The 72,089-nt window shown below is 27.9% G+C and overlaps 4 protein-coding genes and 1 long non-coding RNA gene across 5 annotated transcripts; 3 read left to right on the top strand and 2 right to left on the bottom strand.

Moving 5' to 3' along the window:
- Nucleotides 1-19,629: 19,629 nt before the first annotated feature.
- On the bottom strand, nt 19,630-20,409 carry LOC140174758 (uncharacterized). The gene has a single exon (XM_072200270.1). It carries the CDS (start codon nt 20,407-20,409, stop codon nt 19,630-19,632), a length of 780 nt encoding a protein of 259 aa, XP_072056371.1.
- Nucleotides 20,410-20,653: 244 nt separating this feature from the next.
- On the bottom strand, nt 20,654-31,583 carry LOC112705470 (uncharacterized). Its single transcript, XR_003811509.2, has 3 exons — nt 31,442-31,583; nt 31,257-31,305; nt 20,654-20,751 (listed from the first exon to the last, which is right to left on the bottom strand). It is a non-coding gene; the product is annotated as an uncharacterized lncRNA (long non-coding RNA).
- An 11,324-nt stretch (nt 31,584-42,907) lies between these two features.
- On the top strand, nt 42,908-43,264 carry LOC114924369 (uncharacterized). Its single transcript, XM_029288777.1, has one exon. It carries the CDS (start codon nt 42,908-42,910, stop codon nt 43,262-43,264), a length of 357 nt encoding a protein of 118 aa, XP_029144610.1.
- Nucleotides 43,265-52,558: 9,294 nt separating this feature from the next.
- On the top strand, nt 52,559-53,613 carry LOC112708031 (defensin-like protein 1). The gene is made up of 2 exons (XM_025760126.2): nt 52,559-52,713; nt 53,251-53,613. Exons 1-2 carry the CDS (start codon nt 52,650-52,652, stop codon nt 53,415-53,417), a joined length of 231 nt encoding a protein of 76 aa, XP_025615911.1. The 5' UTR covers nt 52,559-52,649; the 3' UTR covers nt 53,418-53,613.
- Nucleotides 53,614-68,367: 14,754 nt separating this feature from the next.
- Nucleotides 68,368-70,176, top strand: LOC112708030 (myb-related protein 308). The gene is made up of 3 exons (XM_025760125.3): nt 68,368-68,826; nt 68,909-69,038; nt 69,354-70,176. The coding sequence occupies exons 1-3, from the start codon at nt 68,694-68,696 to the stop codon at nt 70,021-70,023; spliced, it is 933 nt and encodes a 310-aa protein (XP_025615910.1). The 5' UTR covers nt 68,368-68,693; the 3' UTR covers nt 70,024-70,176.
- The last annotated feature ends 1,913 nt before the right edge of the window (nt 70,177-72,089 follow it).

Below are 72,089 nucleotides of genomic sequence, written 5' to 3'. Positions count from 1 at the left end.
TTATTTTTAAATTTTTGACAAACTTCAAAAAAAAAAAATACTTTTTAAGTTTTTTTGTGACAAAATTATCAACTACTAAAAGAATAAAAAAATTCACATTAAAAAGCCTCTTTAAAATAGAATAATCAAATATTTTAAAATATCATAATCAAATTTTTTAAGAACACTAAAAATAGCGATCATAACATATGTAAACTTTTATTTGTTATGATTATAAATTTTAATATAGATTAATTATGTTATTTGTGAAATTTATTATATGTGTAAATCAAGTTTGATAGTATTATTTATTAAATTTGATTATAAACGTAAATGTAGTCAATACATATATATTTCAGAATTTATTCCTATAAACAGGTATTGATTAGCTTTTGTATTCATGTAGTCTTTTTATGGTCAGTCCAATTCGTTTAACGTTTTTTTTTTAATGGGAAAAAAAAATTTAAGTGAATAGTTTAAAATAATATATTTTTAGCTAAAAAAATACTTTTTAAGTTAATTATGTTACTTTTGTTAGAGGGTTGCTTAAATTTCGGGTTGGGTCCATAAAAAAAAGTGTCCAAGTTTATTTTGAAAAAAAAAAAAAAGCATCCGTTTAGTTCCAAAATCAATCCGCATAACTCGTTTTTTTTTTTTTTAATCGAGCTAAGTCATTTAAGTTCGTATCTTTACGAGTTTAATTTTAAAAACAAAAAATTCATATATTTAAGTCAAATAAATGAGTTGATTTTTTTTCAAATATATTTTTTAAGTTCAAATCACATAAAATTATATATAAGATAGACAAACAAATCTCTTATGAATTTAGGGATACTCTTTAAATTTTAATTAAAAATAAAGGAAATTTTCCATTCGAGGGGAGTAGACTACTCAAAAATTTTATATTCAATTTAGCGGAATCTTTCATTTACATTTTTTTCCATCAAGAGAGTTTTATAAAACTCTTGAACTCACGAATTTGATTCAATAAATTTAGTCCATTTTAACGGTCCTAATAATTAATTTAAGAGCTAATTAATTTAATTTAATTATTGAATAAATTCTTAAATAATTCTAATTAATAATAAAATTTATACGATGGTATGTAAATAAATTTTCATGGCAATTTAATTATCTTATTTATTATATATGTTTTAATAAATTTTGTGATTGAGAATTATCTACATTATGTCCCCATTTTTTAAAGATATTGAATTCTTAGACTTATGTTTAAATTATACTAGTTTTAAACTCCAATTCAAATGATTAACAACAGCCTTGCCACTATTTTTCTTTAACTTGCGAGTATTATAGCAATTAATAATATTTATTATATTTTTATTTCGAACACTTAATATTTTAGAGTACTAATTGAACGAATATTGAATATAATTTAAATATTTGTACAATTAATAATTAGTCAATAAAAATTTTATAAACTTTCAATAAAAAATTTAAATTCTATAATTATAATAATTAAAATAAATAAAATTTTAATTAAGAAGATTGAATAAATAAAATAATACACTTTTTTAGGTGATTCACAGGTTTTTTTTTTTTAATTGTGAATGAGGCTTAAATTTTGAAAAAGCAAAAACAACTACATCATTGTTTAGGTGAACTTTTAAGAAAAGTTCTTTTTTTTAGTTATCTTTTTTTAAAAGATCTTATCAAAAAATAAAAGTAATTTTATGTTTGGGTATCTCATCCAACAAGATCTTTTTATCTATCAATTATGTTTGGGTATAACAATATAAAAATATTTTTTTGTTTATTTATTATAGAAAAAATAATTTTTTTAAGGAAAAAAGATTTTTTAAAAAAAGATGTAAATTACAACTTCTCAAAAAATATTTTTTTTTTAATTTTTTTAATACTTTTACTTTTACTACTAAAAATTTGCCAAACATACTAAAAAATAAAAATAAAATTAATTTTTTTATCAAAATAATAACGTACAAACAAACATTAAGACTCTTGAAAAAACAAGACCCTGAACATCAGCTCGCAGAGCATGACTGGATGGCAAGATTGGGAATTTTCAGCTCAACTACTATTTCGCACCCACATATAATCCCCATATCTCTGCCATTTTGATTAGGGGTGTTCATAAAAAAAAACCAAAATATGGTTAATTGGTTAAAAAATTATAATCACATTTTGGTTAACCGGTTTAATAAAATAATTTTTAAAATCATATTCATATTTTTTAGAATTGGTTAACCAAAACTAAATTAAAAAAAAAAACGATTTTTAACTGGTTAACCAAAACTAAAACCAAATTACATACTCTTTTTCTCTCTCTCCCTCTTTTCTTTCTCTCTCTCTCCCTCCCTCTCCCCTTCCTCTCTCTTTCTCTCTCCCTCCCTTCTTTCTCTTCTCTCTCTCTCCACCTTCTCTCCCTTCTCTCTCTCTTTCTATCTCTCTTTTTCCCTTATCTCCCTCCTCTTCTTTGTCCTCTCAGTTTCTCTCTCCCCTTCTTCTCTCTCTCTCTCTCTTTCTCTCCCTCTCGTCTCTCTCACTCTCTCTCTCTCTCCCTCTCCTCTCTATATTCTTTCTCTTCTTTTCTCTTATTTCTCTCTCTCTCTCCCTCTCTCTCCTTCCCTTTCATCATCTCTTCCTTCTATCTTCTCTCTCTCTTTCCCATCTCCCTTCTCTCTCTCTCATTCCCATCTTTCTCCACCTCGTCTTTCTTTCTCTGTTCCTTGTCTCTCTATCCTTCTCTCCCTCTCTCTCCCTTTTCCTCTCTCCTTCTCTCCATCTCTCTCTTTCTCTCCTTCTCTTCTTGTCTCTTTCTCCTTCTCTCCGCTCTCTCACTTCCTCTCTCTCTCCTTGCCCTCTTTCTCCCTCCTATCTCTCTCTCCTCTCCTCTCCTTCTCTCTCTTCTTTTTTCTCTCTCTCCCCTCTCATTCCTCTCTCTCTCCTTTTTCTCTCCTCTCTTTCTCTCTCTTTTTTTCTTTTCTCTCTTTCTCTCTCTCTCTTGCTCCTCTCTCTTTTACTTTCTTTTTTCTCTCTCTCTCTTCCTTTTTTCTTCTTCTCCTCTTTCTTTTCTTATTCTCTCTTTTCTCTTTCTCTCTCAACCTTCTCTCAATATCTATCCATCTTCTATCTTTTTTCTCCTCTTCTCTCTAAAGCGAGAGAGAAGAAAGAGAAAGAGAAAGAAAAAAAGGAGAGAGATAAGAAGAGAGAAGAAGGATATGAGGGAGAAAAGAAGAGATAGAAAGTGGACAAAGAGAGAGAAAGAGAGGAGAGAGAGAGGATGGGTAGAGAGAAGGAGAGAGAGACAGAAAGAGAAAAGGGGAGAGAGAAAGAGGGAAGGAGAGAGAGAGCATGGGGTGAGAGAGGGAGAGAAGGATAGAGAGAAAGAAAGAGGAAGGGGAGAGAGATAGATAGAGAGGAGGGGAGAGAGAGAGAGAAGAAAGAGAGGAGAAGAGAGAAAAATGGGAGAAAGAGATAGAGAGAGAGAAAAGGAAGAAAAGAGGAGAGAGAATAGGGGGGAGAGAGAGAGAAATGGGAGAGAGGGGAGAGAGAGGAAGAGAAAGAGAGGAGAGGGGGAGAAAGAGGGGAAGCAAAGAAAGAGAGAGAGAAGGAAGAGAGAAGATGAGGGGGAGAGAAAAGGAGAGAGATAGAAAGAAGGAGATAAGAAAAAGTTACTCGTATCATTTAGAAAGAAAATTATTTATATTAGAAAAAACTATTTATAGAAAATGCTGAAAAGAGATAAGAAAGAAAAAGGAACGAAAGCAATGGAAGAAATTTCATTATTTACAAATGTTACTCATATCATTTAGAAAGAAAAAAATTTAGATTAAAAAAAGGTTTAAAAATTTGGGTTTTTGTATGTAAAAATATTAATTTTTGTAAAAATTTATTTTTACATATAAAAACCAATTTTATGGTATAAAAATCAATTTTTTAGTATAAAAACCGATTTTTGATGTAAAAACCGGTTTTTATTGTAAAAACCAATTTTTTACTATAAAAATCAATTTTTGCTTTAATAATCGATTTTAAATTTTACTAACTGGTTTCATTATGTAAAACTAATTTGGTTAATTAACTAATACTATATTTTTGGTTAACCAAAAAATTAGTTTAGTTTTTTGATTAACCAAACCATAAACACCCCTAGTTTCACTTTTATAATTCAATCAATCAACAAATACATAACAAAACATTCTTTATCTTTACGTATTCTTTATGTATTTTTTCAATTTTGTTAAAATCTTTTGCTAATATATGTTTTGTTTTTTAAAAATAATTTTAGAGTTGGCAATTCTTAATGGCAATGCTAAAAAAGGTTGATAGCATTTATTAGTTGTTTCTTTCCTCTCTTTCCGATTGAATTTGTATTAAACCATAAAAAAAATCATTACCGTCAACTATGAAATTATCTTTACCTTTTTCATTATAGAAATTTCGATGTTATTTCACCATTTTCATATAAAACAGTTCTTATGTCCAATATGGTCCTGTTTAGATTTGCAAGATAAGAAAGTGAAAATATTCTCACTTGCTTAAATTTATGTATTTTTTAAAAACTTTATCTCAATAAATAAACACCATACATGTACTTCTGTCTGTGTACTACTATATACTTCTATATTTATATTTTGATGGATATGTATACTAAAAATAAACGATGTTTAATTACATGTGACACTTTCTAAACCAAGTCTTGTTTCGACCAATTTAGGACAAGTCTATATATACAATTTCGATCATCACTTTGCGTTGCATTTAGTAAAGTTGTTAAGAAGCTCAGACGTATTAGTGAAGCAGTTGGCAGACAGGTAAAACATTAAGGCTGTATTTGGCTATTGTCTCAATATAAATAAGACATAAACATAAATATACAAGAGTACGTAAATATAAAAAATTTGTGTTTGATAAATTAGATGGAGCAAAAAATTATAAAAAAATTAATGTTTCGAGTTAAAAATTTGTATATCAATATTTTAGAGAAATACAAAATACATTTTTTTAATGGGTGTTTATATGTGACAGTATCTTTTATAATTCTGTCTCAATAAATAAGTACTATATATGTACTTTTATGTACTTCTATGTACTCACGTATATATACCAAAAATTTAATTACATGTGACACTTTTAAACCCCACCAATTTACGTACAAGTCTATATAAACAGTTTCGATATTCACTTTGCATTGCATTTAATTTTATCTCAGTTAATTTAGATATGTGAGGATAAAATTAGTAAAACATCTAACTAGGACAGCAAATATAAAAGATAGATATGTGGTGAAAAATAAAAAAATTCAAAAATATTATATATAAAATAGTAAAAAAATCTATTTTTAAAAATTAATATTGTAAATATATTATATGATAAAGTTTAATAGATTTATTTTATTCATATAATTACTTTTGTTTATAGTATAAAAACTTTGTTGATGTTATTTATAACTATTCAAAACTAAATCTATTTAATAAATCAAAACTTCTTTTATAGATTTAATAATAATAAAAAAAGTAATATATACTTTTTGTTTTTAATATTTATGATATTTTTTAAAAATATTTATAACGTTTAATTTTATTTAATTTTATTCTTAATATTTTCAATTCACAATTTAACATTTTCAATTTATGTCGCACAAAAATTGGAATATTGATTTAGTGAAGTTGTTCAGAAGTTAATACGTACGAGTGAAACAGGACAGATAGGTGAAACATTAAGGTTGTATTTGATTGTTATCTCAATATAAGACATAAATATTGATATACAAAGGTATATAAACATAAGAAATTTGTGTATGATAATTTAGATAGGGAAAAAAATTATAAAAGAATTATTGTCTCAGGTTAAAAATTTATGTCTCAATATTTTAGAAAAATACAAAATATATTTTTTAATGGATGTTTAAGTATGACAGTAACTTTTATAATTTTGTCTCATTAAATAAACACCGTATATATACTCCCGTATATTTAGATGTATTCTAATATCTATGTTTTGATGAACATATATACTAAAAATCTAATTGCATGTGACACTTTTAAAACCAAGCCTTGGTTCCGACTAGTCTATATAAATAATTTTGATCATTATTTTGCATTGCATTTAATTTTATCTCAATTAATTTAGATATGTGGGGTGAAAATCAGTAAAACATCTAAGTAAGACGGTAAATCAGATAAAAGATAAATATGTGGTGAAAAATAAAAAATCTATCTTTAAAAATTAATACTGTAAATATAATATATAATAAAGTTTAATAAATTTGTTTTATCCATATAGTTACTTTTGTTTGTGGGATAAAAACTTCTCTTATAGATTTAAAATTAAATCTACTTAATAAATCAAAACTTCTCTTATAGATTTAATAATAATAAAAAAAGCAATATATACTTTTTATTTTTAATATTTACGATATTTTTTAAAAATATTTATAACATCTAATTTTATTCTTAATATTTTTAATTCATTTAATTGTCTTTTTAACATTTTTAATTTATGTCAAAAGAAATTGGAATGGTGATTTATTGAAGTTGTTAAGAAGCTAATACAGTATGAGTGAAGCAGTGGACAAGCAGGTGAAATCTTTAAGGTTAGACTTGGTTGTTGTCTCAACATAAATAAGATATAGACATAAATACATAAGAATACATAGACATAAGAAATTTATGTTTGGTAAGTTAGACAGGATAAAAAATTGTAAAAAAATTAATGTTTCGAGTTAAAAATTGATGTCTCAGCATTTTAGAGAGATAAAAAGAGTGAAAGTTAAGATCAGAAGGAGAAAAATTGGATCATCTCATTTTAAAAATTTCAAAACGAATGAAAATAAAAAACTGAAAAATATATTTTGTAGTTAATCTTATGCACTCTTTATGTACTCCTACTATAATTAATTACTATCAACATTAAACTAATAAAAAAATAACGCAAGCTAAAATTATATAAATCTAACAATTCTAAAACATTAGTAAGAAAAGGAACTGGTAGCAGAATTTTGGTAAAAAAATCAACAAGTTCGTTTTTAGAACAAATCAGCATAAAATGAATGAGATCAGACAAATATTTTTTACGAACTATGCGTAGCAGTCCAATTCAATGTGTTTAGTTCTTTTTTATGAAAGATGGGATTATTAGTCCTATCAATACTGACTAGTTGCCACAGAATAAAGTGATAAACTTTTAAAACGACAAACAAATAAAATCCATGACAAAAGATAACTAACCAACTTCATAAGTAACAACATCAAAAAACCTATATTTAACAATAATAGTTTGTTTCTTACTCTTCTAACTGACGAAAAAGTTTTCAAGTATGAAACAAAAACGGAATTACCCTAAATTTGACTGTTAATGAATTAAATCGTGAACTAAATTTAAGTTAGGCTTAACTCGGCTCACTAATTTCCACTCCTAATTGTTATTAGAATAGTTGCTGTCAATAATAAACAACAACACGTCGTAGACAAATTAGAGTAAATAATGTTCATGTGGTGTTAACGTAGCTGGTGTAATAATGTAGGACCATGAGTGAGGAATTGATAAGAAAACAGTTCAACTAGGTATCCTTTAAAAGTTGTACAATATTCAGCCTTTTATTACAATAATTTAAAAAAATAAAACAAACATATCTAAAAATTTTAAATAGATTTAGTGTCTTTTTAAAATTAAATACACATTCAAAATACAAACTAAATAAAACTGAAATTTAAAATTTAAATTTAAATTTTAAATTTCTATTTCAAATTTAATATATTTAATTATTAATATATTATAATTACAATTTAAATACACATCCAAAAATCAAATTAGTTATAATTCAAAATTTTGAATTTAAAATTTTAAAATAAATCTTAAACCGTCTTAAAATTTTGGATGTGTTTCAAACATGTTTTGTATATAAGTCAATAATTTTAGATGTGTAATAAATGAAAAATAACCAATATTTACAAACATACATTTTAATAATTTTAAAAGCATTAATGTTCAAATAAGTAACGATAAAATTCAACAAATAATAAAAAAAATGAGAAATATTAGATGAATTTTATCGAATAAGATATAAAAAAATTAATTTTATATTTAATGTTTAAATTTAAATTTTTGATTTATGATTTTGGATGTGTTTTAGAAATATTTTTTGTATCACTTAATAATTTTAGATGTGTTACAATTGAAAACAAAATCGAATTTTTACAAACAAGCATTTTAATACTTTTAAAAGCATTAATATTAAAATAAGTAACGAAAAAATCTAACTATTAAAAAAAGAGAAATATTAAATGAGTTTTTCTCGAATAAGATATAAAAAATTAATTTTATTTTTAATGCTTAAATTTAAATTTTAGATTTATAATTTTGGATGTGTTTTAAAAATATTTTATGTATAATTTAATACTTTTAGATGTGTTACAATTGAAAAAAAATTAATTTTTACGAACATATATTTTAATAATTTTAAAAGCATTAATATTCAAATAAGCAATGAAAAAATTCAAAAAAATAAAAGAAAGAAAAAAAGAAAGAAAAAAATAAAGAAGAAGAAAAGAATATTGATATATACACTGATTATTTATTATTTAATTCAAATGTTGATATAATCTTATTAAAATAATGATGAATGAGTTTTGAGTTAGTATGTAAGTCACTCGAAATAGAAACAAAATAGCACGACTCATCTAATAATAATAATAATAATAATAATAAAATGTTAAATATGAAATAATAAATTTACCTGTAGAAAAATAATACTCTTCTATGAAAATTTTTGTAAAGAACAGTGAGAGAGAAGAAAAAAAAAGAACGTACACGAGAGAGGGGAGGGGGACGTGCAAATAAATAAAAAACTAATAAAATAACTATTTTATGAAGTAGGTAGGAAGTTAGAGAAATTCTAGTATTTGAAATTTAAATTAATTTTAATTACCAACATGTTTAGTTACAAATTAGGAATGTCTTTTAACTAAAATTTATTTAAATAATATTATTTAAATTTAAAAGCTGAATAAAGGCTGAATTTTAAAGGACACATAGCATTTTCCGTGAGAAAAATATGATATATCAAGAAAGCATGCGGGATTATGATTAAAAATTTTTTGCTAATTAGATATTTCATGGTATGGTTGTATGTTTTGTTTATATATTTTGTTGCTTTTGTAAAAACAACTTTGGAATTGTCAATTTTTAATGGCAGTGTTAAAAAGATTGGTAGCATTTATTAGTTGTTTCTTTTCTCTCTTTCGGTTTGAATTTATATTTAACCATAAAAAAATCATTACTATCAACGGTGAAATTATACTTACAACTATTAAATTTTCTATTTGTAAATGTAACGGAGTTTGAAATTTAAATTGCAAATATCAGAAAAATAAAATAAATATCTTATAAAAACATCATGAAAGATGCACATAATTGATTATGTAACTTCCTATGCCAATCAAAACATGCACTGACAAGTGAGAACTGACCAAGCCGATCGATTAATACCGGTCATTGATTGAGCAATGAGCAAGTCTAATTGGCTTTTTCCTTTTTTTTATTATTACTTTTATTGGAGGGAATCTTTTTGTTTTGTTGAACTCTTGTTATTCACATTGATAGAGAGACATACATTAATTATATGTCTATATTTTAATTTAATTTTTTTTGTAAATTTTGGTGAGGACGTGGGGTCTATTTATTTATATGCTATTCTATATCTTAGCTATTTATGGTGGCTGTTATAAAAGTATTGGACATTGCATGATCTTTGTTAGGTTTTCTTGCAATGAAAAAAAAAAGTTGATATAAATATGTAATGGCTTTAACATATTTGGCCTTAGAATTTTTCTGCATTTATTCATTGAACAACTTTGAAAGACAATTAGTTACACTATATGGCCAATTTCTACTTGAAATAAAATAAAAGTACGTAAATAAGTAAACTATTAAAATAATATCCAACTAACACTCTCTATTGTATGTGGATACTAGTCACTTTGGCCAACGCATTGTTAGATCTGATATGGATCAGTTGAATTGCATGCTTAATTGTATATATAGTAGTAGTTCAGAATTTGTTATAATTAGCATATAAAGAGAGTGAGTTGCAGTTCTGCTTCTTGTTCTTTAATTTATTACCTTTTTTTTGCGGGCATTTTATTTGTGTGATGAGTTGATAGGTGATCTGCATTTTAATTAGCATATAAAGAGAGTGAGTTGCAGTTCTGCTTCTTAGCTTGTTCTTTAGTTTATTACCGTTCTTTTCGCAGGCATTTTCTTTGTGTGATGAGTTGATAGGTGACCTGCAAATGGTTCCAAATTGGGGTCTAATAACCACCAACCTTATTAATAAACTGTGTCCGAGATTCTGCAGAAACTGTGAATATGATTATGTTAGCATACTTGAGAGACAACCCCATAAAAGAATTGTGCGCCTTGCTCTTGCTCCATACCCTGCTACATCTCTTAGTTCTTGCAATCATAAAAAAACTATATCTCTATCTTTTTTTTCTACTCTTTCCAAAGTTGGTCCATGTAATTTTCCTTTCTTCTAAACAGATTACCTTGTAGATGATGGTACAGAATACAATGCTACATCTGATTTAATATTGGAACGTTATCGTGAGCTTAGCATAGTTGATCTTTTGGTTCCATCTCTGGTGCTACTGATAGAACTCCTACAGAAATTACAGGTGTGACTTTTAGATGTTCCATCTCTTTAAGGTGGAATATTCATATTTGAAGTCTCCAACATGCATAACACACCGAACATGATTGATGAAAATTCTTCAACCGCCGCAACAACCACCGTTAGCCACCGTCAAGATGACTCACCTTATGACGAAGACGGCCGCCCAAAACGAACGGGTAATAATAATACAAATCAAAATAAACCAATCCATGCATGTTATTGGTACAATTTCTTCCTTTTTTTTCTTTCTCTTTTTAGTTTTATAATCAGAGGTGAAAAAAAAAATGAATTCCGAGTCTTTAAAGATTTTTTTATAAAATAAGTTCTATTTTATTGTGTTGACTTGTTGATACCAAACAGAAATTAGGATAAGAAGAAAGTGAAAAAGAGTGACTTATTTTATGAAAAAAATCATAAAAGAATAATTGAAGTCGTCACTGATTATATACGAAGAGATTTAATTTCAATAGAATTTTATTATAAGAAACTGTAAATAATGTTCTTAACTTACACATTAATTATTCAAATGGATATAATTTTTTATGATATTTGAAGTACAGTAACTTTATGGATGACAAGCTCTTATATAATAAGAGCAGTGATTAGATCTAGAACTTATCATTAATATGGTTGATAGCACGAATAGGTTGGATTGGTAGTCCTATTGTTATGATCTTGGATCTCTCTCACTTTATATACTTCACATTTTCTTTCTAAGTGTTATGGTGCTAGGACCCATCATTGGCAAGAGGAGCTACACTTACATGGAAGTAGTTGACAACATTTTAGGTAAGTACAAATAAAACTAAGTTATATAAAGATAAGACAAAATGACATTTTAAGTAGGTCAATTTTTATAATAATTACATGTTTAAAGTAATTTTAATTATTACTATTTAAACATTATTAATTTTTCAAACTATGTCGATATTAATTCTTTTTATAATAGACCTTATTATTCAAAATCTTATAAAACAGAAAAATGGGTAAACCAAAATAAATAAATAAATAATCAAAACAAAATAAGAATGAGAAGTGATCAAGGAAAAGATTAATATTTCAATAGAATTACAATGCCATAATAATAACAACTAGTGAGTGAATGAACAATTAAAAAATACAACTAGCAAATAATTAACATAAAATGTTGGATGAAGGGACTTAGCTACAAACTTGCACTGAATGGTTTATACGTATTAAGGTCAAATAAGACACCAACCATGGACCCATAATAGACAAAAGCATACTTAAACTTTGCAAAACAATCCAACTCCCACTCCATTTTGGGATCTTCTTCTGTTTGATATACATTTCTATTGAAAAATAAATTAATAAAGGTCAATCACTCCCAATATATCATTAAAAAATGGAACCAACGTTACTATAAAAGTGCTTACCACAATATACAATGATCTCCAAACTAATCTAAATATGTTTAGATTGTATGAGAGTAAAAATGGAATTTAATTTTGTGTTCTTTTCTAATTATTTTCCATTTTTCAGTTGCCTGTTTTTTCAACAAATGAAAAGAGGGGTTGGGAATAAACTTGGTATGCCTCACAAGTTAAATGACTAATGCTAAATTTGCAATGTCAATGAACCAAAATGGTTTATCAAATGCTGTGAGTAAGTTTACTGGTGCTGAATTTTCAAATGCATTATAACCTATGCATCCACAAAGAATATAGAATGCTGTGATTGTTGCAATACTCAAATTTGTAGTAATCTGATCTTCATTGTTCTTGCTTCAAATAGAGATTTCATGGTATCTTTTTTAGATGATATATTATTATTATAATAATGATAATAATACATTGACTAAATAAGATATTATGAAATTTTCATTTGAAAAACAATAAAGATTGCTACAAATTTAAGTATTGCAACAACCACAGCATTTTATGTCTTTTGTTGGTGCATAGATTATAATGCATTTGAAAATTCAGCACCAGAAACTTACTCACAGCATTTTATAAACCATTTTGATTCATTGACATTGCAAATTTAGCACTAATCATTCAATTTGTGGGAGTATATCAAATTTATTTCCAACCCCTCTTTGCATTTGTTGGAGAACAGACAACTGAAAAATGAAAAATAATTGAAAAAGAACACAAAGTTCAAATTCCATTTTTACCCTCGTACAACCTAAACATATTTTATACTAGTTTGGAGATCATTGTATGCTGTGGTAAGCACTTTTATAGCAATGTTGATTCTATTCTTTAATAACATATTGGAAGTGATTGGTCCTTAATAGTTTATTTTCCAATGGAAATGTATATCAAACAGAAGAGGCTTTCAAAATGGACTGGGAGTTGGATTGTTTTGTAAAATTTAAGTATGTTATGTTTGTTATTGAGTTCATGATTGGTCTCTTACTTGACCTTGATACATATAAATCATTCAGTGCATGCTTGTAGCTAAGTCCCCTCACCCAACATTCTATGTTAATTACTTACTAGTTGTATTTTTCAATTGTTCATTCACTAATTGTTATTGTTATCGCACTATAATTCTATTGAAATATAATTTTTTTTTAACACTTCTCATTCTTATTCTGTTTTAATTATTTATTTATTTTGATTTAACCATTTTTCTTTTTGATAAGATACTGAATAATAAGGTCTATTGTAAGAAGAATTAATATTGATATAGTTTGACAAATTAATAATATTTAAATAATAATAATCAAAATTACTTTTAAATATGTAATTACTAAAATTGGCCTACTTAAAATGTTATTTTGTCCTATTTTTGTATAATTTAGTTTTATTTGTACTTACCTAAAATGTTGTCAACTACTTCCATGTAAGTGTAACTCCTCTTGTCAGTCATGGGGTCTCCAACAAGATAACAATTAGAAAAAAGATGTGAAGTATATAAAGTGAGGAGACCGTAGATCATAACAATAAGACCACCAATCCAACCTATTTGTGCTATCGACCATGCTAATCATAAATTCCAGATCCAATCATTATTCTTATTATATAAGAGCTTGTCATCCATACAGTTGCTATACCTCAAATATCATAAAAAAATTATATCATTTGAATAATTAATTTGCAAGTTAAGAAAGTTATTTATAGTTTTTTATGATAAAATTCTATTGAAATAAAATCTCTTCATATATAATTAATAACGACTTTAATTATTCTTTTATGATTTTTTTATAAAATAAGTCATTTTTTTCATTTTTTTTTATCCTAATTTCTGTTCGATATCAAAACTCAACACAATAAATAAAACTTATTTTATAAAAAATCATACAAAGCTGGAATTATTTTTTTCACCTCCATTTATAAAACTAAAAAATAAAGAAAAAGAAGAGATTTTAATAATAACATGCATGGATTGGTTTAATTTAATTTGTATTATTATTACCGGTTCGTTTTGGGCGGCCGTCATCTTGATGGTGGCGCGGAAGAGTTTTCATCAATCATGTTTGGTGTGTTATGCGTTGGAGACTTTAAATATGACTACCAATCCAATCCGAAAGATAAGTCCTCTTCTTCGGTAATTCTGATAATAATTGAAAATGTTGAGTATCTTCCGTTTCAAGCTCTAGCACCACCAGTTCGGTAGTCAACTTGGGGTCCCACCCCAGCGCCGCCGTTGCTCCCCCATTGCTCCGCCATCTCCAAGAGCCCCCGCCGGAACACAAGGGAGCACTCGGGCAGCTCCCCGAGGTCCGCAGAGAGCGGGTCGTCGTCCCCCATGGGCAGCACCACCGAGGTCGCCACATCCGCATCATCGTAGCCAGAGAATATATATGGGGCTGTCCAGTACGGCGGGCAAAGACGGGGTGGGATCCCCCGAGATGTCACGGAGCCAGCCAAGGTCATGAATGATGGAGTCTTGGCCCTCAAGATCCGGAGGGCTGGAGCTTCTTATTAGACGATCTATTGTGCAATGATTTGGAAGGGCAGTTCGGTACATAACCATTCTCTCTTAATGTAAGATTTGGAAAAGTGCTGCCAAGAATGTAATGTATGATGACTAGCTTGACAATTATATCAGTAACTTTTTTTACGGTTTAACTTCGTGATTTTAAAGTCACCCAGAAACAACTCAATAGTTGCTCAAAAGCTAATACAAAATATCTTTGTTTTGAGATAAAACTATATCAATATTTTCTTTGGACAAAGAAAAAGAGCTTGCAGCATAAAAAATGTTGTAGGAAGATGGAGATGAAAAGGGGAGAAAGAGAGAGTGAGTGAGAATGAATTGAAGAAGATAATGAATGAAGTGTTTTCTAGAGATATATATAACAAAATGATTACAGGAGAGGGTGGCGAAATATATGAGTAGTGAGCTAGAAAGATCGAAATAAAATTATTAAATATTAGAAAGAAAGAAAGAAATAATAGAAGAGAGGAATGGTGGTTGCAGAAAGTAGTGGTGGTAGCTAAACTATAAAGAAAGAAAGTACGGATTGAAAAGAGTGTGCCATGAAGGGAGGGAAGGAAAGGATTGAAGAGGAGAATTAAATGCAATGCAAAGTGATGATGGAAATTATTCATATGAGCATTGAAATAGTGTTATTAAATATTAGAAAGAAAGAAAGAAATAATAGAAGAGAGGAATGGTGGTTGCAGAAAGTAGTGGTGGTAGCTAAACTATAAAGAAAGAAAGTACGGATTGAAAAGAGTGTGCCATGAAGGGAGGGAAGGAAAGGATTGAAGAGGAGAATTAAATGCAATGCAAAGTGATGATGGAAATTATTCATATGAGCATTGAAATAGTGTCACATGCAATATATAATATTTTTAAAGATAGATTTTTTTTTTTCACCACATATTTACCTTGTATCTGATTTATTGTCCTAATTAGATGCTATTTAAATTAACTGAAATAAAATTTTACAATTTTTTTGACAATAAACACTACTTATCTTAAATAATTGATACAATTAATATTGTCTATATAATCAATTTTAGTGAAAGATATTTAAGTATTTTTTTTAATAAACATTCAAAGAATCTAAAAGTACGATGTAATTCAACTAAAATAATTGGCCTTGAATTTACCTAAATTTTAATATCTTTTAAATTGTTAAATCAATAATTAATTTTGTACTTTATGATAATAAACATAATTAATTATTTTCTATTATAACTAATCATTATGATGAGCATTATAGTAATCAATTAAAGATGATATCAAGTCAAGTTAGGAAAAAATATGCACAATCAAAGCAACAAATAATGCACTCTAAAATCAGATCATATTCATAACAAGCTACTGTCTTCAAACTTGAAGAATAAAGAAAGAAAGATCTTTTTCATAATGCCAACAACCGTAAGCATAATTGGTACAACCACTAGTTTTGTAAAAAAGGAAATTATATCAATCTTGAAGAAGAGTATATCGATCTCTATATAAGAAGAACAAAGACAAAAAAGAAGACAACCATTGAAGTAAAATTTAATTTGATATACAAGCCTATTCCTTTATCATATTGAGTGTGTTTTTATTCTCTTTATGTTTAGAATTAAGATCAATTTAAAAGATAAAAAAAAACAAAAAGAAGAATTCATACAAAAACCAAAATTCAATCATTGTTTGAGTGTTTGTATTCGAAAGTTGCTGGTTAAATTGTAATTCAATTTGATTATAGTAAAAATTTAACTATTGTTGTGGTGGAAATTAAAAATAGATCATCATGACCGAACTAAGATATATCGAAGCGTCACTATTCTTCTACTCTTTTTTTTTACCGTTTTAATTTTGTTCTGCACTTATGAAATAAAACCAGAAATTATTTTCTAAACCAGATTTTTGTATAATTTATTTATTCAATTTTAAAAGCAGTTTTTTAATTCAATTTTTTTTTTAGCTCACAAAAATAAAAAATAAAACTAATCTGATTAATCCAATCATACAACCAAATTAATTAGTGAGAGATGGCAAACACCGACCAGATAAAATTAAACTTCATATATTTTTATTGCAAACCTATTTTATTCAATATTTAAGATTCTAGAAAGTGATTAAATAATAATTTCGTAACACCATTACTCTATATTAGAAACTTTGGCTCAAACTTATCATGTGTTGATGAGTAGAACCAATAATGCTGCCCATAAATAACACAAATACATGTAGAGGCTAGAAATTAAAGTATGTTGTTTGAAAATACGGAAAGTGAAAGAGTTTATTTTGAGATCAATAATTTGGAGAATGTGCAATCTTACTGGCTGCTTTTTGCTTCCATAACAAATTTAGACTAAAGATGGAGCCATATGAAAATGATAGAAGTCCCTTCCAAATCTACCACTTGGGGTAACCAAATCATTCTGTTACAAATATAATCTTCTACATATCGGCTTATTAACTTTTTGGAACACGCAGTTTTATCAAATGACATCGAAATTTTTATAATGAAAAATGTAAAGATAATTTCACAGTAGTTGATAGCAATGATTTTTTTTAATGGTTAAATACAAATTCAATCTAAAATAGAGGAAGAGAAACAACCAAATGAATGCTACCAATCTCTTTTAGCATTGCCATTAAGAATTGGCAACTCCAAAATTGTTTTTATAAAAACAAAACATACAACCATATCATGAAATATTTAGTTAGCAAAAGATTTTTAATCAAGATTTCGCATGCACCAGCTCCGTTAACACCACATGAACCACTTATATTTACTCTAACCTTGGGGCTGCTAATTCTTGATGGCAATATTAAAGGAGATTGATAGTTTTTATTGGTTTTTTTCTTTTTAATCAAACTTGTATTTAATCATTAAAAACAAAAAATCTTGAGAGTAAAAATAAGTAATTCATATCATTATATATAATCTCACACCATTAAAAATACTAATAAAAACTAATTAATAACTACAAATTATAAAAATTGTTAACTCCCTAACACTCCTCTAAAAAAAATTATTGCTAATCGAAATATGCACTGGGAACTGACCAAGCCAGTTGATTAATAGCGGTCATTGATTGAGCAATGAGCAAGTCTAATGGTTTCTATTATTACTGTTATTGGAGGACATCTTTTTATTTTTCGAATTCTTGTATTCACATTGATGGAGAGACATATATTAATTGGCATGCATTTTTCTTTTTCTATTATTAATTATTACTATTATTGGGGTATCTTTTTATTTTTTGAACTCTTGTTATAGAGAAACATATTAATTATATGTCTAAATTTTAATTTAATTTTTTTTGTAAATTTTGGTGAGAACGTGGGGTTTATTTATTTATAAGATTCAGTTAATATATTCTCTAAAAACATATAATAAATCTATTATTAGTGAAAAATTTTAAATATTTTATTTAATAAATATAAAATAAATATATTAAAAACTTAAATTTTGTATATGTTTAATAAAAACTGTTTTATTTTATAATCTTAACCTATGTTCTAAAACTACAAAATAAATAAACTCTTAGTTATTTGCTATTCTATATCTTAGCTGTTTATGGTGGCTGAGTCATACAAGTGTTGGACATTGCATGATGGGTGTTTTTTTACAATGAAAGAAAAAAAAGGGGGCTGATACGAATATGTAATAGCTTTAAGGTTATATTTATTTATAGGAATAGAATATTAAGATAGAAACACAAAAATACTAAATTATGTTTGATAGATAAGATATAAATAAAAATATTGTGTTTAAAAATATTGAATTAATATATTTTGTATCTATTCTGACAGAAATAATACAAAGATAGATATAACTTATTTTTTATTTTTTTACTATTTTTCTTAATTTTTTATAATTATATTTTTCTTATCAATTTTTTTCAATGAAAAAAAAGAGAATAAATTAGATTTTCATAATTTATTTTAATTTATCACCAAAAAGAATATAAGAACACAAAATTTTGTGTTCTATTTATTATGTCTTATTCTCAACTTATCCTGTTTCCATAAACAAATGCTACTTAACATATTTCATCTTAGAATTTTTCTGTACTTGAAGACAGGTAGTTACATTACATGACCAATTTCGACTTGAAACAAAATAAAAGTAAATGAGTAATCTGTTAAAATAGTATTTGAGAGTTCACATTGTTGACAAAAAAAATAGTTAAAAAATGTTAACTATAAAATACATAGTCTAGTTATATATTACCATAAAATTAAAATATTTTTATTATTCATATTAAAATACATGTTAGGATGTATAAATATCTTGACCAAAATATAAATTTTTTTATTTATCTTTCAATACATTTATTTTGACCAAAGGAGAGGACAATGTCAATAGCAATGTTATTTGAAGGATTTTACAAAGGAAATTTCTTACCATTTACTATTTATAGAAATTAAGTAGTAATAATTTGAAGGATAATTTTATGATGAAAAGATTTTTATGTAACATTACAAAAAATCGTCGATTATCGTCAAATTTATTGTCAGATTATTGTTAAAATTTTGGTGATTATAATATTACTGTCAGATTTACTGTAAAAAAATGACACTGGTATAACGCTCACCGGTAAATTGTTTCCGTTGGAGTTTTTTGGTCCGACGGTATTTAGCGGCGGCTCTTCACGACCTCATGACGACGTACGATAACTCATTACCGGTAAAAAAAATTCAGACGGTAAAATTGACACTAATACAGAACCATGCCCGTGTTTTTGTGCGACGAATTAATTCACTGGTAAAGTAAACCTGATAGAATTTTTTTTTAAATTATTCACTCCCATCATTGCCTTTTTTTCTATGGTAAATCTGACGATAAAGGAAATTAAAAAAATGTTTTTTTTGAATTAGAGAAAGCTCAACACATTAAAGTGGAGCAAACAAACAAACATAGAAAATAAACGCTACAGACAAAACAACCAACACTTTCAACTTATCTAACAACTCCTCAAAACATCGGAGCCATACCACTCATTGTAACTCAACATCGTCTTTGTTTGAATGGATTCAATACTTTCTCGTGCATTCTTGAAAATTCTGGCATTCCGTTCCAACCATATGTTCCAGATTACTGCAAAGAACGCCACCATCCACTGTTTCTATCCTTGTCTTCTGCCTAGCATGCCAATCCAACTCCCAAAAAGATCTCTCATGGTTCCAGGGATAACCCAAACACTACTAAAGAATCGCAACCAGTAGCACCACACCTGCCAAGTTACCTCACACCGAAGAAATAGATGCTCAATATTTTCTACCCCCTTGTGGCACAGGACGCAAATAGTATCACTATGAATATCAACTCCTAATCTATTCAATCGCTCCTTAGTATTAATGCGACCAACTAGCACAAACCATCCAAATAGTTCAATCCTCGGGGGTACCAAACCTTTCCATATTGCACGGGTGAAGCTATAGCTCGTGATCTCCTCTGACAGCGTCTCCGTTTGGATTATCTGCAAAAAGGACTTCGTCGAAAAGACACCTGTGTTATCAAATTTCCAAACCACAGCATCCTCATTCTCAAGTGACATTCTCACTGGCCTTAATCGCTCATGCAGTTGATGTACCAGCTCTAGCTCCCATTGGAACAGCTCCCTCCTCCATTGGAAATTCCATATCCACTCCAACCCATCCCAAAAACCACAATCTCCAATCACAAAATTTTGTTGGCTTGACACAGAGAAGAGTCTTGGGAAATGCACTCTCAGCGAACCACCCTGAACCCAATTATCTTCCCAAAACCGGGTTTTCCTACCATTACCGACTTCCATCGCCAAACCATTCACTATTTTATCCCGCACCCTTTGCTCATTGATATTTAGCTGGCAGATGTCCTTCCAAAGCCCTCCTTTTACCGGTAGCGACTGATTTGCTAACATTAAAAAAATGTTTTTTAAATTCATTCTACTAAGCTATGATGTACCTTGATAACTAACATATCCAACCGTCAATTAACATGGAATCAATCAATATTTTATCTTAATTTAGTTATTTGTATACGATGTAAAATAAGAAATACACATAATGTAACGAAATAAAATGAAAGTTTGATTTTATTCAGAGTCATCATCTTTTTCCTCTGCCTATTCATCATCTTCCTCTTTTGAGGTAATTTCCTAATCATCGAACTCGTCTTCTTCTCCATCGTCTGCATTGACCTCGTCTTCTTCTCCTTGATCATGTATCCAAATGTCGATGATGTCACAGCCATAATATCCGACCTAAGTGTCATTAGAATACCAGTATCAACCACCATATTCAAAGGAATTGGGTCATGAATTTGGAAAGGTTCTTGATCGTATGTCCCAACATTAGATTTGATATGACCTATTGGTTTAGTCTTAACCACAACAAACTAACTAGACTTGCATGACCTTGAATAAGGCAAATAATATATATGCCGTGCATTTTTGGATAGAATAACAGGATTGTAATGCATATATCTTCTGGTCACATTTACTTTATTATGATTTAAAGCATCCGGATTTAATTCTCATCTCTTGTTTTTATAGCATAATAATTTTTAATTTTAACCATTAAAATATGTTAGATTTGAGCTAAATTAAGTGGACTTTGCTTCTCTATTTAATATTATTTTATCTAATTTAATATTATTTGGCCAATGCATTGTTAGATCAGATATGGATCAGTTGAATTGCATGCTTGTATATTATAGTAGTTCAGAATTTGCGAGAAATAGCATATAGAGTGAGTTGCAGTTCTGCTTCTTGTTCTTCAATTCATTACTGTTCTTTTCGCGGGCATTTTCTTTGTGTGATGAGTTGATAGGTGACCTGCAAATGGTTCCAAATTTTAAACTGTGTCCGAGATTCTGCAGAAATTAAGAGTGAGTTTCAGTTCTGCTTCTTGTTCTATCTGATATGGATCAATTGAATTGCATGCTTGTATATATAGTTGTTCAGAATTTGAAGTGTGTGAGGAAATGTTAATATGTGCATCTTGTTATTCTATATATAATATCTCTATATATTATGGTAAGTGAAGTCGACTTCAAGTAAAGTTGATACCTCAAAGTCGTTAGATGAAAATTTAGCTGAATTAGTCAAATCATCTAACGGCTCTCAAATATCAACTTCACGTTAAATCAGACTGTACTTAAATTTTCACCATATATTATTCGTCTTTTTCAGCCCTCCGTACGCATCGTCCCCATCTCCTTCATCAGTTGTAATTTGGTTGCCGTGGGTCGCGTCCCTACCTCCTGGCGTCAAAAGCGTCTTCATGCAGAAACAGTGAATAAATTGGGTTGGATTGATTTGGTCCCGAGGAAAAATAAAAACCAAACCCTGCACTGCATCTTTTCTATTTATTGCCCTTTACACTTATTAGTTTCAAGGTGGAATGGTCATATTTGAAGTCCCCAACATGCCTAACACACCAAATTAAACATGATTGATGAAAACTCTACCGCAACAACCACCGTCAGCCACCATCTAGATGACTCACTTTATGACGATTACGGCCGCCCAAAACGAACCGGTAGTAATAATACAAATCAAATTAAACCAATCCATGCATGTTATTGTTACAATCTCTTCTTTTTCTTCTTTCTCTTTTTAGTTTTATAAAAGGTGAAAAAAAATGATTTCGTGTTTATGATTTTCTTATAAAATAAGTCCTATTTTATTGTGTTGAGTTTTTAATACTAAACAGAAATTAGGATAAGAAAAAAATGAAAAAAAAAATGATTCATCTATCTCAATTTATTTTTTTAATAAAACAATTAAAAAATTATTCTAATTATCCTATTTATACCTAAATTTATCAGGAAACTCAAAAAAATTTCATTCATCAAAATTTAAAAAAAAAATAGTTATAAAGTTTAGAAATTTTTATACCTCTTAGTTTTAAAATTCTAATTTGTAAATTTACTAAAATAAAATTATTCAAATCATAGTTAAGCCTAAAGCAATAAAACAAAATAAAATAAAATAAACATAAAATAAATTTTAAAATAAATGCTAATAAAATAATATATATTTGATTCAATTTGACTAATTAGATCCATTAAATGTAATTTAAAAATAATAAAATATTTGATTTTTTATAATCGTTATCCATTGTCTTAATTAATTTTTGATACATATTTTAAACAAATAATTTTATTCTATACAAATGATTTAAGGAAAAGTCTAGGGCCATTAACTTTTGTGTTTTCTGGCCAGCACTTAATCATCAAAAGAAAAGTGAGTGATTTCTTAGTATTAGATATAATCTCACACCATTAAAAACACTATTGATGGCCAATTAATAATTACAAAATATCAAAGTTGCTAATCCCTTACATTGCTCATGATTTTATTCTATTTATAATTTTCTTTTAAATGTTATTCTTGTAATTAAACTAATTGACAAATAACCGTTTTTATTTTTCCAATAGAACTTTTGTTAAAAAAAAAAAGAAGTTGAGCTTGGAAGAGACACTGGAGAGTCTATCTCTTTGCTAGCGGTCAAATTTTCCAGATTTGTATGGAAATAACAAAATTAAAATAATTTTTACTTAAATGAAATCGAATATCTTTTATTAAAAAATAATCAATATTATACCCCACATTCATAATTTCATATAGCTCAACAAATGTACTTTGAAAATAACGAAAAGATAGATATATGATATAATGATATACTAGGCTAAAAATAATTGAAGACGTCATTGATTATATATTAAGAGATTTAATTTTAATAGAGTTATAAGAATAATTGAAGCCGTTATTGATTATATATAAAGAGATTTAATTTTAATAGAGTTTTATCATAAGAAGCCGTAAATAATGTTATTAACTTGCAGATTAATTATTTAAATGAATATATTTTTTTTATATTTGAGATATATTATATTTGGTGCAGGACAAACTCTTATATAATAAGAGCAGTAATTGGATCTGAAATTTTATCATTAGGTGGTCAATAACACAAATAAGTTAGATTGGTGGCTCTATTGTTATGATCTTTGGTCTCCTCACTTTATATACTTCACATTTTCTTGCTAATTGTTATTGTGCTGGAACTCCATTAACAATATTTTAGATAAGTACAAATAAAAAAGTTATACATAGTAGCTAAAATATGGTTTTCACATTTACAATCAGATCTTTTTCAATCTGATGATACATTTTGAAGAGATATAGATGATCTTATGTGTTTTTTATTCGTTTTCTTAATTGCAATTATATGTTCACATAATATTAAAAATTGACACATGCAACTTCAAAATGTATATTTAATTCGATATTTTTTTATGATAAATTTAATTGTATATGCGTTATTTAAAGTGTTTATTTTGGTTGTACATTAATTGAAACAATAATTATTTTGAGAACAATTACAAAAAAATAACGGGTATTCTAAATTTGATGTTAATATAAATCTTGATGTGACTAGATGATTTATTTAATGATTAATAAATATAGTGATGTTTTGTTGTTGTAGTTGTATTTAACAAACTTCTGTCTTCTTTAAAGTCGAGATTGTTATAAAATTGTTGGAAAAAATGATAAATTTTCACCTAAAATAGAGTAATATTACTTACTTATAAAGTAAATGATTCAGTGGTCATATTTCATTACAAAATATTTTAAAAAATAAAAAATTAACTTATGGTAGCAAGTATAATACATTAAAAATTAAATATTTCGATATGCTATAATTATTTTGGAGGAAAAAATTTTCATTTTTTTATGGGATAATACATTATACAAATTTTTATAGAACTGCAATAGAATATACAATTGCAGCCGCTATTAGTATCATGTGAATTCAGTATATATATATATATATATATATATATATATATATATAGACTTTAAATGATAATTATAAAAAGAAGTTAATTTCAATGATTTAATGTTGATACACTATAGCAATGAGTGGTAAGTTGAAGTAATTTGAGACTTCTCTCTCTTAATGGATTTCATTGAGGTTTTTTTTATTTTCATAAAAAAAAACTAATTTCTTATAGTAGACCAACTCTGTTAAGCTGAAATCAACTAGTTATATTTCATTAGATTTTAAATGATTAACTTAAAAATCCCAGTAATCAACAGAGATTTAGTCAACAATAAGTTAATAAAAAATTTTTGAATTACATTTTATAATAATTAATTTTCATTAATTAGTAATTATTTAAATTTTACTTTTTAAAAAATACAAAATTAATTATTATTAATTGCAATTATTTAAAGATAGCTAATTAGAAGTTATTTACCTATACTTTTCTTTAACTTAATTTGTATTTATTATTAGTAAATAATATGATATATATCTAATCTAATATTTTCATTTATATTAATGTACATAAAAATTAAACTCTTAGATAATACTAGTGAAATAAATAAATATAATATAGTTAAAAAAAATTAATATATTGTCTTGTTATTAAAGTTGATTGAATCTTAGCCTAACTTTTTAAAAATTATAAAAAATACAATTATATTTGAAATTGATTAAAATTGATTGGCTTTAATTGGCAAGGCAATCACAAAGACAAATTGTATACCTTCCTCGCATGAAAAAAATCCATGCCATGTTTCTGGCAACTGTTATATAATATGATTTTGGACGATCTAATTTATATTTTCTCTAAGTTCCTAATTTTCATAGAATGAGATGGCTCTCAATACTTGCTTTAGTTATGTCCTTCACCTATTTTTTAATTAGTGTAGCTCTTGAAATTGTTCAAGTTTTAGATTATGTTTAACTTATTTTTCTACTTAAATTTGTTTGATATAATTGATACTTTCTATTAAACACATAAATCATTATATGCATAGAAAGTATGTTAGTTATATCAAGCAAATTTAAATAAAAAAATAAATTAAACATAATTAAAACTTGTAATTTCAAGAGTTAGATCAATTAAGAAATAGGTTAAGGACATAATTAAAGCAAGTATTGAGAGTTATTCCATTTTATAAAAATTAGAAATTTGAAAAAATACAAGTAGTTGAATTGTTCCAAACCATATTATATAACGGTTACCAAAAATATGATATGAATTTTTTCCATGAGAAAAATGTATGCAATCTGTCTTTGTGATTGTCCTGTCAACTAAATTAAAAAAAATTTAATCACTCTTAAATATAATTATTTTTTTTATATAATTTTTAAAAAGTTATGCTAAGATTCAAGCAATTTTAATAACAAGACAATACATTAATTTTCTTTTAATTAAATTATATTTATTTACTTCACCAGTATTATTTAAGAATTTAATTTTTATGTACTATTAGTATAAATAAAAATACTTAGATTAAATATATATCATATTATTTACTAACAATAAATACAAATCAAATTAAAAAAATATATACGTAGACAATTCTTAATTATCCAACTTAAATAATTATAATTAATAATAATTAATTTTTTATTTTTAAAAAATAAAATTTAAGTAATTATTAATTAATGACCATTAATTAATGTAGAATGTAGTTTAAAATTTTTTATTGATTTGTTGTTGGCTAAATTTATGTTAGTTACCGAAATTGTTAAGTTAATTATTTAAAATCTAATGAAATATGAATAGTTAGTTGACTTCAATTTAACGAGTTAGTTTATTATATAAAATTAGTTTTTTTTGTTATGAAAGAAAAATAAAGCTCATCAACCTTCCAATTTTTATCCATAAATATTTGAAAATCTATTAAGGAAAAAATATGTCAAATTACTTCGACTTACCATTCAATTTACCACTCATTGCTACACTACATCAATATTAAAATCATTGAAATGAACTTTCTTTATATAATTATCGTTCAAAATCTATTGCTGTATATATACATACACGTACACATTGACCAAATGAAATCAATTTCAAAATTTTAAAAATGTTAAAAATTTTAAAAATAAACGTGAGGGTTAACTAACATCATACTAATGGCGGTCACAATTATATACCCTATTGCAGTTCCATAAAAATTTGTATACTGTGTTATCCCACAAAAAATGAATTTTTTTTCCTTTAAAATAATTATAACATATCAAAATATTTAATTTTCAATGTATTATATTTGCTATCATAAGTTAGTTTCTATTTTTCAAAACAATTTATAGTTTTATATTTTTTAAAATATTTTATAATGAAATATGAAATCGTAATACTTAATTACTTTATACATAAGTAATATTACTCTATTTTATGCTAGAATCTATCAATTTTTTTCAATAATTTTGTAACAATTTTGACTTTAAAAGAAATAAAGTTTGTTAAATATACCTACAACAACAAAACATCATTATTCTTGTTAATCATTAAATAAACTAGAGAGTCACTCTGAGAAAGATGTCTAAAACTTTTTTTTAAGATATTTTTTAATAATTAAAATTTAAAACATATAATCAATTAAATTGTATTATTTTTATTAAAATTAAACAAGACAAATTAATTTGACTAAAAAATAATGAATCAAATTTTGAATCGATCTAAGTTAATATTATTTTTTATAAAAGATAACTACAATACCTCTATTATAAAAAATGACTAAAATATTCTTATTATATATATTAATTTTGAGAATCATAAATTCTAGCCCTTTTTCTTCTCTGTCGTCATAGGATTAGAATTTAAGAATATTTTAGTTATTTTTTATAATAGAAATATTGTAGTTATTTTTTTATAAAAAATATTCATTTATACCAATTTAAAATTTAATTTATTAATTTTTTGACTAAACTGATTTGCCTCGTCTAATTTTAATAAAAATAACACAATTTAATTGATTATGTGTTAAATTTTAATTTTTTAAAAACAATCTTAAAAAAAGATGTTTTTAACATCTCTATCTAAATGACTCTCGATAAACTATTTAATCACAACAAAATTTATACCAACATCAAATTTAGAACACTTGAAATCTTTTTTGTAATTGTCCTCAAGATAGACGTTGTTTTAATTCATGTACAACTAAAGTAAACGCCTTAAATTACACTTATATAATTAAATTTATCATAAGAAAATACTAAATTAAATATACATTTTTAAGTTGCATGTGTTATTTTTAAGGAAAATTATTTGTTATTTGGAGAGGATATCACTTAACTTGGGATGTGGATCAACGAGATATTATTTGTGAGACAGATTGTGTAGAAACATTTAATCTTGTTACTAATTACCAAGATGATTTTGGGTTTATTGATCAATTGGTGCTCAAAACAAAAGATATCATGTATTGGAATTGGTGTGTTAACTTTCGTTTGATTATAAGAGATGTAAATACGATAATAAATACTATGACAAAGATGACGATGAAATTATAACTTTTTCATGTGAACCTTTCTTCACTTTAAAAAAAGTTTAAGAATAATTTGAAAAGAACTGTCTCTCTATCTTTTATTTTATTTTTTTATTTAATTTATTTCAATCACCAAATAAATCTCTTCATATATAAATTATAATCAATGACAGTTTCAGTTATTCTTAGCCTAGTATATCATCATATCATGTATCTATCTAACACAATTGTATTTCATTATTTTCAATGTACATTTATTGAGCTATATGAATGTGTATAATATTTCTTTTTTTTTAATAAAAGATATTCGGTTTTATTTAAGTAAATATTGTTTTAATTTTGTTATTTCCATAAAAGTCTGAAATTGAGAGCCGCTAGCAAAGAGATAGACGCCCCTGTGTCTCTTCCAAGCTCAAATTCATTTTTTTTAACAAAAATTCTATTGGACAAATGAAAACAGTCATTGGTCAACTAGTCCAATTATAAGAATAACATCTAAAAAATAAAAGAAGATTTTATAAATAGGATAAAATCATTTGATTAAAATACGTATCAAGAATTAATCAAAATAGTGGATAATAATTATGAAAAATTAAATATTTTTATTATTTTTAAGTTACATTAAAAGATCTAATTAAACAAGTTGAATCAAATATACATCATCTTATTAATATTATTTTATGTTTATTTTGTTTTATTTTATTTTTATTATTTTAGGCCTAACAATGATTTGACTCATTTTATTTTAGTAAACTTACAATTTAAAGTTTTGAAACTAAGAAGTATAAAAACCTCTAAACTTTATAATTATCTTTTTAAAATTTTGATGAATTAAATTTTAGTTTTTTAAAAAATTTGGATGTAAACAGAATAATTAGAGTAATTCTCTTAATTATTGTATCAAAAAATTAAATTAAACTCTTTTAACGCTATTTTTTTATGTTTGGTAATATTTTTGCTCTAAAAGCAGACATAATTTTGCATCTTAAAAATCCGTTCACTTGAAATAAGAAATTGTAATTTTTTTTTATATTTACTTAACAGTACTTATGTTTGTTGGTCATTATTAGTTTTAATATTTTTATCTGTAAAAATTTTTTATTTATTTCAAGTCATTTCAGATATTTTAATTTTTTTTATCATTTTTAGTATTTTTTTTCTATTTTTATTTTTTATTTTTTTATTAAAATTTTTTATTATAATTTTGTTATAATATTATTATTGATCTTATTAAATAAGACAAAATAAATAAAAAACTGATCATATATGATAATAGAATCATAAATCATAAGTATGATGCACGTACACTGACACAGACAGGAACAGGATACGACACGGGACACACCGACACACAAATTTTAAAATCTTACATGACACGGGAACACGCATACATATAAAATATAAAATATCTTTTAGATGAATCATAATAATATTTTGATATTTTATTGATATTAAAATATAAATTAAAATATTTATTATTTTTAATATTTTATTTTAATTATATCAAATATTTAAAATATTTTTTGTTTTAATAAATAATAATATATACTATATCTAAATTTATTTTAAGAATATATATTAAGAATAAGACTAGACATACGTGATGTTATTTAGGTGTGTCCATGCGTGTCCGAAGAAGATTTTTTTATTTTTTATTAAGACACGATTTGACACATCAGACACGCATGTCGGATGAGTGTCAGTGAGTATCGTGTCCAAAATATGTCCGACACGACAACTTATAAAGTGTCTGTGCTTCATAGATATAATACTAAATAAGAGAATACTATCTATTTTACGAGAGTTAAACCCCAAAGTGGTCCCTGAAATTTACAAAATGCACCGATTTAGTCTCTAACTTTCTAATTGCACTAATTAAGTCCTCCAGATTGAAAAAGATGCATCAACGTGGTCCCCTTCATATTTTCCAATGATATTCATTGCCAGCGAGAGTGACGTGGACGCTGGAGTGTGTAACAATTGGTTGAGGTGTCAAATGAAAGTTTAAACTCCAATTTGATCCCTAATCTCTTTTTAAATCCTAACTCGCAGCACTTCTTCGTCCTCATAATCATCATCTTCTTCTTCTTCTTCCCTGCTCATTCTTGTACCTATTACTTCTTCTTCATCAGCATGTGGTAAATAATAATAATTTTTTAGCAGTTCTTTTTTTTTCCTTTCAATTTTTTCGATCCTTTTATTTTTTATTTTTCTCAACTCAATTTTATGGTTTCGATTTTGGAAGCTTTCTTTTATTTAGCGTCAATTTTGTGTTTTGTCTTTTGAGTGTTTGATAAATCTTGCATCTTTTTCTTTTTTTTCTTTAATATATCATTCAAATGCTTATCGATTTTCAGGTTTGTTTTAATTTATTCATTTTTAAAAAGAATTTATAAAAGAGGAGAAGGATTTTTGTGCAAACCGATACCGGGTGTGTCCTAAGCATGGAATTGGATCGAGGTGACAATGCACATACTGTGAAGAGGAGGCTGCAGGTTGCCCTTAATGTGCCTACTGAACAAAGCTCACTAACATTTGGGGATTTTGTCTTGAAGAACGACCTTAGTGCTATACGGAAAGATTCGCCCCTTCTTCTCACAAGGAATCTTATTCATAGGAGCTCATCCACACCGTACTTGTCACCTACCGGACGCGATATGCAGCAAAGGGACAAGAGTGAGATTATTGAAATATTGGGGCAGTCAAATCACCTTAATAGTATGAAAGATATGGTTAAAGACATTGTGAAGGCAATTAAGATGGGGGCAGATCCAATTCCTGTTCCTAGTGGGCTTGGGAGTGCTTACAATAGCCGCGGTGAGAATGCAGCAATTGTGAAATCAACTGATGAGGAGCCTTTTGCCCCAAACAATCTGAAAGGTTTTGTTGGTAAATCTCTTGGACAACCAGGTCTGAAACGCTCGGTTCGGGTGGGGAAAACAGGGTTCAGGGAGGTTGCTGCTTATCTTCTTGATTATGAACATTTTGCAAATGTGCCTTCCACTGCTTTGGACGTGCAGATGAAGGAGAGGAAAGTTCTATGCGATCAACTATAAGAAGGCCAAGTCAGAGCAGAGGCACGTCTAACCATCATCCAACCAGCAAAGCAATAGGTAGGAGAATGAGCAGGAAAGAAGAAGAAAAAGATTATGAGGACGAAAAAGTGCTGCCCTATTTCTAAGTTAGGGTTTAAAAAGGGATCAAGGACTAAATTGGGGTTTAAACTTTCATTTGCTACCTCAACCAACTGTTACACACTCTAGCGTGGCATTCATTCGTCGCGTCACTCCCGCCGACAAGAAATATCACCGGAAAATATGAGGAGGACCATGTTCATGCATTTTTTTCAATCTGAAGAACTTAATTAATGTAATTAGAAAATCAAAGACTAAATCGATACATTTTGTGAATCTCAGGAATCACTTTGGAATTTAACTCATTTTACGGTCATAAGTAATAAAGAGAACCCTTCTTACCCGGAAGCTTCATGGCCAAAATCCAAGGAAAAGCGCGCTGAGCATCATTCTTTAATTTGGTACAGAACAGAGAAGAAAGGGGAAATAAAAAATAAAACCAATATGAGAAAATTACATGTAGACCATATAACTTTTATTAATTCATTAATTAATAATAAGATATTATAACATATATTGATATGTACCTCAGCTTTCCAACATGCTAGATCGGTATGACATATTGAAGTATAGAGAATCGGATCTTGATCCGAACCTCCATTTTCTGAGGAGGATGAACAATAACTTGTTCCACCACAAAGGGTTCTCCAGGACCATAAGCCACCGCAGCTATTTCAAATTAATGCAACCAATTTTAATTTAGGATATATATAATTATCATATGCTAAGGGAAATTAGTGGCATACACATGCTTAATACCTCTGTATTGGATGTTCTTTCCTCTGGTCTCACTTGGCTTCAACTTCAATGAGCCATTCCCATTTGCATCAACCTCTGGACCTGACATTTTTACTTTTCTTTCTTAAAAGGAGATGATTTTCTTCAATTTAATCTAATTAAGTGAATAGAATACCTCATATGCTTTAAGTGACTGATCTGCCATCTTTTTTTCTCATCACCATCTTTAAATTCCGCTAAATACAGATAGTAGTCTCCTTTCCTGCATCAAATCCAAAACTCAAAAACAGTACATAAACTGCCATAATCTAACATATAACCAAACATAACAACTTAAGAAACCACTCCACCACAAACAATTCTGCTTAAGTAGAAGTTTTGGCAGAACCAATTTAGTTAAAATTTCAATTTTAATGTAAAGTGATTTACTCTGGCAGCTCCTCTAAAAAGTGGTTTCCACATAAAATAAAATATTTTCACTTATGACAGAATCAACTCTAGAGGCATGGATTGATATCACAAACTAATAAAGCAAACATACACGAAAACTAGCCAAAAAATTTTACACACACACACAAAAAACAGTGGACTCAGCAACATTAGTGGATGGGATAAAATGCTCATCTAAGACAATCATAATGTCACTGCAAATTTTGGAGAACTCTAACTCCACCTTGTGCATGTATTCCCTTATGCGCTTTGCATTTACCTCATTGCCCCTTGACTCTTCCTTATGCTCTATCTTTGACGGGATCCTCCATGAAGCCCTCCTTGAACCCACCACGTTCTTGTACCCAACAGATAACAGATTCCTCTCTTCCACACTCAGCTCAACGTCAAGCTTCGCTACCTTCTTCATGGCCTTCACAATAGTTTAGAGAAAGCGGGGAGTATATAAGGACAGGTGTTTCACAGCTAAACCGTGATTTCGTTTTTTTCTTTTGGAGTGCAATACACATAAGATGGACTAAATCTCTATTTTAGTCCTTGAGATTCACGCGATTACTCATTTTAGTGTAGTATGGTAGCATGTGAGATATTTTTATGGATATGATTGGTAAGCCTCACTTTCCGACCATAGTTTTTTTTTTCTTTTGCTTCTAGAAGCACTATATATATATATATATATATATATATATATATATGAGAAAAAATTAAAAAAATAAATATAAAAAAGAAATGAATATAACTTAAAAATAACGTGAAGAATCTGTGAGGTTTGGTGACCCATCTCATTTTTCTCCCTCATCCATGGATATTTTCCCACTCCACGTAGCATACTCTCATGCTTTTCATGTTCTCTACCTAACTCCACGTAGAATCATGCATTACGTATTTACATGAACTTCCCTTATGTTAACATGCCGTATCACACTCACTAACTCTAATAGAATCACTAACAAAATATGCTAACCCACTTGCAACTAACTCCTGCTGACTCAGCTCAGTTCTTCTAGAACTTGATGATACTCTGGACTCTTCTCACATACTTCTTCAACCCTTACTCTGTCACCCACACTATCTTAATCAATGACAATTTCAATTATTCTTAGCCTATAGCTAGTGCATCATCAATTCATCATATTATGTATCTATCTAATACAATTGTATTTCATTATTTTCAAACTACATCTATTGAGCTATATGAGTGTGTGCAATTTTTGTTTTTTTAATAAAAGATATTCGTTTTTTATTTAAGTAAATATTGTTTTAATTTTTTTATTTTCATAAAATCCTGGAAAATTTGAGAGCCGATAGCAAAGAGATAGACGCCCGAGTGTCTCTTCCAAACTCAAATTCAACTTCTTTTTTCTTTTTTTAACAAAAGATTTCAACAGTAAAACGGAGCTTATTATAAGAAAATCATAAAAGGACTCAATTTTGTTTTGTTCACCTCCGTTTATAAAACTAAAAAGAGAAAGAAGAAAAGAAAGAGATTGCAATAATAATATGCATGGATTGGTTTAATTTAATTGTATTATTTAATTAGTGTTCTAAATTTCAAATACACGTTATAATGATCTGGAAAAAAAATACACATGTTACATAGTTAATTATTTACTTATTATGCATGAAATAATAAATTATGAGTAATACATTAAATTGTTTTTTATGCGTTTTTACTCGAAAAATTTAATTTTAAATAAATTTTAATTATTAAGTCAATTACTAACATTTTACTTCGTTAGGCAGATTAATTATCACGTAAAATTCTTTTAAAGAATTTGACAAATCAATTTTTAATAAATGACTAATTTGAAATAAAAATTAATTTTTTTAACAAAATAAAATTTTCAAGAATATATTGAAAACTAAAATATTTCAAAAAAAATTCTTAAATATCGATTTGAGTATTCCTCATAAATAAATTAGCACTTTTTTTATGATTAAGACTAATAATTATATTCAAGTAGGTATCATGTGATGAATAATCTTAAATTCCAAATTAAACTATTTAAGTAATTTTGTTGAATTAAAAAATATGTTCCATGCAAGAAATAATCTTATACTACCAATTGATAGTGGACTAGTGAATTTGTGAACTTGATTAATCTATGGCCATGAACATGAACAATATTATATTGTCAATTAAGAGTAAACTTAAATTTTCTGTTCAATTCACATACTAATCAAAATACGAATAAATTCGATTTAAATTAGTTAGAATCAAGTTTAAAATTATATTTTTAATTTGATTTTAGATTTTATAATTTTATTATATGAAAATTAAGTCCATGTTAAGGAAAATTTTAGTGTTTATTTTTTTAATTTATTTCTTTGATTTAAATTATCGATCACAAGTTCTTTGAAAAAACAATAAAAAAATTTCTATAATTATTTATCCTCTTATTTTTATCTTTTGGTTTTTATTTTTTTTTTCTTTTGAAGTAAAAAAGTTCAACACAATCCAGTGGAACAACAAAAATACAGAAAAAGAACTAAACAACAAAGAATAAATAAAAAAAAATCTCAATTCATAATCATTTTTAATATTACTATCAACAATCATTAGGATCAACTCCATTTTACTTTTTGTAGTTTATAAGCGACCTTTTGATAATTTTCGTTTTTTCTTTTATTCTTAGATTTTTTTATTTTTGATTTTTTTTTCATTTTATTATGTAATTATAAAAAAAATAAGTAAAAGAATACAAGAGAAAGTAAAAGAATGTGAACTTATTTTACAGTAGAGGACAAGGTCTCATGTTTATTGATGAATAATAAAAGTTTTATTTTTTATTTATTTTAATTTAAATAAAAAAATATTAAAATAAAAGTTTGATTTTTTTTCATTTTGAATGAACTATTGAGTTCATCTATTCTGTTTATATAAACTACTAAGTTATCATGTTATTTTAAGCACATTGATCTAAATAGATTCCACAATATTAAATATTAATGTTACTTTCAACACTCAACAATATTGGATAGATTTACAGGATAAAAGACTCCTCTATGGGAGTAGCTGCCATATTTATTACTCGATTTTCTAAACTGGGGTTTCCGTGCCAAAAAAAGGAAGTAAAAAGCATGCACACTATTCTGACGAAACATCGAATAAGTTATGGTGCTTTAAAAGCAACTTCAACTGTAGAAAAATTTTGAATCTTATTTACTGTGTGTTAGTAAAAGGGGAGAATTTATTATTAGAATAAATTAAAGGTTTTTTTATCTAAATATACATATAAAATGCTTTAATTCCCAAAATATGTATTGTTTAAAATTTTTTTTGAAAATATACACTTTCATTTTTTAGCCGGCGTTGCGAAGTAAAATTTAACTCCATTTCACCTTAGATGCCCACGAAATGGGCAAATCATATCAAGTTTAGCTCCCACGAAATGAGTTGTCTATTTTTTTAGTGACAGCAGCAAATTAGGAGGAACAACTCAGGAGCACCAGGCGCAAAATGAGAGCACTGCAGAGGTAAATTGGACACTCCATTAATAACAAACTTATTCTACTTTTCAAATTTGTTTCGGTGCATCAATTTTCAGTTTTTCTAAATGCTTATCTATTCTCTTTTTCCACTTGCTATATGCTCTATTTCAATCCTTCTTTTTCCTTTTTGTTTGACATATATATATTTGCTTTTAAAAAAATTTTGAACGATTTGTGAAACACGTTGGAGAGGATAAAAGTGTGTTTCAGTGCTTTTAACGTTGTTCTTTGATGTTTGGCAATTTTTTTTCTGAACGCCAACGTGATTCTGCATCCCAAAAACTTGTTTACTAGAAGCAAAAAATTATAGCTTCTGCGTTTATATTGAAAATTATAGCAAAAAATTAAAACTTGTTGCTAGTTATTATTGGTTTTTTCATAATTTTTTTAAATAAATATTGAGAATATTAAAAAATTGTCAATTTTTATATGTTATTTTTAATTTCATAAATAAATATTAATTTTTATTATAATAATAAAAAATTATAATATATTAAAATAGAGTACTATAAAAAAATACTATATAAAAAATACTAAAAATATATATAAAAAAATTAAATATACTTAAAAAATAATATTATAATTTAATATTATATTTTTTTAATAATTAATTAATTATTTATCTAAAAGTGATTTTAACTAATATTATCCATACAATATTTATTTTATCAAAATAAATTTTAATAAAAATTACCAAACATGAATTATGTTGGCACAAATTCATTTCTACCCAAAATCAATTCTACAAAATCATTTTCATTAAAACTCTAGTTTGTGCAACGTAAATCCAAATACACACTAAATTAAACCCCACACATCACCAGCTTTTTCTTTCCCCTATAGTACATAGTACATACATATCAATAAAGTTCAGTTTGAAACATCCTTATATTTATACAGTCACGACATTAGGCGAACTCCTTTAATTAGTTTCCAAAAATAAAATATTGCAATTCAAGGAGCTAGGAATAGCCAAAATAGGATTAATAGAGAAACAGATCCATTTGAGATTCGGCTAGCATGCATGTGTTTTCTAAGTAACCAAGTGATCAGATAATAAGATCTTAAACATCATCACTAACTAACAATAACAATAAGAGGAAGCTAGATTAGTCAAAGTTTTGCTAATAAATAAAAGGAGGGGAAAATCCACAACTAACGTAACTTTAGTACCGAAACTAGGGGAGCAGGGAGAGAGCTAAATGGAATTGGGCAACTCACCTTCGCAGTAGTCCCATTTCGCGTCTGGCACTCCGGAGTTGTTCCTCCCAATTCACTGTTGTTACTAAGGAATTAGGCAATCTATTTCGTGGGAGCTAAATCTGATATAATTTGTCCATTTTGTGGGCACCTAGAATGAAATGGAGTTAAATTCTATTTCGCAGACGGCAGCCAAGAAATGAAAGTGCGTATTTTTAGAAAAAATTTAAACTATACGCATTTTGGGAATTAAAGCATTTTACATGTGCATTTAGGTAAAAAAGCGTATATATACATATACATATATATATATATATATATATATATATATATATATATATATATATATATATATATATATATATAAAGTAGGGCAAAAAACTGAAATGAGCCAAGTGGAGCTCTTTTTTACTCAAATCCGCCAAATGAAATTTTGCTACAACATTCCACCAGATATCATATTTATATAATTCGAAACAATAGGAATCGAATTAGGTTAGCACGTAATTCGAATTGAGCAAACTCGAATTACTCATTCAGTTTTTCACACATAATTCGAGTCAATAAGCATTGAATTAGGACAAAAATTCGTTAGTAATTCGAGTCTAGTACTATCGAATTAAAATAGGGTAGTTCGAGATGTATTAACTCGAATTAGTAGGTGAGTGAGTGAGGAGAGGAGTTCGAGTCTTATTGAGTCGAATTACTTAATTTTGGGCATCCAAAGTAATTCGAATCGAGTTGCCTCGAATTACACCGAATTCGCCTATTTAAAGAGTTCGAACCAAGTTCATTCGAATCACTTTCTCATTCCCAAACCCCACCAAATCCCAGAGAAAACGACCAACCTTTGGTTCGAGTAAGACCGGAGCGCCGTATTCAGGCGATGGGGGACGATCCGGGGAGGCTTTATCGTTTGGATGGAGTCGCTCATATCGCCGGGGTGATCAACGACGAGGTTAGTGGTCTCTGATGTTGCGCTGTAGCTAGTGTTTTCCGTTATGGTAGTGGTTTCTATGAGAGTGGTTTTATGGTTGTGGTTTTTAGATATTGGTTTGATGAAAGTGGTTTTATGATAGCAGTTTTTGTTAACGGTTTGTGATAGTGGTTTATGTGATTGCTAGTGGTTTAGGACATTAGTTTAGGGTAGTGGTTTAGGAAAGTGGTGTTGGGCAGTGGTTTATGTTAAGGGTTTTTGATAGTTGGTAATGTTAGTGTTAGCGGTTTATGATAGTGGTATAGGCTAGTGGTTTTTTCCACCGGTTTTTCTTAGTTGTTTCTGTTAGTGGTTTTCGTGAATGGTTTTTTATAGTGGTTTGTTTGACCGTTTTTTTTAGTTGATAATGGTTTTTGATGGTGGTTTTTTAGCGTACTTGTTTTTTGTTAATGGTTTCTACATTTGGTGAAATATGTTGGTTTAATATGTCGAATCGAAGGATTAATTTTTTTGTTTTATATTAAATGAATTGTATAAGGCTGTGGTTCGTGCGAATGTTCTAACTATGCGGTTCATCTACTGTGCAGCCACGGCGTTGCATATCTAGCTGTAGGCGGCAGCAGGGGATGCGTCTTGATGAGCGGTACGTTCCGTACTTGCAGATGGCTAGCTTGTACCATCTTGCAAGGCTGAACGACAGATGGTTCCAACTAGACGAGCCTTTAGTCAGTGCATTCATCGAGAGGTGGCGGCCTGAGACGCACACCTTCCACATGCCGTTTGGAGAGTGTACCATAACGCTTCAGGACGTCGCATACCAGCTTGGATTGCCCGTGGACGGTCATTACGTTAGTGGTTGCTTGACAGACTTCCACCTATACATTGAGGGTGGGAGGCCGGCTTGGACGTGGTTCCATGAGTTGCTCGGTGTCTTACCTCCTGAAAACCAAATTCAGAAATTCGCAGTCAACTGCACATGGTTTCAGGAGACATTTGGGGAGTGTCCCGACGGGGCTGACGAGGAGATAGTTAGGCGCTTTGCCCGTGCCTATATCATGATGTTGTTGGAGACGCAGCTGTTTGCAGACAAGTCTGGCAACCGTATACACATCAGATGGCTACCCTACGTAGCTAGACTTGAGCAGATGGGTGGCTACAGTTGGGGGTCGGCGGCACTGGCATGGTTGTACCGATGTATGTGCCGAGTCGCCAATAGACATGTCGTGAAGTTAGCAGGGCCGTTACAGTTACTGCAGTCTTGGATCTTTTGGAGGTTTCCTTCTTTTAGGCCTAATGGGTATGATGCGTTTAGCTGGCCACTTGTGTCGAGGTACCTTTATTGTTTTGTATTATGAATCGATTTGGTATTCACTTCCAATTATGCATGGAATTTCATCTCCTGTGTCTTTACTCACCGATGCATTAACTAGATTAACTTACTACGCAGGTGGTCCGGTTACAATCCTGGGATTAGCAACAAGGGACCTAGGGTGCAGATGGCTCGCCTGAAGATCGACTTGTTGCAGCCACGGGATGTAAGTACGCTGACTTCATTTTTATGTTCGGTGGTTGGTTATGTTTATATAGTCTTATCGATGTTATATTGTATTTTCAGTTCATATGGATGCCCTATAGCGCACTCGACGTCATCCAGGTTGTCCATCCGGAGGTGTTGGAGCCTAGACATACGATGTTATGGCGGTGTGTGACGTCCCTGATATATTTTGCGGTTGTTGAGTGGCATCAGGTGGATAGAGTGTTACCGCAGTTTGGCGGTGTACAGCCCCCACCTCGTCCCGCCCTGAACATCAACTTCTTGATGTCGAAGGACGGGAGAGGAGGTGACCGTTGGTTCCCGTCCCACTTAGCTGACTGGCATCTTCACTGGCAGGAGCGTGCGGATCACATTTTACAGTTCGACATTGTGGATGACCCAAGGCCCTCTCGTGAGTTCTTGACATGGTGGCATCAGCACGGAAAGAGATTCCTGTCGCCAGAGATGTACTTGGGGGATCCACGAGGTATTCCCATTCCGGATGAGGCCACTCAGAGGGGTGCAGGCCGACTTCCTGAGTTGGACATGGTCGCCGATGTTCCTGACAGACGTCGAGTTGAGCGGAGAGCCCGAGTCGGGACACGCCGTTTGCAGCATGATGTTGCGTGGCTGGAGGCTGCCATGGAGGAGGACGACGATGCAGGAAGGGGTCGCGGGAGACGACGTGGGCGAGGAGGCAGGAGGAGGGGGGCTGATGCCAGAGGTGATGCCGTTCAGCCAGGTAGGGGTGCAGCAGGAGTAGGTGAGGCAGTCGAGGTGGATAGGCCCCATCAGGGCGGGCATGGTGGTGAGTGGTATGGATCAGGCATGGGAGATCCCTCGACGCACACTGACGCTGGGCTTGGAGGAGGACCTCTCGGAGATTATTTCGTCGGTGTGCCTGGTGACGATCAGACGCTTCAGGACAGTACTCCATAGGTGAGCCCGGGCTCCATGTTTCCAGACTTCCTTGCTGGAGATGGGATCGTGGCCGAGTTTGGTGGACCACATTTCCTTGAGGACATCCGGACCATCATGCAGGAGGATGAGGCTGCACGTGGACGGGTTCAGACGACAGGGACACAGGCACCGTTGGATGTAGATCTGAACGAGTCTACCACGGTGGCTCCGGTCCAGGCTTTTGCCCTGGGTGGGACGCCAGCATCCGCACATACTCATGGGTCACATTCAGTTGCCGGCCCGTCATCATCTAGACCGGTACTTGTCCCGCACAGGGATACCGCAGAGGATGCTCTTGATGACGACAACGACTCGATTGAGGATGAGGAGCCACTGATTCGGAGACCTCAGAGGACGAGGGTTCCACACCGTTGTTTCACCGGATCACATCTCTTTAGATGATTTAGGGATACAGGTGTATGTCGTTTCTGTTATGTTTATGTTATGTACCTTCGTTGTTGGTTATCATTGTTATGTATGGTTTCGTTAATGTATTTCTTTATCCAGCATTTAACTTTGATGTTATGTTATGTATTATCAGTCATCCCATGAGATCCTGTGTACTTTGTTAAAGTAAGTTTACTCCGTAATTAGAAAGAGATTCAACAAACAACTGTGGTGCGAGTTACAAGTTTCATCACTTAAAAATCACAACTCAGTTTCACTTAGAACACTACTTCATAACTGGAGAAAAATACAGCTGGTGATAATAAAATAAATAAAAAAAGACGCACCGACGCTCCTACTCATTCCCAGCAGTCCCGGTGGATCGTCTGGCCTGCGGACAACTCCGACGAGTGTGTCCTGGCTGCCTACAGAGGCCACATCTCTTTGGCCGGTTTGGATCTGCAGAGGCCACATCCGCTATCGAAGACTCAACCGAATCAACCATGTGCACCCATTCCCAAACTCAGAACACTTTCCCACATACCTGCGGTAGTCAGACTCAACGACCTTGTACTAGACCCCTCGGCGGATGCTGTAAGTCTTCACACTCAACAGCGTCTCGTCTTTATCCGGAAATTGTTGGCCAACCTGGAACTCCGTCATACCTGCAGACCCTTCCATATCTCTAGCTCCAAATCCAACGGCTGCCAAGGATTATCGTTTTGCCTCATTGCATCCAGGTCCAACGATGAAAAATGTGGTGGGTACTGTTGTGTGCCAGAACTAGATCCACCTGTAGCTCTTCTCGGATCAGTAGTTCCAAGATCGGTCTCATCAGCGATCATATCCGGCTCGACATCGTCGTCATCTGGATCATCAGACAAACCCTCGCCAACACCAGCCGGTGTAGGACACTGCTGTTCGGCCGGAAAATGTTCCCCATCTTGAACCTCGTATCCAACATTGCCGCTGAGATCAACAGCAAACGATGGGGAGGCAACAGGCTGAATCGGTCGCTCATACACAGGAACGGATGACGAAGCAACCGCAGGTCTCGAGCTCGAGCCGGCAACCGTGGCTATAGCATTGGGAATCCGGTTCGAACCGCCAGAGCTAGATACCACGCAACCAACTTTGCCAACAGCTCTGGTGTCCTTACCTCGGGAAACTGCCTAAGACAAAGAAACATGACCTGCAAATCCTCATCACTCCCGATCGTGAAACAATCATACTTCACAGTATCATGGAGCACCGTCGTTGGGATGCGGTAAAAAAATTTCTTAACCCTTTTAACTCCTACCAGACCAAGCTTCTCCAGCACAGAACTAACAAGATCATTGTAGGTGGTTGTTGGCCTCACAATAATACATAGGGGATCTTTATCAGTGAACTTCACGCCAGACCGAGGTTTCCTCTTAACCGTGCCTCTGTGGTGTACCAGCACTAGAAAACTATCCTCAGTGGCCATCTCTCCTCTCTGTTAAGAGCAACCTGAGTTCACAGCATATATATATAGAGCTCCGGTTCATTGTAATTCGAATCAACTAATTTCGCACTATACACATATAATTCGAATCAATTGATTTCGAATTAAAAAACCTCACTAATTCGAAACAACATGTTTCGAATTATGCACACATTCAGCCAATCTTAGTAATTCGAGTTTACTTAATTCGAATTACTCAAAGTTAATTCGTGACAAGTTGTTTCGAACTACGAGGTGATCTTGCATCATGTAATTCGAGTTAAGTAATGTCGAACTACATGTGATCTTAATTCGATTCTAATCGTTTCGAATTACATAATAAGTCGTTCTGGTAGAATGGTGTCTACGAATTCAATTTGGCTGATTTCCGTAAATTCTCCACTCCCATGGCTTAATAAGGTTTTTTGCCCATATATATATATATATATATATATATATATATATATATATATATATGTAGGTATGTATTGAGTTGACAGTTATATATATAGTATACTTCATATACATAACACATTTAACGTTATATATATAGTATACTTTACATTTCTAAATATGGCTATAAATTTTGATGATATGTTTAACGAGGCTTTGTATGGTAAAAGAAGTCGGCAAGATAACACAGTCATAGATAATTGGATCGATGAGTGTTTACTCTAAGATTCAGAAGAAGAAGATATTGATAGAAGCTATATCCCAATTACTCGTAGATGGATCAACAGAGATGAGAAGCAGGACATGATCGCCTTTTTCAAGATTACTTTGCAGATAAATCAGTGTATAATGCTGACATTTTTCGACGGAAATTTTGAATGAGAAGACATGTGTTCCTTCGGATAGCAGACGCTCTCTCAAACGTCTATCCGTATTTCCAACAGAGGGTTGATGCAACTGGAAGAAGAGGCTTGTCGCCACTCCAGAAATGTACCGTTAAGATACGGATGTTAGCATATGGCGTAGGAGCTGATGCTGTTGATGATTATGTGCGCATAGGCGAGAGCACTACAATTGAATACTTGGAAAAATTTGTTGAAGATGTCATTTCGGTGTTCGAGGATGAAAACTTGCGAAAATCCAAACCAAATGACGTACAACGCCTGCTACAAATGGCGGAGGGTCGTGGCTTCCCTAGCATGTTGGGTAGCATTGACTACATGCATTGGCAATGAAAAAATTGTCCAAAGCCGTAGAAAGGTATGTACATGAGTGGTTATCGTGGGGTTGCAACCATAGTACTTGAGGTTGTAGCATCTTCAGACCTTTGGATATGGCATGCGTTTTTTGGAGTTTCTGGTTCAAATAACGATATCAACGTGTTAGATCGTTCTCCAGTGTTCGATGATATTCTAAATGATCGTGCTTTGGAGGTAAATTATACTATTAATGGTAATAATTATACTATGGGATACTATTTAGCAGATGTTATTTATCCTGAATGGGCCACATTTATCAAATCAATCTCAAAGCCACAAGGAGAGAAACGCAAGTTATTTGCACAATACCAAGAAGGGCAAAGAAAAGATGTTGAGCGAACATTCGGAGTGTTGCAAGCACGCTTTGCAATTATACGTGATCTAGCTCGTTTTTGGGAAAAGAAGAAGCTTGCCAACATAATGAGAGCTTGTATTATATTGCATAATATGATTGTTGAGGATGAAAGAGACACTTATGCAGGAAATTTTGCTCAAGACTTAGAGTATGATGATGTCAAAAATGGCTTATCACAACCTCAGCTGGGAGAAGAAGATTTCGCACCATACCATCAATTTCTCCAACAAAATGTCCAACTTCAAAATAGGCAGCAGCATAGACAATTGAAAGAAGACTTGATTGAACACATATGGCAATTTCACAATGCTTGTCGTCAACTATAAAGCTTGATTATGTTTTTCTTTGTATTAGTAATTTTACAAATTAGTGTAACCCCGAATTATATATTGTGTATTATTATTATATATGAATTTATTTAATATTAATATCTTTTAATAGTAAATTGTTTTTAAATTTATAAATTTAAATTATATTATTGAAAAAAATTAATTACATTAATTTTAAGTATTTTAATTAATTAATTAAGTGAGATTACAACAGGGACTAAAGTTAGTTCCTCCTAATGGAGAAGAGAGAGATATTTTGAGTTCCTATTTATCGTTTATAATGCAAAACTTGATGTAGAGTTACTTTTTTATAACAGGTGGGCCAGAAACTGAGATGAGTTCCTTACTGAAAATGGTCTAATGTCTTAATAATAGTACTAAGAATTTTTGAATTCACACAACTCATGGGTCTTCTCATGAAATGGCAGACATATATATTTTAGGATATTCAAATTAAGTGAATGCTATAGTGAAAAAAATAAAGAGATAAAAATCCATTCTTATAAATAGTTAGATATTTATTTAAAAAAATATAAGATAAAGTATTACTTTGGTTTTTAATGTTTGGGTCGAATTCTAATCTAATTCTTAACGTTTCAAACATCTTATTTTAATTTTAAAAAGTTTCAAACGTTCTATTTCAATTCTAAAAAAATTTTAATCGGGTTTAATTTTGTCCCACTACTGAAAAACTAATAACATTTGATTTCGGTGTATAAGTAAAATGAATTCATCAACGATCATTAATATAAAAGTTTTTTCTTTGATTTTGAAACGTTGATAATTTATTATCAGGATTTAGAGTTTTGAACAAAAAAAAATAGATAAAATACTAAATTGGTCTATATGTTTGGGGCTAATCCTGTTTTGGTCTCTTTAAAGTGTCCTATTTGAATTCAAAAAATTTTATTCAACTTTAATATAGTCTTACCGTAAAATCAATATTAAATAATTAACATCACCGTTTTGCTAAACTTTAATGTCTTTTTCTGAAGAAGAGATACAAATTATGAGAGATACACGATCAGCAGCAAATGCATCACGATGAGCACATTCAAGCACATAAAAAATATCGTTGAGAAGTCGCTAATTCTAATTTTCAAGTAATAAAATTAAAGCCCTAGATGTGGAGAAGAAGTTGAATCAATATTCAATTCTTTAATCCAATACTCTCAATTAGTTTAAGTAGGAAAAGAAATTGATATTCTCGATATACGCTTGAAGTAAACTATATTCTTTGAAAATGGTGAAAAGAGATAACGTGTAAAAATAAGAATTTATATCAATAATAGTTGTCATATGAATAAAAAATATATAATAAAAATATAACATTAAAATACTAAAAAAATTATATCAGAACACAAAAAAATAATATAAAAAATATTTATTATATAAATAAAAAATATAATAAAAAACATAAAAATAAAAAAAGAATATTAAAAATAATAAAAAATTAAAATATTTATCTTGACAATGATGGAAACAAATATAAAAAATTTTGATAAAAAAATTTAAAATCAAGAACATATACAAAAAATTATTGAAAAAGTTTGATGGTTACTTGCATTTTTTTATAGAAAAAATAAACAATAAAATTGATAAAAAATAAATAAAATTTTTATCTAATTTTTTAATAATAATCAACTTTTCTCAACGTGAACTCAAAAACTAGAATATTTAACTTCACCAAATGCACCCTAAGAAAAGTTGTTCATGACACACCCTAAGAGAAGTTTTTTTTTTTTGTACAATGGAGGTCCTAAGGCCAGGAACAAAACAAAAAACAAAAAAAATTAACGGGGAAAAGAAACCCCACTTCTATCAGCAAATAAAATAAGAGTGGTCTCTTTGGGAGGATGATCCCAAGTAGCATGCTCTCTGTTTTGATTTAGTAGCAAATTTGCAATGCTATCAGCTAATTGATTAGCCTCTCTATATATGTGTCGTATGCGCACTTGCCAATCTCTGTTGAGAAGCTCTTTAATTCTTCTAATCGGGCGAGTTAGTGTTGGGTGGCGTTTTGGAGGGTTCTCCATCAAATTCACAGCTGCTTGGGAGTCTGTTTCTAGCTCAATCCTTCTAAATCCTTTCTTCCATGCTATCTCCAGTCCCTCTCGTATTGCTGCAACCTCCGCTTCTATTACCTTTGCATAGATCAGACGTCTAGCATACCCATAAACCCAATCACTATCTGCATTTCTGAAAATTCCAGCACAGCTAGCTTGCCCAAGATTACCTCTCGAGGCCCCATCTGTATTTAGCTTGATCCAACCCTCTTGAGGTGGTTTCCAAGAAACTGTCAGAGATTTTTCATGCTGATTGTTCTCTATTCTTCTTCTGGCATCTCTGATTTCTCTCGCTAAGCTCCTTATTTTCATCTCTTTGATTCTTAAGGGGGTGTTTATATTGGAATGTATATATTCATTCCTAGATTTCCAAATAAGCCAAACAGCCGTGACAAAAACGTCCTTCCATTCTATATCATCATCAAACCCCATATCCATAGTCATGTTAGCAATAATCCACTCTTTCAAATCAAGATTATAAAACATACCAATATTCTACGATTTCACCAGGCAATTCCACACTGGCGATGACATGGGACAGTCTCGAATAACATGCAAGGGAGTCTCAATATCATTGTCACAACTCATGCAGTTGGGATTGTTTCCTCTACCCCATATTGCAGTTCTGGAAGCTGTTAGAACAGCATTATGAGCCAACTGCCAAAGGAACACCTTCGCTCTTTGTACCCCTTTCCAGTTCCAAATCAATTTCCATATTCGATCTGAGTCATGGTCGCAATGGGAAAGAAATTGATAGGTATGTTTGATAGTAAACTCACCTTCAGGATTGGGTCGCCAAAAGAGAATATCCTTGCTATCTTCTTTTGAAGGAGGGGGAGTGCTTCGAATTTTATTAATGACACTGTCAGGTAGGAGGATATTTAGCTCTCTAATTTTTCAATTTCCATCTGCATCTACATAGTCACTTACTGGACGGTTTTCTTCTTCAAGAGACAGGATTGGGGATGCTAAATTGGCTAGTAAGTTATTGGGTTCCAACCAAGCGTCTCTCCAAAATTTCGTTGCCTCACCATTATCAAGCAGGTAACCTGTGTTGTCCTTGATGATGTGCCGTTTGGCTACAAGATTTTTCCACAATATAGAATCACCACTGGTAGCCATAACATTTTGCATAGGATTGTGCCCTCTCCCATATTTTCCAATCATAATTTGAACCCAAAGAGAATTGGGTTTGGTCACAATTTGCCAGCCTCTCTTTAACAAAAAAGCTTCGTTTACTTGTTCTAATCTTTTAATCCCCAGACCTCCTTTCTCTTTTGATTTAGTAATTTTCTCCCAGCTAACAAGATGCACTTTTCTTGTTGAACAATCATGCCCCCATATAAACGCTTGTTGAGCTTTCTCCACTAAGAGAAGTTATTCATTGGTTTACCAGAAGTCCAGAATAGAAAATATGATGACAAATTAACAAATGAAAAAGAAAGTTGTTCATACTATTATCCAAATGATCAAAGCTATGGCCCAAAGCAAGCTGATCTACCAACAATGGACTATATCATATCAAAGAAATCAGCCCAAAACTGACTAAGAAGCATTTAAGGAGATATGGTCAGTAAAGAAAAAATTATCACTAACTTTTCAAAGCTATCCCCTCCATTATTTATGATATTATCCTTATAAGGGGTAGTTACCATAACTTGAGAAAAAATCACCCTTTACTTAGAAACGAAGGATTCATGAGTGATAACCACCAAATCATTACTTTTTTTTATATAAATATCCTATTAAATTTAGATATTTTTTAATTTTAATTTTTTTATAAATTTATTTAAATTCTTATCAATTTAAACATCCTAATATTTACAAATACTCCTAGTTATTATTTTAGAACTGACATAAAAATACACCAAACATTTTTACTATCATCTTTGATCTCTTTTACAAAATCCAATTTTTTATCATTCGTTTTAAGTATGTTTCGGAACAAGAAGAATGTATACTATTATCTTTTTTACGAAATTTTGCTAGACTAATTAAAATTTTGGTAATAAAATTTGAATATTGATAATTTTATTAGAATAAAAAAATCAATAGGAATAATAATGCAAACAAACGGATAAAATAGTTCTCACGCATAGCTAACAATATAAATTGGTATTGATGTAGCTTTTCTTTCTTTGATCCAAAATAATAATAATAATAATAATAAATATAAAAAACAATTTATTCTTCTTCTGAGTTTTAATTAATTTAGCTTGTCGCTTTATACTTTAAACTTTCAAATGAATTAGACTATTATTTCTAAGTTGGAATATATGGAATATGAATCAATTTTTCTCACATCTCCTGGATGAAAACACTAATTATTTGGTCAATAATTCAAAATTACACGGGGGTCAAAAGTCAAAACTCTACATATTTCTCTTTTGGTGGGAGGGGTAGGTTTTTGTCCTCGTTTTGGGCTCCGATTGCAAAATCCACAAACTCAAATGAATAAAAGCCCCAAATACTATCAAAGTTGGTCAATAAATTGGTACCTCTTTAAATTACTAATTGAGCGCAGATTCACAAAGAAATGTTTGTACAAAAACATGTATGATGAAATGTACCTTAGACAAAAAAATGTAACTCCTCTTGTTATAGATGCAACAATTTATTGGCTCGGAACAAACTCTTAAATAGAATTTAAATCTTCTATCAATTAAGAAAAAGTATAGATAGATAATAAAAATATTAAATAATGTGAACAATAGATATATCGAATGTTCAATTTATTAGGTGTGCGGATGCTTATCCTAATATTAAGATTTAAGTGGATAATTTAGAATGTAATATGCTTTACTTTATTAGACCAATTTTAAAATCCGTTGTTCACATTATTCACAAATGTCATTATCTACCTAACAAAGTCTATCAATTAATTCTCGACTTATCGAGTTAAAAATTATTGTAGAAAATCCAAAAAAAATTGCAACTTATGCTTGCATATATGCAAATTATCTTCTATCTTCCAACTAACTTGAATTAGTCTAGCGAATAACTCACTAGTTTACTTAACTAAGTGTGATATTTAAATTTGGCCTTATACATATAACAATCTATTTATCAACAACAAATCTTTAATATTAACTAATTAAAAATTAATTTTTTATACTTATTTTATATCCAAACAGTTCTTCATCAATTATATACTTATTGATATTTAATTTCGATATAATCTAATGGTAATTTAATGGTTAAATCGATAAAATATATATCATATAAAAAAAAAGATTATAAACATCATAAATCATCACTTCACTTAAATTGATATCTATATCATTTCATCTTATGATGGAAGAGATTTTGCTTCGCACTTAAGGGGTTTTCTTTTTTCCTTCTTTTTTTATAATTCTTTTAAGGATTATTCTTCAGATTGAATTGGCACGCTTACACGTGAATGTACTTACAACAATATTCCGAGCCACGAAGAACAATATAGCTGACACCAGTAGTGCAGGTACTCATAAGTTGTGTCTTTATCCTTTAGGAGTCACGTGATCATGCAAAAGCTTCACTTCACATACTTTTATTTTATATTGTTCGAATCCGTAAATATTATCATTTTATATTAATATTTAATCAGTAATAATTTATATTTATATTTATAAAAATTTATATATAAAAAATATATAATTTTTATTTATATTTAATAAATTATATATATAAAAATTAATATAATTTATATTTATATTTAATAAAATTTATATATTAAAAATAATTTAATATTTATACTAATTAAATATTAGTTAAAATTATTTCTATTTACGTTATGGTTGCTTCAATCCTCCGCTAATAACTTGGGATATCTAATGTTTTATTATTTTTTTAAATTTATACATGGATAAAAAGATGGTAATTTTTTTTTTAAAATGGGTCTGACGATTAATTACAATAATATGGCCTACAATTTTTTTTTTGCAGGATGCGAAAAACATCTATCTAGAGTGACCTATAATTCGTGGCTGATTTTTTTTATATAAAAATTATTGTTATATTATTTTTAGTTATAAAAAAGTGATATGTTTTAATTTAGTATTGAGATAGTTATAAATTGGAGAACAAATTTTGTATTTTAAAAAACTTAAAAGTTTAAAGTTTACAAAACGAATTGTAAGTTGAGATTTAAAAATTTTTAAAAATTAAAAATTCACAAATTGAAGTATAAGTTTTATATTTTAAACATTTTAAAAAATGAAAATTTACAAATCGAATTCTCCTATTTATAATTTTCATATAATAAAAAATACACACATTAAAAAAATATTACTATAAATTTAATATTAAAATTAAAAATCTCTCAATTCGTAGATTACCAAAACAGTCTTTTTACCATAAATGTTTTCACAAATTGCAAAAAGTTTTTTTTTTTTAGGCCCCATTTTGCAGGTTGCGAGAAACCCTTAAGCAATGACCAATATTTTTTGATATTTTGCAAGTTTCTTAAAATTTTTAACAAGACCTTGGCCAGGGACGAATCTACTCTTGAAATTGTGGGGGCAAGTATCTCTTATAAAAATTTGAATTTTTTTGGTAGTTCTTAATAATATAGGTTTAGTTGTCTCCATTACAAAATTAATTTTGTCCCCACAACAAAACTAATATAGGTTATTAACAATTTTTAATTTGCAGATATTTTTATGTTTGAAATAAGACCGAATAACAATTTTAATCTTTTAATTGATTGAAAAAATAAAAAATTTAATTCTAAGATCATATATTAGGTGCTGTGATATTGGACTTATTGAAATCCTTCAAAATTTTGAAATCTTAAATATAAAATTATCTTTAGTAATTTGTTGGTTAGATAATTTAAAAAGTAACTATATTTTACAAATTATAATATTATAGTATAATTATAAAAATTATCATACTATATATTTATCCCATTGTCAAAATTTGATTCGTTACTGACCTTGGCTATAAATACGACTAAGTGCAAATATTTTTCCAACATTGTGATCTCATTGTGGGTGTTGGTGTGAAAGCAGAAAACTGTAAAAGAAAGGGGACACTCTTTTATATATTTTATTAAGATATTGTAATTTCAATTTTATTTCCTAAGAAATGATTAATTATTTATTTATATTAATGTTCGTAACTGAAAATAAACTTGGCGACGAGGAGCCCAACAATGACCAGCAACAAAAAGAGCAACGGGAGTTCGGCCCAATTCTTTAAAGAGAAATTCTTGGATGTAGTAAGTTTTAGTATTTTTTAATTATTTGATTTATAAAAATATTAAATTATTTTTAATAAATAAATTTATTAATTTATATATACAAATTTTAAAAAATATAAATATAAATTATATTAATTTACAGGGATGGAACTAGAGCAATTATTTAAAGAGGACCAATGTAAAAATATAATTTAAAAAAATAAAATTAAGAGAGACTAATATAAAAAAGATTTAATTATGATATATTATTAGTGTAAAGTAATTTTATACATGCATTTAATTAAGTAACATCAAATTAATAAAAATAATTATTTTTTATATTGACTATGTAAATAGTCATAAAAAAAAACATAATTATAATTTTTATATATTAAAAATTTTAATTTGAAGGGACTATTACCTTTTTTCTAACACTAGTCTTCGTCTTTATTAATTTATATATGTAAAATTTTAATAATATAGATGTGAATTATATAATTTTTATGTATATAAAATTTTTGTAAATACAAATATAAATATAAATTATTACTAATCAAATATATTGACAACAAATAATATTATTTATTATCTATGTAACGTTGTTGAATATCCCAAAAACATCACACTAACAACGAAACAGTCCCAATTTTCAAAATCCATCGTTGCCTATACTAACTGGCTACCGTGTAAAGTGTAATAATAAAATGAACGCCACCTCTAGAAACAACATAAATATCAACAACGCTAAGACTAAAAAAATTCATTTGTGTTATAAAATTATTTTTTTAATTTAAATTAATAAAAAAATACATAAATAATTATATTTTTAATGTAAAACTTTTTGAATTTATATAAATTAAATTATTTTTTTGTGATGAATAAAAAATTAAATTTAAATTTTTAAATTATTAAAATTTTAACATTATATTATAATAATAATTTTAAAAAACTTAAAATAATAAAATAAAATACATAAATAATTATATTTTTAACCATTTATAAAAAAATATATATTAAAAGTTAATCTAAAAAACATAAATAACATTACTATTTACCTAATTGTCCATATGTGATAATAAATACCATACCTTTCATGTTCCAATTACCACTATATCACATATTCACATGTCATTAGTCATTACCTTATTATGGAAGATTCAAGAATGAAATTTGAAAGGTTTAATCTATATAGAATGCAGCAGAGAACCAGAGACATTGATATCTCACGTGAACATATATGGCACCCCACACAATAAATTTTAAATTTCAAATAAAGCCTCTGAACAAATTAAATATTAAATAAATATGTTGATTCATGCATGTCCCCAACCCCACTCAACAAAGGCATCGATCAATTCAACTATATATACCCAACACTCTCATTTCATTCACTCACAACAGAGAACAAGTTAATTAATTAATTTAATTAATTTGGATTAGCATTAGAACCATGGAGAGGAAACCATCATCACTTGGGTTGTTCTTCTTCCTTCTCATTGTTATCTTTGCTGCTCGTAAGATCTATCACTTTCTCTCTTCAAACAATTTAATATCTTCTTATTATCTTGTATATCATGGAGTCTACCACCATTATTGTTATTATTATGGTAGTTACTATGATTAAAAAGTCTTTTCAAAATTAAAATCATATTTTTTTTAAATATTTTTAAATAATACACAAAATTACTTAGTCACTATGTTATTACAAGTTTGGTAGAGCTAATACCTGAAAAAGAATTTCACATCAGCATTTATATGCCTGAAAAAAAACCTTATAACATAATAGAAATTTTTTGGAGTGGGCAAATTTTAGTATTTTTTGCCATTATTTAACTAATATAAATACTAAATAGTCTCTAATAAATAAATTTTATTAATTTATGTATATAAATTTTAAAAAATATAAACATAAATTGTATATTTTTTGTATATAAAATTTTTATAAATATAAATATAAATATAAATTATTACTAACTAAATATTATTTACTAAAAAAATAATATTTACTGGTCATATATTATTGCTTGTGACTCTAATTTATTGTGTTGTAGAAATGGTGGTGCATACAGAGGGAAGGGTGTGCCAGTCAAAGAGCCACATGTTCAAGGGTGGATGCTGGGGTGACCACAACTGTGCTCTAGTTTGCCGGAACGAGGGCTTTTCCGGTGGCCGCTGCCGCGGGTTTCGCCGCCGCTGCTTTTGCACTAAGCTTTGTTAATTAATTACTTCAACCGGTTATGGAATATAATATAATAATAATTTGGATGCAAATAAACTTGTTAATTAGTTGTTCTACTCATCCTTTTGAAGGGAGGGGTAGCTAGCTAGCTTGCTCTGTATGATGTGCATGTCTTTCAGTTAATTATTGAAGCAAATAATTAATCAGTGGCAGCTATATGATTTTAATTTTGTTAGTCGCTTCCAAATTTAATTAATATTCACAGCCTTTGTTTTATGAATATTAAAATAATGGTACTATTGCATAGTTGGAGGTAATTTTTTTTTCCGAAAATTAAAAATAAATTTTCTTTTTTAAATTAAACAAAAATTGTCTATTGTATTATAAAATATAAATATATATTAAGACTTGGTTGGTAAATGTTTTACTTTTTAAAAATAGTTTATAAAAAAAATTGTCTTTTAAAAGGCAGCTATTTAAAATTACTACGGGTGGTAAAGCGGGTTGGTCCGCTCCCAATCTGTCCCGTTCCGCTTAGGCCTGCATCATAAATGGGACGGGCCAGCCTGTCCCACCAACTAAAGCATATTCAAAATGTTAGTCCATCTCGCTTTATGGCGGATTGGCAAGTCGGCGTCTAGTTTTTTTAAAATAAAATTCATTCAAATTAATCAAAAAAATAATTAAAAAACTAAATACAAATAAAAAATAATCAAATTATAATATAATTTTTTCACATTTTTTTAATTTTTAACTTTAATAAAATTGTTTAAAATAATATTTGTCAATAGAATTATTTTTATTTTAAAAAATAAGTCACATAATTTGAGATATATACAAAATTTTAAAATAAAATAAATAAAGTTAACAACTAAAATAAGATAAAAACAAAAAATATTTAGAAATTATATAATTATTAATTTTATATTAGTAATCACTCTTTTATTTAATAAAAAAGAAAAATAAAAAACTTTGGCCCTGCGGGTCAGCCTACCCCTGCCAAAACCTGCAAATTTGATGGTGCGAATTTTTTTAATTTGACGGGTTACAAATTTTTGCCCAACCCGTATTTTTTAGCAGGTTCGACTCGTTTTGTTACTCCTAAAACTTACAATACTTAGGTTAGGTAAAATCAAATTAAAAATGGGTTTCCATAAACACAAGCACTACAATTGTGTTTGGTAAATTAGTTTTTAAAAATAAAAAAGACCATAGTAGACATATATATAATAAAGAATAATTACTTTTGTTGGTGCTAATAATTAATAAGGATAATTTTAAATATTTATTATTATATAGAATTATATTAGATTTTTAAATTTTGATAAGTATAAGTTAATTTTAAAAAGTTTGTTTTTAAATACTTTTAACTTTTAAAAATTATAAGTATAGATACATGAATTTTTAATTTACCAAACACAAAATGAGATGTTTGTGCTTCTTTTAAAAAATATAAGCTCCTCTCCAAAATACTTTATCAAATCAAGCCTTAATATATAATGTACAAAAAATTGCATATATTATAATGATAATAAGAAGAGTTATAAAATTTTTTTTTTATAATATGTGATAGTGAACTTTAAAAATAATGAATTATCTCAAAAAATATATGATTATAAATGAAGTATTATGAATAGGGAGATTCTATGATGCCAATATACTGACGCGTGGAGCTAAGGATAAATGTGAGTATGAGACTACGAGATCTGTGAAGTGATTCCGTTGTTTCCATTTTGATTGATTTGTAGAAAATAAATAATTCGAAGATAATCACTAATTTATAGATGATTAAGTAATGGACCAACTCTCCTTCATGTGGTGGGTTGTTTGATGTTGGTTAAAAGTAAATGAAAAAATAAAGAAGGTCCCAAAAAAAAAATAAAATAAAAAAGATTCTGAAAAAATCTCAAGTGGCTAGCTGAAAAATACGAACTAATGAGAACCACTGCACTTCAAACCACTGCTTCCTCTCATTTTTAATTAATTTTTCTTTCTCTGGTTTTTAAATAAAATATCTAAATACATTAAAAAAATACTTCAAAAATTACACTATAAACTACCATCTACTCAAAAATATCAATAAACAAATATAATTTATTTTTTAAAAATTGAATAATTTATTTATGAAAAATATTCATGAAAATAAATAAAAATAAACATAACTTCTTAGAATTGATTATATTTTACGATAAAGTATATAAAAAAAATTTTATTATATAAAGGTATTAGAAAATATATGAGTTATATTTAAAAAGAAACCAACTTCACAAAACTTTTGTTATTATTGTTGTTTATTTTTATTTTTTTATTTTTAAATAATTATATTAAATTATACACAAATTCTAATTTTTTTATAAATAAGTCTTTAAATTTAATATTAATCTATATATTATCTAATTAATTTATAAACAATATAATATTTTTAAATTTATAATATATAGTATAATTGATTTACGGATCTTAATCTAATTACTATAATTCTATTAGTAAACCCTAACCAAAAACCAAAAATTCTATTTCTACCACCATACTTTAAAAAATACTTTTTCTATTCTGGAAAATCAATGATTTCATCTAAAACAAAAACTGATTGTCATCCCACATTTCATGATATGCCTATTAAATTAAACTAAACTGAACTCTCTTACTAACTTTTAGATTTTCATCATAATCATGAATCAATATAACAATAATAATTCCCTTCATGCCACATTCATTGGTAATGTTAAATAAAACAAAAACCCAATAAATTATCCTTTATGATCCTTATGTACATTTCAAAATATGAGTTCCTAAGCCCACAAATCAATGGCCCATTAGCCTAACACCTAATTATAAAACTAATTCATGTATAATTATTCTCAATCGCAGAACGAATACTTTTCTTATTTGGCTGTGTCTCACAACCATTTCCACCCCACGTGTCGTTCTTTAGTATTGCCACACGAAGTCAGCATACTATGCTGAAAACATGTATAAGCACGGTAGAATTTTCCGAATGAATAATCTCAAGTTATCTTTCAAATGTTTATGAAAATCATTTTGAAAAATTTATGAAATTTGATTACCAAAAAAAGAAAGTGATGTACTGAAATAAAAGGCTAAAATTTATAATTTTTATGCACCCATAAATATATTAAGAATAAATAGAGAGATCAAATAATTCAAAAACATCGCTCTTGGTAAGGTCTTATATCCACAAGGACATATAAGATAAATTCTCAAAATTAGGAATCGATTTAAGCTCTATTTATATTATAAGCCTCTCAATTCGATCCTATATAACTCGATTTAAAAAATATATTTTTTTTTATTTAAATATAATATTTTGTCTTTTCATATTTCATAATATATATTAAATATTATTTATGTATTATAAATAAATTAAATTACTAACTTGGTGAATATTCGTGGTGCAGATAATGCTGCCTGTCCTAGATACATGCCAATACGTGTATGCACCAAATTAATATAAAAACAAAAATTATTATATATATATATATATATATATATATATAAATATAAATAAGGAAGATAGTAATTAATAATCTGTGATTAAAAAATCTCACATTATTTTACAATATATTAAATAAATTTTATATAATGTAAAGGACTTCTATTTATATATAGTGTTAAAATCTTTTATTAAAATTATTATAAAATTATCTATCTAAAATTTTTAATTAGAGAGATACATAAAAAAATAAAAAATATGTTTTTTTCTTTTTATTTGTCTTATTCTAAATTTTGTTTTAGATAATAATAATAATAATAATAATAATAATAATAATAATAATAATAATAATAATAATAATTAAATTTTAGACAATTTAGTGATAGAATATCATGTTATAAAAGTGTTTATCTAAAAAATTTTAAAGTGATAGAAAAAGTTAATAATTATATCTCAAATTAAAAAAAAAACGTCTCGTGTTATAATTTAATTTTAATTATTTTTCAACTAAATTATTATTCATTTGAAATATCTACCAATATTCAGTTACTTCCCCAATTACTTTTTCCCTCCAATTAACCAAATTGTCATTTGAGTTAGATAGAAATATTATATAAAGAATAATATACTTTAATATTTTTTCACACACTTTAAAAGTATTCTTAGATGGTAGTCCAAGTAATTTTCTCATACATTTTATTTAACTTTTAAACTATTTAGACTACCATCCAAAAACACTTTTAAAATGTGTAAAAAAATATTAAAGTATATCACTCTCTATATAATATCTCTATCGAACTCATATGTTATTTGTGTTAGGTCTTAGGAATTGAATAAAGTTAGCATCACCGACCCACGCTAGCTTTAACCACTCTTGCATTGTGATGTGTTCTCAATTCTGATCCTACTTTCAGAATTCCAAACAAATATTTTTCTTTTTTCACCCTATGAGCATCAGTGCATGTAAATATTGAAAATTTCTTCTTCGATGAAAATTTCAATTTAAATATTGTAGAGAAATATATTATTTTCTTTTACATAAATTACCCAAAATACACTTCAAATATTCAACCACACAAGAGGAGGAGAATAATAATAATAATAATAATAATAATAATAATAATAATAATAATAATAATAGATAAAAAATTGAAAAATTAGTATTAGTTTGATAAAAATGTCTAAATATAAGAGACATCCTTTCAAAAGGCTCTAAAATTCGATTGTAACTTATTATGTTGCAAGTATATATATAATTTGAATTTAAACTTTATTTATTACATCTTACTTATATGTTATCTTTTTAATTTGTTTAAAATAAGTTACTTAACAATGAAATACTGAAAGATTATTTTAGTGCTGTATCTAGATATTTGTACAACAATTTTGGTCATTTATTTATACATACTTCCAACCGAAAAGAAATTAAAGTGAAGAAATTACAAGGATGAGTAGATACCTCGAAACAAAAGGTATTTTGACTATTACCTTAAATAATAATTTTACTTTGTTTTTATTTTTAAATAAAATTTATTAAATAAAAAATTACTTGTATATCTATATTATATTGCATTTTGCTGACCAGTCTAATTTTGCATACTCTGACTACTATTAAGATATAGTATCAGAATTTTATATTTAAAAAATTTAGAATTTAATTTTTGATAAAAAAAATATAAGATAAATAAAAAATAAAAAAATTTATACAAAAAAAAAATTCAAACTGATCTAGAAAAAATTCTTACTTAAAGAAACATATTATTGATATAACTCTTTATATTACTTTCTCTCATTAGCTTAATTTTTAAGAAAAGTAGTATTATGATACTATGCAAAATTGAATTATTGTATGTAAAATTGTCATATAATACACAAAAACATAAACTCTTCTGTTATTACATAAATTAATAACTAAAATTTTTTATTTAAATTATTAAATAATCATGAATATTTAAAAATATATATTAAAATATATTGTTAGATTAATAAATTAAAAAAATTAGATTAATAATTAAAATTAATAGACAAAAAGAATAAATTTTAATTATCTTCTGACAAAAAAAAAAAAAACCCTGTTACTTTGTCTTGTATGTATTGAAAGTTTGAAACAGAAATGATTGTCATCATAAAAACTAAAAAGTTAAACCAAACCCCATAGAATGACGCTCCCCCTTCACGTGAACACTGAGTAGAGATTCTCTATATGTCACTGTACCCAAGTAAATCAAAGTACATGTAACTCATACCATATACACTACTTAATTTAATTTATTTTATTTTATTTTTAATATATATTTTATATTACTTAATATAATTGTATAAATATATGAATCCATGACCCCGCAACCTACTTGTTCATACTCTTAGCTTGTATCAAATTTATTTTGAGTGTTTAGGTCCAAAGAATCATGGAGAGGACACGATTTGGGCTTTTCTTCTTCCTTCTCTTTCTCCTTGCTTCTCGTAAGCCTCTCTAATAATTTATTTTTTTTTCTTTTCATGTTAGTTGTGTATACATATGTAAATTAATTAATTGATTAATTATTAGTAATATAATGTAATTAATTATCAATTAATGTGGCGTGTGTAGAGATGGTGGTGCAAAGCGGGGGAAGACACTGCGAGTCAAAGAGCCACCGGTTTAAAGGAATGTGCGTTCACGAACGCAACTGTGCTTCGGTTTGTAACTTAGAAGGTTTCTCCGGCGGAAAGTGCCGCGGCTTCCGTCGACGCTGCTTCTGCACCAGGCATTGCTAACACGGTTTAAACCTAAGATCTGAAATTTGATATTATTTGAGTCCGTTCGTTAGTAGTCGTAGTAATGTTAAGTAATAAAATATGTATTAATTAATTGGTACATGCAATGTATGTATGCATGGTGCTAATTAATTAATTAATTAATTATAAGTACCAACCATGTATGTTTTATTTCTGTGGTTTCATTATATTTATTTCCCCTATTTCTAGCTAGGGTTTATTTGTAACGAATAATCTTGTTCTTCGTTGGTCGTGTTGTGTTGTGTATTTCACTATTTCCTTTAGTTATATGTTGGTTGATTTTACGAGTCTCACAAATTTAAACCATTAAAATTATTTTGTTGTTGGTATAAAAGTAAAATTAATAATGTTTAATGGTTTTATTTTTTTTTTAATTATATGAAGTATTTAAGCTCTTTTTATTTGTATAATAATCATCAATACATTCAATTTATAAGCAGCTCATGCCAACCATATATGATTAAATATATTTACATGTGGATCTATTTAGGTGTACTTAGAGGTATTTTGAAAAGTTTCAATAAACCTTTATCCATTGAGACTATCTGGACTTCCATTGCGAGCTTCCTTTTTAAGATTATTTTGGGCCTTAACGAATGCGTCATTTCGGTAATGGGCCGAACTACTTTAACTTTTCAGTCCAATTTAAGCCCAAGTTCTTTACCAGACATAAAAAAGGCTTGTTGTGTATGTTGTTCTATTTTTGAAGGATCCGTTGACCAAACAGAACACTTCCTCACCAAAATAAAAAAGACAAGAACACTTCTATAGCATTAAAAAAAATCTTTTTCTTAATCAAGTTGGGTTGGTGTAGTAATTAATTTATTAATCTACTTAAGTAAGTGTTGGGGTTTGAATCCCGCCAAAAACATCGACCATGCTATGTCAAAGAGTATTTTCTTAATAAAAGATTAAAGTTGTTCTTTTTATAGTAGAAAAACAAATAAATAAACTAAACACATATATAATATAATATATATTTTCTTAAAATATTTAATTGCAATCTCTACTCTTTACGAAAGAAATGTCTTAAATCAACAAGATTATTTAGTAGTTCTTTTCTTCATCACCTTTTAACAAGGATGGGTGAAGCATATTTTTTGCGTCAGTGTTTAACAGAATTACTATTTTAAAAATTTTGTGTAATGTTAGAGATATTTTTTAAAATAGAAAAAAAATTAAAAACCATTTTAATTTTCAGCCAAAACCCTGATGAATAAAATTGTACTTGAGCAAAAATCACTTATTTTATATTGCAATGGATTTCTTAGGTCATGTTACGAGGGGAAAATTTACAAATAATTTGTCAAGAATTCTCTCTCCTAAAAGCATAATTTGTTAGATAAAAACAAACAAATGGTTATATATCTCACACAAGATTTTTTTTTTATCTAGAAGCGTAAATTATATATATATATGGATTTATTTTTGTTTTTTATATACTAAAATTATATAATATCTTTAGTTAAAAGAATATGGCAATAATAATGATTAAATTCTAAACTTTTTGGTAATAAAGTTTTGATATAATATTGAGAATTATTTTTTTAAAAAAAATATTTTATTAGATAAAAATATATGAATAATTATATATTGAACAACTCATCTATAATCAATAAATTATCAAATAGAGAATGATAATATATATCTAGCTAGCTACTCCCAAAATATTAGTTCAATTTAGACCTTACATAACACAAATATTTGTATAATAAAATATCGAATTCTGCTTTAGTAATTTATTGTCTAGCAACAAACTATTAAATGAAGCTTAAATTTGCGATAAATTACTTAGTCATTAATTTATCAGATTAAAAGATTTTAAGGAATTTTTGGAATATAATAAATTTTATCCTTCGAATTTTTATTTTTTCTGTTTGTTTGTCCTTTTTTTTTTGTCAGTAGGTCAAGAACACCAAAAACTATATTATATATTTTTCAACACTCTGATTTTAACAAGTTGGAATCCGATTCTGCATATCTATTTCGGTGGTTAAAAAGATTTTACAAAAGATATATATTTATATAAAAACATATCCATTCTTTGAAGAAACGAGAATGAATATATGACATGTCCGAATTAGGCACTTTAATTAAAAGACATGAACACACAACACATTCATGGATTGGTTGTCAACGTGGAAGAAAGTTTCAACGAAATTATGATGTTCTCTTAATCATTTTAGAATTATTATTATTATTATTATTTATTATTAATATTATTATGGAATATATGCCACATGCCTTTGAACTATTTGAGAATTTATATTGCTACCATCACTTTATAATGATTTTTTTATTATTTTCGGTGTTCCCTAATCTAATCTTCATCACGTGGACCCACATCAGAAAATCTCTCGTTCAGTGGTGACAAATTAATAGACTCATGGTTACAGTCAAAATGCCACAAGATAAGAATAATTCCAAATTTCCAATTGCACAACACATTTTATTTTATTTTATTTTAGTATTTTGGGTATAAATCCATAACCTTTTTACTAACAACTGAAGCTAGCTAGCTAGGATAACAAGGGTTGGTTTTTAGGGTTAAAATAGTTATTCATGGATAATTTATATATATATATATATATATATATATATATATATATATATATATATATATATATATATATATTATAATTAATAATACTTGAAATGAATTCAACACCAATTATTTATTTACAATATGTTATCAGAGTACTCAACGAATGTTTATAAATTATTTATGAATTGAAAGAACTCATATATATATATATATATATATATATATATATATATATATATATATATATATATATATATATATTACCTACGGTATTTTTATAATTCGTCACAAATCTAAAGTCTATTTAAAAATTTATCGTTAGCTAATAAATTGCTGCATACACAAAATAGAATTTGAATATCCGAGTTGGTTTAAAAAAATATATTTTTTACTACTTATCAGAGTTGGTTTAATTGGTAACTACCAAACCCATATATCAACGAATAACGATTTAATTTTGGCAATTGATACAAAAAATTTTGGAAAAAATATTATTGATTTTACCTCTAATGTTTAAGTATATTTTAAAAAATTCTCCTAATCTTTTTTTTTTTGCATTAATATATTATATTTAAGTATTTTTTTTTACTTATATTTTTTTCATTTCTCATCATATTTTTTCAGATAAAAACTTATTTATTACAAATCTTATCAATGAATTGATTTATATACAAAACATAATTTAAATTTAAATATTTATTTTAATAGACAAATAGACTAATCACTCGATGAATTTAAGTTGATTTTTCATTCTATTACGTTTATTTAACATAATTTCAAACTTAGGAAAAAAGATGATACTAAGTGAATTGCATGAAATATTTTAAGTGTAAAAACTTTATATCCAAACCTAATTGATTGGGTGATTCTCATATATCCACCAACATACCTATTTTTTTTTTCCTTCTTAAAAATAGAAATAATAATGAAGCTAGGTAGAGAACATGAAAAGCATGAGAGTATGATATAGAGTGTGGAGTGGGGCAAACAAAACGAATGGACCAGCTCATTCCAAATAGATCATGAGGTGGAAAAATATCCATGGATGAGGGAGAAAAATGTGGTGGGTCACCAAACCTCACAGATTCTTCACGTTATTTTTAAGTTATATTAATTCTTTTTTATATTTATTTTTTTTAATTTTTTTCTCTAATATATACATATATATATATAGTGCTTCTAGAAGCAAAAAAAAAAAAACTATGGTAGGAAGGTGAGGCTTACCAAACATGTCCATAAAAATTGACATGCTCAGCTTAAAATGACATAACTGTGTTGGATGAGATAGAGAGGTTGGTTGAAGTTTGAAAATGACAAATATAGGTGAAGATACCCATCATCATTACCTATATAAATATATTTATTTTTTTAATTTTTTATTTAATATTTCTAAAAATTTAAAGGAATCATGTATTATTATTGTTGTGACCTCATATACTACCATACTACACCATAACCATATCTTATATCTTATCTATTTTATTCTAATGGTGATTTTTGTTTTTTCATGAGAGATTATCTCACATTATACTCCACCCATGAAGGAAGGTAAGGTAAGGTAATGGGACCACTCCAAAAGGAAAAAACCAAATTCATTTCTCATTATTTGCAGTAATAATACCAATCATCTTATGTGTTTGTACTGATGTACACAAAAATAATGTATGTATTTAATATTTTATAAACATTTAATTTTTTATTATACCAATATAAATAAATTTAATTATTTATTTTATCGCAGGATTTATTATTTTATTATAATAATTTTGGTTATTCTTGTGATAAATTATTTAGTTAAAAAAATATGTATGTAAAATTAATTAATTAATATATATATATATATATAAATACTAAATATATAGTAAATTTTTTTAGTGCAATAAGAAAAGAAAAAAGAAAAAAAAATAATAATTTGTGCTAGAAAATTCAGTTCGAAAAACAAACTCCGTTAGATAACCAGTATTCTAACCGCCAATTAGTGGCCAACTTGTTATTAATTGGTAATCCTAATTTTTTAAATTATTATTAATTTGTAATTATTTAAAATTAGTTGATTATAAATTATTTACTTATATTTTTTCTCAAAAAATACATAAATTAGAGACTTTTTGGGCACTTCTAGTCAACCAATGACTATCACAATTACACAAAACACAACCAAAATTCGTCCTTCTTAAATCATGAAAAACGCTTCTAGCACAGTTAACTTTCACAAAATCCATATTATGAGGTATCCACTTAAGCCACCATGATTTATTTTAGTATATGCAGAATATTGTTATAATAATAATATCAAAAAAAAAAAACTCTTCTATTATAGCTAGCCCCATACACTTGAATTTTTGTAAGTGTTTTCTAAATCTAAAGATTATGGCCTTTTGGTTTATTTTATTTAGTGGTATTCATGCAAGGTGATTTCTCTAGTGGTAGGTTTGGTAGGATCTCTTGTAATTTTTTAAATGTATTATTAAAATTGAAGTTTTTGGTATATCAAATTTTATGAGATTATATATAGAATAGCATGATACAAGATTGCCATGTTTTGAGATGGAACTTAATTAGTCAAATTGTTAACGTTAAGTAATATTTTTATTTATTTATTTATAATTTGGCTAGTGGGTGGGGGAAAATTAGAAGAAAAGGATACTACTACTATTGATGATGAGCACTAGTGCTAATATAATCCCAACCATGGATGGTTGGGGAAGTTAGTTACTCATATCCAACTTGAATTGACAACAGCAAGTGGAGTGAGTTGAGAATGCTTCTAGAATCCTTTAATTTTTTTGGGGACCAAAATTATGTATCATATAATATAATATAATAAATAAAACAGGTAGTTAGAACTTATATTAGAAGAACAGCACTTAAGAAGATTTGAAAGTTACAGACATGTTTGTTTTGGAAACAATTTTCCGTTTCTATTTTATTTTAAAAATTATTTATTTGTTTTTGTTATAAAGAAAACAAAAATGTAAAAGGAAAATTAAATACAAATCAAATCGCCATAAATATTTAAATCCTTTACGATAAAAATTCAGCAAAGTCCGAGGGTGAGTTTTTTTTTTTTTTTGGAAAAGTGGTGAAGTAGTTTGGTATGCATTGCCTAATTTTAATTAATACTTCTCAATCAATGAATCATATGAATGTGGGCATAAGAAGCTTTTTGCTCTGGAAGGTCCTTTATTTTTTCTAAATTTATTATTTGCAATTTGGTCCTTACGCTATCGGTTTTTATACAAAAAGTAATAAGGTGCGTGCGGCTTTAAGGTCATATTCGACTTATAATTGTGTGATAATTGATGCTTTAACGGATTAATTAACATTAATAGTCAAGCACAATACATACTAATATGCTATTTAGATAAAGACATCTAAAATATTTTTTAGTAATTAAAATTTATTATATTTTATCGACTAAATCGTATTATTTTATTAAAAATAGACTACACAAATTGATTTGGCTAAAAAATTCGATAAATCATATTTTAAACAGATATAAATTAATATTATTTTATAAAAAATAATTATAATATTTTTATTATAAAAAATAACTAAAATATTTCTATTATATATATAATAAGATAATTTTTGTTATTTTTTATAATAAAAGTATTGTAATAATTTTCTATAAAAAAATATTAATTTAAATCGTTTTAAAATTTAGTTTATTAATTTTTTGATTATATCGATTTGTCTTGTTTAATTTTGACCAAAATAATACAGCTTAATCGATTATATATGTTAAATTTTAATTATTAAAAATATCTTTATTTTAGAGACGTTTTAAGCGTCTTTATCTAAATGGCTTCTTACGTATTATTGTTTTTAACTTTTTTTCTTCATTTACACTTTGTTTGGGGGTGGAAAAAAATAGGTAGGAGAGAAATTGAGTGAAAAAAAAATAGAAAGGAGAATTATATAACAGTACACCCCATTTCCAAAATAAATAAAGATTTAATTAGGAAGCCAATTTTATCATTTTTTAAAAGTCAAAATCTCATTTCTTTATTTCTTTCAAAATTATTTTATAAAAAAATATCAGCCACAATCTACTTTAACCCTCAACAATCAATTTATTTCTTGGTGATGAGTTGTTTTATGATTTTCATAATAAGTTTCAAAAAATGATTTCTTTCAGCTGTGTGTGACTTTCCTTTTACTAAATGCAAGGAAATTAAACCAAATTAGCTAAAAGTTTGAACTAGTTTTATCTTAAGGAAATAGAAGAGTTTAAATTTTCTAAAGGGAGATAAAATGCAAGTAATTAGTGAGAAGAAAAACAACATATTTCAATTTTGTTCAGATGGAAAATTGTTAATTTTTTTTGGAAATTTGAATTAATTTTAAAATACAACAACTGGTTTTAAAAAATTAAATCAATTTATTTTGTACAGTGAGAACTGAGAAGAACACCCAATATAATACAAATTTGTATATGGGTCAGTGGGACACACACTTTTGATTCCATCATATCTGTAGAGCAAGACAGAGGCACATGTAAAATAAATTAAATTATATCATATCATATAATATAATATGATGAAGAACAATGTTTTATAATTAAAAATTACTATACTATTTCAGATAAATTAAAATTAAAGTATTTATTTATTAAAAGTTCAAGCTTTTTTGTTCTATTAATAATTAAAAACATTTACCCAGATTTATATCTTATACAACCACATAGTATAACATAATTAAATTTTGAAATAGTAAATTTATCAATTAATCGTTTTTATTTATATGAAAATACATACTTAAATATTAATGTAACAATATATAACATAATTAACTTCATTTATTAATTAATATAATAAAAGAACTAAACAACATTTTATTTGTATACACATCATATATATAATTAGCAAATGAATTAACGAATTATTAAATTTTATAATTATTATTCGATATTTAAGATATAATCACTAATTTAATTTAGTTAGTTTTCAAAAGATCATCACTTAGACCATTATTTAATCCTCGAAAGATATTAATTATTCTTTATATAATTATATTCATCATTCATGAAATAACTTCCCTTTTAATGAAGTTTTATTAGCAAATACATATATTAAGAAGTTACTAAACCGGAACAAGTATTAATTAATATTAAAAAAATAATTATTTATAAACTTAAAAGTATAAAATTGATATAAAAAAAAGGAAGCTAATACTCTGTTCTTCTTGTTTCAACAACAATTATTATAATAATGAATACCTCCAATACCAAAACCCTTTTAAACATATAGCTAGTATATAGTTATTATTAGCCCATATAGATTGAATTATTAGAAGATAAATTCTCAGAGAGCCAGCAGTTTTTAATATTTTTTTATTATTATTTAACAGTATATATAAATATTAAATTATTTTAATAAATAAATTTTATTAATTTATGTGTATAAAATTTTAAAAATATGATTTATATACAAATTTTAATAAATAGAAGTACAAATTATATATTTTATATATATACAAAATTCTTATAAATATGAATGTAAATTATTACTATCGAGTACAAACAAAAAATAATAATATTTACTGTATTTTTCTTATTAAAAGGGGAGGTATGAATAGAGATTAGGAATAGTAAAATTCTTCGGAATGTGAAAATTTTTGTGAAAATTATTCCAAATAAAAATTCAAAGACAGAAAATTTTTTCGTGAAGGTGGGATGAGAGCCAAATCTCTCTTGAAGCAGATGTGAAAATCTGAGTGGAAATCTTCGTCTCATTTCTGCTAATTCTCGAATTATTAAATTTATTTAAATATTCTTAATAATTTATTTTTAATATAAATTTTTAGCCATTTTCACATACTATACTATATATATTGAAAAATTTGACCCTAATTTTAAAAGTGTCTTCCATTCTCTTCATATAACACTAACATTGCGCCATTCTAGTCATTCTAAAAAGTCAGAACTCGCAAATTTCAATCTCCCACAAAGTCACAATCATACTCCTCGCTATTTCTGCTCAGTACTCATCGTGTCGTTATTCATTGTTGTCTCATTATCTCTGATCGTAACGTTCTTTTTTTTATTGCTGCATGACTATGTTTTTGTCTGTTATAATAATATTTTTATTTATTTTTAAATTTCTTTCAATTTTTTCATTATATCAATATAAAAAAATAGAAAATAGATACTCGCAAAAAAATAGAGATTTGTGAGAAATAAAAATGACAGAAATGAAGACAAAAACAGAAAACAAATTTAAAAACAAAAACAGGATGGCATCCTTAATAGAGATAAGGAAAAGGAGAATTAATAAGGGGAGAGGGGTAGAGGTGATAAATAAAAGAATATAGGATGGAAATGCAAAAAGGAAGAAAGCACATGAAAAGTAGAGCTACCTACCAAATCCAGCACTAACTTAAATTGTAACCACTCGTCTTTCTCTACCAACTCGGTCAAATAATTATACACCTCCTCCCATTTTATATATTCATTCCCCTTTCTCTCTATTACCCTTCTTCATTTCCATCATGCTATAATTCCATTTTCCATTCTTTCTCTTCATCAATCATCATCATGGGTAGATCTCCTTGTTGTGAGAAAGAACACACAAACAAAGGAGCTTGGACCAAAGAGGAAGATGAACGCCTCATCAACTACATCAAGATTCATGGTGAAGGTTGTTGGAGATCTCTTCCCAAAGCTGCTGGTAATTATTAATTATTATATAATTCATTTAATTAAATATAAATAATTATATTTCTAACTCTGTACTTCTTACGTGTCTTCAGGTTTATTGAGATGTGGAAAGAGTTGCAGATTGAGATGGATAAATTACCTGAGGCCTGATCTAAAGAGAGGAAACTTCACTGAAGAAGAAGATGAACTCATCATCAACCTTCATAGCTTACTTGGAAACAAGTATGAACAAACACACACTACTATTTCATTGCATTTCATTTCTTTACAATTATCTCAAATATATTCAATATAATTAGCTACCATCATATTAATTACTCTCATGTTTTATATAAGTGTCACATCATAGAACCAAAAAAATATTAGTATCCTAATAATTTTAGTCGTTAATTTTAATAACTTCAATCATGTGAAATTAAAGATTAACAGTTAAAATTATTGAAATATCAGTAATTTTTAGTATATTTAAATTTTTTCCATAATATATATATACATATACTTATTTTATATATATATATATTTTTTTTTGAAATTCAGGTGGTCTTTAATAGCTGCAAGGTTACCCGGAAGAACAGATAACGAAATAAAAAATTATTGGAACACTCACATCAAAAGAAAACTCTACAGCCGGGGAATTGATCCTCAAACTCACCGGCCGCTTAATGCGACCGGAATCACAGCCACAGCCACAGTCGCAACCGCAAACAATAAGAAAAGCAAGGAAAAAAACGATAGCATTATTTTAAGCACCAACATTATTAATGACAACAACAATAACAAGTTTCAATTGGTGAGTGAATTGGTTTGTGAAGATTCATCAAATAGTAGCAGTGGTGTTACCATTGAAGAACAAACATACCCTCTTCATAATCATCATCATCGCCAACTCAACTTGGATCTTTCCATTGGTCTTCCCTCTCAACAAAATAACCAAGCTTCTTCAAATTCCATGAACCAAGAAAACAACAAGAAGTTGAAGCAAGAACAAGAAGAAGCACATGGTGTTTTCTATCATCATCCATGGTATGGCAATAGTGATAATACTAATAATAATAGTAAGAGTGTGTGCTTGTGTTATGGTCTAGGGTTTCAAAGTAACAATAACAAAGTGTGTAGCTGCAAAGGTGCCATTGTTGGTGGTACGGCGGTTACTACAACCGCCGCAGATAATAGCTTGTATAGATTTTATAGACCTATGAATATATAGTTTTATTTATTTATTTATTTATTTATTTATTATTAGAGCTAATATTATTTGATTCGGAGCTTTTAACTTTTAAGTGTAATATGTTTGTGACTGTTGTGAACTTCTTAATTAGTTGATTAACATGGAAATATATATATAGTGGTTGAAAGAAAACGGGCAAACTTTTGATAAATTTCAATATATATGAATGTATAAAAATATTATTTTTTTTACGTTAAAATCAGTAATTATGTATTTATATATAAATATATATATTATTTAATTTATTTTTAATGTGTATTTTATATTTTTATGGGGGTAGGAATGTGAGTTGTTAGGCATTAACTATGTTTGGTAAATTACAGTAAGTTTAAGAAGATATGTATATGCTCAATTATTAACACAGAGCAGTTACTGGTCCTGAATATAGCGAACCCTTATGATAATAAATAATATGATAAATTATCTAATATATTAACATATATTATTGATGTTAGAGAGTTTAGGTAGGAGACACATATACAGATTTTGAATGCACAAACCTACCACTTACAGTGTCACAAGAAGAACAAGACAATATGGGAACACTGGACTACATGACAAATAAACTTTCTTTATAAGGTTAGAATAAAATATTCAAAATATTTTTGAATTATTAAAACTGTTGATAAAAATGTTTTTTAAATTTAATAAGGATAAAAATATTCTTAAAATATTTTAAAACATGATAGAAAAATGCAAATTTTTTAGTAAGTGACTAATGACTTTTTTATTTAGCAAATTATTTGTGTATTTTATCTTAATTTTTGTAAGAATATTGAGATAATTATTTAAATTAAAGTACATGAACAAATTATATCAAAATCCAATTATTATGTTTTCATCATCTTTTAGAAATATTTTTTGCCATTGACAAAAAGAAAATTTACTTGGTATAACACCAAATTTAAAGATACAAAATAATTTTTTCACTACAAGAGAAACGGAATTTAGCGACAATTTTTATAAGAATTAGTGGCGCAAAACGAGTTATCAGCGCTTCGAGATACATTACCGTTGGAGCGTGAAGATTTAATTTTGTGGCAGTTTTATTGAACTACCGGCACAATAGTAACGAAATCTCTTAAATAGTATTGGTTGATTTAGCAACAGTTTAGAACCGCCGTTATTTAGTCTTGATAATATATTTAAAAATTTTGTATTTTTATCAGAAATTTAATAATTTAAAAGCTTTTTTTATTAGGTTTACCCTTAATTAAAGTTATTATTAATTATTGATCTGTATACAATATGCTAATTTTATAATTTAAAACTCTTTTACAATTTAATTTAAAAATAACTATATTAATAACTACTTCTAAAACAAAAAAAGAGAAGTACAATAATATATATCATTACTCATTGGGAAAAAGATATATCATTTATCCGTTATAACTCGACTTGATCTATTATTTATAATAAGTTATAACTCGTTTGCTATTTATTATATATGATGAGTTATAATTTGTCTTTGAATATGGTTTATTTTTAGTTTGTAACCGTGGACATTATTAGTCATGATTACTAACTTATTGAAATACTAATCATAATATCAATATCATTTTTAATTTAATATAAAGTCATTATTTATCTCTATTTATTATCTCATTCCCAAATATTAAAAATATTATAAATACAAAAATTAATAACTAAATTAGTCATCGATATTTATTTATATATTATATATTATACATATATATAAAAATCAGCGATCAATTAACACCGTATAGAAATGCATATTTGGTGATTCATAAATTTTTTTATTTTATTAATTGTTTCTGCGTGAAAATAGTTCTTCAAGGTATAGCCTGTTTTGTTTGCTTTCCTTAGGACGGAGAGAAATAAACTTGTAAGGACGGTGTTGGGCACCTGCAAAGAGACTTCTACGCTCAAGTTAGCAAGAATATAAGATAAATAGGAGTTATTCAGAATGAATAACGTACCTCCTTCATGTCAGGAATGGATATATTTATAGAATTATTGTACTACAGGCGGTTACTTAATGAGTCTAATATTATGGAGTTATTTGGGTGATAACTACTCTTTAG

The sequence above is a fragment of the Arachis hypogaea genome, chromosome 8 (genome assembly GCF_003086295.3).
Source record: "Arachis hypogaea cultivar Tifrunner chromosome 8, arahy.Tifrunner.gnm2.J5K5, whole genome shotgun sequence".
Classification (NCBI taxonomy): Eukaryota; Viridiplantae; Streptophyta; class Magnoliopsida; order Fabales; family Fabaceae; genus Arachis; species Arachis hypogaea.
This window is presented reverse-complemented; position numbering and strand designations above follow the sequence as displayed.

Excerpts from the sequence above, each read along its gene's own strand:
- LOC140174758 (XM_072200270.1), bottom strand. The coding sequence starts at position 20,409 with ATGTTAGCAAATCAGTCGCTACCGGTAAAAGGAGGGCTTTGGAAGGAC.
- LOC112708030 (XM_025760125.3), top strand. The coding sequence starts at position 68,694 with ATGGGTAGATCTCCTTGTTGTGAGAAAGAACACACAAACAAAGGAGCT. Across the intron at positions 68,827-68,908 it reads ATCTCTTCCCAAAGCTGCTG|GTTTATTGAGATGTGGAAAG; the intron begins GTAATTATTAAT and ends ACGTGTCTTCAG. Across the intron at positions 69,039-69,353 it reads CATAGCTTACTTGGAAACAA|GTGGTCTTTAATAGCTGCAA; the intron begins GTATGAACAAAC and ends TTTGAAATTCAG.
- LOC114924369 (XM_029288777.1), top strand. The coding sequence starts at position 42,908 with ATGAGAAGACATGTGTTCCTTCGGATAGCAGACGCTCTCTCAAACGTC.
- LOC112708031 (XM_025760126.2), top strand. The coding sequence starts at position 52,650 with ATGGAGAGGAAACCATCATCACTTGGGTTGTTCTTCTTCCTTCTCATT. Across the intron at positions 52,714-53,250 it reads CATTGTTATCTTTGCTGCTC|AAATGGTGGTGCATACAGAG; the intron begins GTAAGATCTATC and ends ATTGTGTTGTAG.